The 72,089-nt window shown below is 41.9% G+C and overlaps 3 long non-coding RNA genes across 3 annotated transcripts; 2 read left to right on the forward strand and 1 right to left on the reverse strand.

Moving 5' to 3' along the window:
• The first annotated feature begins 10,004 nt into the window (after positions 1 to 10,004).
• Positions 10,005 to 12,739, forward strand: LOC139073921 (uncharacterized). The gene is made up of 2 exons (XR_011523103.1): positions 10,005 to 10,270; positions 11,468 to 12,739. It is a non-coding gene; the product is annotated as an uncharacterized lncRNA (long non-coding RNA).
• A 13,342-nt stretch (positions 12,740 to 26,081) lies between these two features.
• Positions 26,082 to 38,671, reverse strand: LOC139073920 (uncharacterized). The gene is made up of 3 exons (XR_011523102.1): positions 38,490 to 38,671; positions 36,079 to 36,238; positions 26,082 to 26,396 (listed from the first exon to the last, which is right to left on the reverse strand). It is a non-coding gene; the product is annotated as an uncharacterized lncRNA (long non-coding RNA).
• A 6,557-nt stretch (positions 38,672 to 45,228) lies between these two features.
• Positions 45,229 to 47,761, forward strand: LOC139074187 (uncharacterized). The gene is made up of 3 exons (XR_011523724.1): positions 45,229 to 45,360; positions 45,989 to 46,077; positions 46,372 to 47,761. It is a non-coding gene; the product is annotated as an uncharacterized lncRNA (long non-coding RNA).
• The last annotated feature ends 24,328 nt before the right edge of the window (positions 47,762 to 72,089 follow it).

Consider the following 72,089-nt stretch of genomic DNA (forward strand, 5'->3'; position numbering starts at 1 on the left):
AAATCCTGCTGAGGGAGTATAAGAAGACCATCTGACAGAGGTGTAGGAGCCACGCAGTAGAAGAGAGCTAAGGGGCTTATGATTCAGAATATAAACATTCATTTTAATAGCCCTGTTTTTGGTAGGACACTTCACTGCACTCCCGTTGATGCCTATTTATTCTTGTCTTCCTCTCTTGGCTAACTGGGTGTCCCCAGTTCAGAGCCTCTGTGGTTCGCTTCTCCAGAAAGCAAGCCTCCGATTTTCAGTCTGGGTCAGAGAAGAACTCCCCAGGTGGTTCGGGAGGAAGGAGGGGATGAGAGGAACCAACTGCTCCATATATAGACCATCCACCCGTCCTGTTGCCAGTCTTACCCTGCAACTCGCTCTCAGAGGTGTGTGGTATATCAAATTCCTGAGCCTTGTCAGACCCCAAATCAGTTTGCTTTGTTCTGATTTCCTTTCATAGTCTTTGGTTTCAGCATTTCCTCTCTAGGAAGTCTGTAACCGTGCAATTATACTCTTTCATCTTCAAAAGTATTATTTACGTTTTTTATCTTATTGTCTTTTTTTCTGTTCTTTCTGTCTTTGCAAGGTTCCACTTTTCCCCCCATACTATCATTTTATGGGAGTTTTGAGAAGGAGTGGGAATATGTGTCGAGTCTTAAGAGCAAGATGATACTTCTACTTTTCAGACGAAGTAGCTCATGGTCAGATTGGTTAAGATACTTGCCAAGGTCACATGGGGATGAAAGCGCAGAGCTGGGACTCAAACCCAGACGTTCTGACCCTTATCAAACCTAGGTCCCTCCTCAAGGGAAGATTTCGTTGTTTTCAGGAAAAATAATATCTACCATGGAAATTATTTTATCACACTATTTGGTAGGTATTGAGCCTTAGAAAGGCCTAAGAGAGAACATTAATCTGTTCAGGATTCTATTAAATATCTGCATTAGCTATAGATCTTGGGCAAATGACTTCACCTCAGATTTTTTACTTGTTAGAAGGAGGTCATAACATCTTCAACATATTGATAACAAATAGAAAATTTGTTATCATGTGGACATGGTCTCCTTCGTGATCCACCCAGCTCTGAGAAGACGCAGCCTCTCTCCCCTCCATTTCATCTCCCCGTAGGAAGGACACCACGCAGTGATTTCCAGTACCTAGTTAAGATCTAACTGCTGATGAGTCAGGAGAGAGGGACTACGTGGTCTGAGATATCCCTGGGTTCCTGGGGTGGAGTGAAGGAAGGGAGTTAAGAAGGCTCTTGGCCTGTGCCTGGTTAGAGGTGGAGGCCAGATGCCTCCTATGTGACGAAAAGCTCTGGCAGCTCAGATTCCGATCAGAGGGGAGCCGAGTGACTCAGAGCAGACTGAGACGTCGGTCTTTACTGTGTGCACGAACCTCCTGGGGATTGTATTAAAAGCCAATTCTGGTTCATATGTCTGTAGTGGGACCTAAGACTCAGCCTTTCTAATAAGCTTCCAGGGGCTGCATGCTGCTGGTCCTCGGACCACACTCTGAGTAGTGAGCGTTCAGGAAAAGTCAGGAAATGTGGGCCAACTTACTAACTGTGGCGTCTTGGGCAAGTCACTTACCCCTCTAATCCTTAGATTTCTTATCTTCAAAATGGGAAAACATGGCTCTGAAGCAGAAATATTTAAAGGTATATGTTGCTTTAAATGTTTGTAAAGGTGTTTGGGAAACTTACATGCACCTCTTAAATTTAAGGGACCATTCCGATTGTGCTCGTTTAATAAGCACTTTATTCTGAATCCGACAAACTCAATATACGGCTTATAACATAGAGGTCAGATTTCCAAGGGTTTAAAGGAATGTGTTAATATCTAATGGATTAATTTCATTTTATTTAAAGCAAAACCACTCCCTATCTCTTTCTATTTAAGAAATCTATGAAATTACGGTGTCTGTGAGGCACTGTTCCTTCTTGATTTAAAATTCTTCTGATTTTACGTAATGCAAGTTATTTGATCCACGGAATCCCTTGGCATTGGCTTTGGCAAAATCCATATCCACCTCTAATAGGACTCAAACGGCTTCAATTTATAGTCACTTCAAGGTAGAGATGAAGAAAAGGACCGTGAGAAGGATTTAAGGGAACCCTACAATTATGAAATGTTACGAGGCAGCAAATGAACAAATAAAACGAAAACAAGTTATTCCCTTCACGAAAAATAATAATTTTTAAGAAGAGCTTTGTAAATTCTGAAGCACTATAAAATGTCTTATACGTGACTATCAAGATAATTAATAAAATTCAGAAAAATGTCTGGCGTCAGAACTTAATATATAATTTATACTGGTCAGATTCATTGAACATAATTCTTTCCACTCTGAGCTTTCAGTTAATTTAATGGAGTAGTGATAGTAACAATAGCAATGATTATCAAGCAACCGACAGCTAATTCAATTTATAGAATCCACTTCTGATTAAAAGCAGCTGTGGGGCTTCTGGCCAAAATAGCCCTCCCCTGACTTCATGGGAGGGCTTCTGAAAGTGGGGAGCCCTTCCGCTGCAGGCCTTCCTACCCCACTGGAAGGAGGGTACTTGGGTTGTCTTCTACCCCAGGCTTTGAGTAGAAGGCTCCGGATTGCTTTGGCCATCTAATTACTCTTGTACCTGTAAACACAGCATTTTTCCAGTTTCTCCAGCTTCCCAGCTTCTCAGAGCAATGAAGTCAAAGGTGGAGGTGACTTTGTATCTGGGGAAGAACTTATGGCAATCTAGCAATGTTCCTTCTTACTGTCCCGGAGAGAGGTCAAGAATCCTTGTGCTTGTGCTGAAACTAAATCAACGCAGACTGTGTGTTACATTGAGGTCTGAGGGCTGTGAAGGGCCACATAGCTGGGACTAGTTGAGAAGCCCCAGGCCAGTGGTTCTCAAAGTGTGGTCCTTGCATGAACATCAGCATCACCTGGGATGTTGTCAGAAATGCAAAATTTGAGGCCCTAACCTGGGTCTACTGAATCAGGAACTCGTGGGGGGCACCCAGTCCTCTATGGTTTAACTTGCCCCCCAGATGATTCTGATGCAGAATAAAACTGGAGAGCCACTGCTTCAGGCCAAAGTCCTCCACTGGAACAAGAGCCGTCTTGGCAACTTCTTTCCTCGGTACAGCCCCAAGTCAAGGGAAGCAGAAGTAGATAGAGGTAAAGGAAAAGGGAGCTGGAGGGCAGCCTGATTTGCAGCCTCTGCCCAGACAGATAAGGAAACTACAATAGCCTGGGCACTGAAGCGCCACATTTTATACTTTGATAAACTCTCCTCTAGTAGTGTCCTGGGGCAGGGGAGGGAGACAATTTTTGCAGCATTTGCTGATTTTCATGGTGTAAATGCTCCCGCCACATCTGATTTTGAGATAACTATGTAATGGGCTTGTTGCTAAATTCGAGGTTGGGAAGAGATGCTACCAGTTGGCTCTCATAAGCTGGTTTGAGCTGCTGTGTCACTCCTCCCCACCAAAGGAAAAAGGAACCCTCTTCTCTCCAGCTCTCTCATCCACTGTCCAACAGTCTCATCTTTCTTTAGCCAGATACACTCACAGGAGAAAGGAAGAAATTACTTTTAGTTGCATGTGGAAAGACTATTTTTACTAGTTATATGCTACTAGTATACTCTTTGATTGACTCTTTCTTTATGGACCTTCTCTTCCCCAGAGAATGAAGTGTGAGATAGCGGGGTGAGGAAGGGACAAACTTGGAGATAATTCACTAGGGCCTAGTTTAGATTCTACTATTAATTAGCTGTGTGATCTTGGCCAAATTACTGCTGCTTTCTGGCCTCAGTTTTGTTATCAGAAAAACAAAGGGCTGGCTGAATTATGATTACAGGAAGTTGTCACCATGATCTCAGCAGCCTCTTTCTCACTGATGACCCGCGGGATTTGGTTATGCCCCTTGAAAGACAGGTCTAATCTATTGGTGATGGAATTCCTTTGCAGAATCTGAACAGCTGCCTTGTAAGCTAAAACTCTCAAAAGCCAATCTCTTGGGAAAAAGGGACTCAAGTCTTTGCCATAATCTTCAAATTGAGAAAGTAGACTAACGGAAAGTATGTTGGCTTTGGAACATGGCAGATCTGGTTTTGAATTTGGTCTCAGCCCTTACTACTGCGTGACTAAGGAAAACCACTTAACTTCTGGGAACCTTAGTTTTCTTACATGTAAGATGGGGTAATAACGCCTGCTTTAGGCCTGTGTGACTATTAGATAATGGTATGCTGGGGCCAGCCCAGTGGTGTAGTGGTTAAGTTCATGCACTCTGCTTCGGTGGTCCAGGGTTTGTGGGTTCGGATCCTGGGCCTACCCACTGCTCATCAAGCCATGCTGTGGCAGCATTCTACATGCAAAATAGAGGAAGACTGGCACAGAAGTTAGCTCAGGGCCAATCTTCCTCACCAAAAAAAAAAAAAAAAAAAGGTATGCAAAGATAGAGGAAGCTCTTGGTAAATGATAAAAATTTCTGTATTGTTAAAGGATGATGACTATCAACTAAAGCAAATTAGAAAAGAGATATCAAAAATAATGAGACTTTAAGCCTTTTTATTTATTTATTTATTTATTGTATTGAGGTCATAATAGTTTATAACATTGTGAAATTTCAGTTGTACATTATTATTTGTCAGTCAACATACAAATGTGCCCCTTTACCTCTTATGCCTAGCCCCCAACCCCCTTCCCCTCTGGGATGATTTTATCTTTTTTATGGCTGAGTATTATTCCATTGTATACATATCACAACTTCTTTATCCAATCAAGAATCAATGGGCACTTGGTTTCCTTCCACTTCTTGGCTGTTGTGAATAATACTGCAATGAACGTAGGGGTGAATAAGTCTCTTTGAATTGTTGATTTCAAGTTCTTTGGATAAATACCCAGTAGTGGGATAGCCGGGTCAAATGGTATTTCCATTTTTAATTTTTTGAGAAATCTCCATACTGTTTTCCATAATGGTTGTACCAGTTTGCATTCCCACCAGCAGTGTATGAGGGTTCCCTTTTCTCCACAGCCTCTCCAATATTTGTTATTTTTTGTCTTGGTGGTTATAGCCACTCTAATGGGTATAAGACGATATCTTAGCATAGTTTTGATTTGCATTTACCTGATGATTAGTGATATTGAACATCTTTTCATGTGCCTATTGGCCATCTGTATATCTTCTTTGGAAAAATGTCTATTCATATCCTTTGCCCATTTTTTTGATCAGGTTTGTTTTTTGATGTTAATTTGTGTGAGTTCTTTATATATTTTGGAGATTAACCCCTTGTTGGATATATGATTTGCAAATATTTTCTCCCAGTTGGAGACTTGTCTTTTCGTTTTGCTCCTGGTTTCCTTTGCCTTGCAGAAGCTCTGTAGTCTGAGGAAGTCCCACTTGTTTGTTTTTTCTTTTGTTTCCCTTGCCTGTGTAGACATGGTATTCGAAAAGATCCTTCTAAGACTGATGTCAAAGAGTGTACTGCCTATACTTTCTTCTAGGAATTATATGGTCTCAGGTCTTACCTTCAAGTCTCTGATCCATTTTGAGTTAATTTTTGTCCTTGGCAAATAATAATGGTCTACTTTCATTCTTTTGCATGTGGCCGTCCAGTTTTCCCAACATCAGTTATTCATTTATTTTCCATATATATTTCACTTTATTTTCTTCATATACATCATAATGTATTTTGAATTCTGTAGAGATTATATCATGTTCACCACCCAAAGACTAGTTATAATCCATCACCATTGTGACTAAAGGCACAAAGTGATTGTGCCTAATCTCCCCCTCTCAACCTCCCCCTCCTCCCTTCCCCTCTAGTAACCACCAATCCAATCTCTGTCTCTATGTGTTTGTTTGTCGTTGTTTTTATCTTCTACTTATGAGTGAGATCACATGGTGTTTGACTGTCTCCCTCTGACTTATTTCACTTAGCATAATACCCTCAAGGTCCATCCATGTTGTCTCAAATGGCCGGACTTCATCATTTCTTATGGCTGACTAGTATTCCATTGTGTATATATACCACATCTCCTTTATCCATGCGTCCCTTGATGAGTACCTAGGTTGCTTCCAAGTCTTGGCTATTGTGAATAATGCTGTGATGGACACAGGGCTGCATGTATCTTTATGCATTTGTGTTTTCAAGTTCTTTGGATAAATACCCAGCAGTGGAATAGCTGGATCATATGGTAGTTCTATTAAGTTTTTGAGGAATCTGCATACTGCTTTCCATAATGGCTGTACCAGTTTGCACTCCAACCAGCAGTGAACGAGGGTTCCCTTTTCTCCACATCCTCTCCAGCACTTTTCTCCAGTCTTGTTAATTATAGCCATCCTGACTGGAGAGAGTTGATATCTCATTGTAGTTATGATTTGCATTTCCCTGATAGCTAATGATGTTGAACATCTTTTCATGTACCTATTGGCCATCCATATATCTTCTTTGGAGAAATCTCTGTTCAGATCTTTTGCCCATTTTTTAAACGGGTTGTTGGTTTTGTTGTTGTTAAGACATATGAGTTCTTTGTATATTTTAGATATTAACCCCTTATCTGATATATGGTTTGCAAATATCTTCTCCCAATTGTTAGGTTGTCTTTTCATTTTGTTGATGGTTTCCTTTGCTGTGCTGAAGCTTTTTAGTTTGATGTAGTCCCATTTGTTTATTTTTTCTTTCGTTTCCCTTGCTGGTCAGACATGGTACTTGAAAATATGCTGCTAAGACTGACGTCAAAGAGTGTCCTGCCTATGTTTTCTTCTAGAAGTTTTGTGGTTTTAGGTCTTACATTCAAGTCTTTAATCCATTTTGAGCTGGTTTTTGTGCATGGCATAAGACAATGGTCTACTTTCATTCTTTTGCATGTGGCTGTCCAGTTTTCCCAACATCATTCATTGAAGAGACTCTCCTTTCTCCATTGTATGCTCTTGACTCCCATGTTGAAAATTAGCTGTCTATAGATGTGTGGGTGAGATTCTAAGTCTTTTAGTTTAGAGAAGACTCAAGATGGGCATGTTATGATTTTTCAAGTGTTTCTTTGAAGGAATTAATCTTTTGCTTGGCCACCAGGGGTAAAATTAGGAGCAGTAGGTAGACTTCCATGAAGACCAATTTGGGCTCAACATCTCTCCATCATGGCCATTCAGAGGTTATGAGTTCCTGGTTACTGTGTATGTTCCTTCTTAGGTCAGCGCTTCCCCAACTGTAATGTTCCTGTGAATCTCCTGGGGATCTTGTTATAATATAGAGTATAATTCAGCTGGGGCTGGGGAAGGGCTTGAGATTCTGCATTTCTGATAGGCACCCAGGTGATGTTGATGCTGCCGATGGACCCATCAGTGGAGATGAATGGTTGAAGGCTAATAATAAAAAAGAAGATTGAGAATCACTGCGTGTACAGATGAGTTAGCAGAGCCAGCCTGTCCCCATCTGTGGTGAGGGCAGGATGCTCTGTCTCCATTAAACCATACTCTTCCTGCCCCAGACAATAGCAAAGAACCTAGATTAGGGGATCGTAGGGGTTCTAGGATTAAAAATTTAATGGGAAGACAATGGTTTTTGGCACTTTCCTACACATATCCCTTCTCTGTCTTATGAAGAACTCCACCCAAGAATCAATGGAGATGTCAACAATACCACAAGACCTGTGGGTGGTGTAATTTATCTTGAGTCTTGGGGTCCCACATGTCCTATGTGTTTTTCAGACTCAAAAGAAGCACAAATGCATAAACAAGGACAGAAACCCTGAGAGTGACTAGCTCAGCAAACAATGAAGCATTGGAAGATTTTTACCCTGGACCTGCTGGTGAGTCAGCAAGCCCATGTTCTGCTGCAGATGAGGCTCTTAGGGACTCATGTGCTCTCCTCCAGGCTCCTGGCCCTGCTAGGATATGTGACACCTCTGATTTACAACTAGCCCCCATTCTGAGCAGAAGAGAGCTGGCATCATTAAATTCCAATCGGTCCTGACACTGACCTCCTGGGTAAGCTTCTGAGCCTCAGTCTCCTCATCTATGAACAATAGTTCCTAATTGTAGGATTGTTGTAAGGGTTAAATGGGATAAGAACCAGGCACACAGTTAGCCCTATGTGAGTTGCTGCTATTATTGCTGTCTCTGCTGTTACTGCCAAAATTATGCCTAAGTACACTCCGTAAATATTTGTTGAATTACTGATGACTGGGTGCAGCCTGTTTACTCCCGTCTCTCTGTTCTATTTACATTGTCCCTCTCTGAATTTGCATGGGGTTCCTTAGGAAGGGGCCACAGACCACACAGTCATGAAGGGGTATGAGAACCCCCCCTGAGCATTGCCTGACATTCCAGTTTCTTCCCAGCACTTCTGGAGCTGCACATACATATCTTAGTAGTCTGTCTGGTCATCACTTGCTTGTCTGGATCTTACAAAGCTGGTCATGGCTGATTTGAGCAAAAGTCTTTTCTTGATCACAGTATGATCTATTTCCTCGCTTTCTGCCTTTGGCACATTCATGATCTCCTATAAAAGTTGAGGAGTCATTTGCCTTCTCTCTTCTGTGGTACTTGCCTGATGCTCTATGTGCCCTATTATTCTAACCAGAGGTGTCAGCAGGATACCTGTAAACTGCGTCTAATGAGTGGATCCAGGAGTCGGCAAACCTTTCTTAAAGAGTCAGATAGTAAATATTAGACTTGCAGGTCATGTGGTCTCTGTTGTAACTACTAAACTCTGCTGTAATCATGTGACAGCAGCTATAGGCAATGGGCATAGTTGTGTTCCAATAAAATTTTGTTTTCAAAAATCATATGATGGGCCATATTTGGTTTGTGGGTCATAGCTTACCAACCCTTGTTATATATTATTATATGATTTTCAATTTCTAAAATATTTTTCCTTTTCTTCTTAAAGTTCATTCCTAATCTTCCCTGTTTTGTCATGTTGGTCACGTCTTCATTTTTTCCGTGTCACTAAAAATCTGATAATTTGCTTGGGCGTCTCATGCTGCTTACAATAAGGTCATAAAACCATGAGAACGACACTGCTTACTCTCTTCTCCTGGCAAATAAGTTGATTGTATCGAACAGTATTGGAGATGAATAATCACGCCAACCTATGACGGATCCATCCTTGCCCTAGTGATGGGGATTTTGTTTGAGCATAAATTGGTTCCTTCATTGGCATTCAGAATAGTGTAGAAATGATTGTACATGAATCTTTAGTCAGGCTTCTGGGGTTCAAGACCAGTTCTGCCAATTGCTAGCCACATGACCTTGGCAAATTATTTAATATCTGAGCCTCAGTTTCCTCCCATGAAATAAGACTAATAATAACTAGGGTTGTTGTGGAAAAAAATTAGGTAATATATGTAAAGTATCTGGGAGGTAGTAAGCACTAAATTTGTTAACTATTTCTGCTTACAAATGTTTAGACATATAGATGACTTGGTCTGGCAGGTTTTCTCAAGAAGTCTATTCTGTGAATTAATTCAGTGGGGAAGGATTTGTGTGGGATCCTGGGGGCAGAGAATGGTGGTGTCAAGGGTGGCATGAATAGTATAGAGCCTTGCCATTCAAACTGTGGTTCCATGGACCAGCTGCTCCAGTTTATTCACTTTAAAAACATTTAGTTTTCATTATTTTCTATAGGTGAGACAATGAAATACAAGTCTAGGACGGAGAGAGTTTCTTTTAAGAAATGCAAACAACACAGTTGTATCTTTTTTACTGTAGACCCTTGAACAAGGAGCTCTATGTTCCCTCAGTGGTGCTGCTGTTGATCAGAATAGGTTGGGAGGTAATTTTGGCAAATGCCTTCAGAGAAAGTTTATGAGTCAGTCAAGAAAATCAGTCTCACTGGGCCTTATTTTGATAATTCTTGATGTCTTTGAACACTGTAGTGGTCTTATTATATACGTCTGCAAATTTGACATTTCTCTCTTTTAAAGGTGAACTCCAAAACCCCTCCTCTTGTATGTGGGCTAGACTTAGTGGCTTGCATCAAAGGAATAGTATTTGGCAGAAACAATGCTCTGTATCTTTTGAAGACAGGTCCTAAAGAGGATAGCTTCTGTCTGGTTTCTATCTCTTGGATCCCTTACTCGAGGCATAGCCAGCTGCTTTGTCATGAGGATGTTCAAGCAGTCCCTGGGAGAGGCCCATGTGGGGAGGAACTGAGGTCTCTCACCAACAGCCATTACCGATGTCACTTTGGAAACGGATTCTCCAGCCCAGTCAAGCCTTCAGATGACTGCAGCCCCTGCTGACATCTTGACTGCAACCTCATAAGAGATCCTGAGCCAGAACCACCCAGGTAAGCTTCTCATAAAGTCCTTGATGACAAAATTGGTGACAGAATGCTTTTTTATTGTTTTAATCTACAAAGTTTTGGATAAATTTGTTATACAGCTATAGATGACTAATATTGATTTTGAGACTTGGAACTGGGTGTCACCAAAACAAAAATCTACGCTGTGAGAGTGGCTATGTAACCAGGCAGTAAATGGAGGTAGGGAGGACCTTACAGAAAGTGTTAGGGAAAGCCAAAAGTGCGTTGACAAGACTGTTACTAGAAGACTGATGGCCTTCAAGGAGGCTGGTAGAGAGGAATGAGAGGAAAGTGAAGAAATGTTATTGGAAACTGAAGGAGAGGGATGCTTGCTCTCTAGTGGCAGAAAGTTTAGCAACACTGTCACCTGTATTAATGTGAAAAGCGAAAAGCATACTTAATGAACTAGGTGATCCAGCTAAGGAGAGTTCCAGGCAGAGCACTGAAGGTGCTGTCTGGTTTCTGTTTGCTGTTTTTAGTAAAATGTTATAAAGATCTATTATAACTATTTATAAAGTGTAAAACTAAGGCAGGAATGGTAAACAAAAAAGGGGGAGTTTGCTGGCTTTGAAAGTTCCCAGCCCTTCAGATGGTAATTAATGCTAAAATCAAGATTGGGTTCCCACAAAGATCAAATCTAGGGCACTGTCAGGAAAACATTGTCTAAATAGGAAGCTGAAGATAGGACTGTAAAATTCTTCAAGGTCTCATAGATTAGAAAACACTTTAGTCAAACAATACAGTTTCTAAGTTTGTTGGCCTCAGCACCTCCATTAGAAGCCACATGCACTGCTATAGTCTGAATGTTTGTGTCCTCTCCAAATTCAGATGTTAAAATCCTAACCCCCAAAGGTGACAGTGCTAGGAGGTGGGGCCTTTGGAGGTGATGAGGTCATGTGAGCAGAGACCTCATGAATGGGATTAGTGCCTTATAGAGAGACCCCATAGAGCTCTTGATCCTGTTCTCCCATGTGAGGACAGAGTGAGAAGTTGGTAGTCTACGACCCAGAGTGGGGCTTTTCTCCAGAACCCGACCATGCTGGTACCCCGATCTTGGACTTTCAGCCTCCAGAACTGTCAGAAATAAGTCACCAGTCAGAGATATTTTGTTAAAGCAGCCCAAAGAGACTAAGATGGGCACTTATTTTGAAAAGATTCATGTGTATTGCTTTTGTCTGACAGAGTAAACTCCAATACGGTTCATAGAAAGCACACAACATTCTTAAGAGAGTTTTGTTGTCGGAAACACTGCCAGCTTGGACTGAAAGGGATTCCTTTGGACTCCAAAACTTCTACCAGCAGGAAACAGACTGAGAAAACTCGTCGACGGCAAACTTGAGCTGTTTTGCAAGTGAAAATAAGAATAACTCAGAAGCCAGAATCAAGAGTCCAAAGGGCAGAGGGAAGAGCCATGGAGTAGTATCGCCAGGCCTAGAGTCTAATCAACTGCCCTGGTCAGTTTCAGAATTGCTGTGGATCGGATACTTCTGTGAATTTCTTTTTCTCTCTTTTTGAATGGGAAAGTCTATGGTTCTATTACAATTATCCTATATTGTACCACTGTTGTATGTTGGCTATGAGACAATGACAATGGCAGAGGAGGGGGGGGACTTGACTTTAGAGGTCACAGGTTTACAGATCAAGGGGAACCATATTTGAGGAGCTAACTTGAGGAACCACACCCAAGAAGCCTCATCTGCAGTGGGATATGATTTATATGACAAGATCCTGGACCTCAGTGATGTAAGGGATGAAAATTTTAGAGGCCTTGAGAGGGGATGAGTGTATTCTGCATGTGAGGTGAATATAAATAATTTGTGGTCTGAGGGGAGACCTGGGAGGGGGTTTAAAATGTGTCACAAATTCTCTGACCGCTTCTCTTCAAAAGTGGATGGTAATTTTCCTCCTGAATTTACGCTAAACTTGGTGGTTTACTTCTAATGCATAGAATGTGGCAGGTGGGCTGCTCCGACTTCCAAGGAAAGATCATAGAAACGATAGATGATATCTGATTCTCTCTCTTTTGGATCACTTGCTCTGGGAGAAGACAACTGCCATATTGTGAGGACACTCAAGCAGCATTTTGTGTGGAGAAATGGAGGCCTCTTGCCAACATCTAGCCCCAATTTGCCTGTCACTTAAGTAAGCCACCTTGAAAGTGAATCCTCCAGACTCTGAGCATTCTCATGACTGAAATCCTGCCCAGTTATAACATCACTGGAGTATGTTTTTGTATATCACAAAATTGAACCATTTCAGGTGTACAGTTCAATGATTTTTGGTAAATTTACTAGCTGATGCAACCATCAACATTAATCAATTTAGGAACATTTTTATCACCCCCCCCCCAAAATACCCTTCATGCTCATTTACAATTAATCCCCTTTCCCACTGCCAGCTCTGGGCAACTGCTAATCTACTTTCTGCCTCTATAAATTTGCATTTTCATACAAATGGAATCATCATACGTGGTCCTGTGTCTGGTTTCTTTCACTCAGCATAATGGTTTTGAGGTTCATCTATGTTGTAGCATGTGTCAGTAGTTTGTTCCTTTTTTCCTTTGCTGAATTTCCTTTCCTTTCATTATATGGGTACACCACCCTTTGTTTCATAGTTGATGCATATTTGGGTTGTTTCCAGTATTTGGCTGTTGTGAGCAAAGCTGCTATGAATACTCATGTGCAAATCTTTGTGTGTACATATGTTTCAGTTCTCTTGGGTATACACTTAGGAGTGAAATTAAATGAGGTAAAACTCTGTGTTCACCTTTTTGAAAAACTGCTAAACTGTTTTCCACAGTGGCTGCACCATTTTATGTCCCTGCCAGTAATGTATGAGTATTCCTGTTTTTCCACATTCTTGTCAACATTTGTTATCGTCTGTCTGTCTTGTTATCAATATTTTGGTGAGTGTGAAATAGGTATCTCATTGTGGTTTTAATTTGCAGTTCTCTGACTAATAATGTTGAGTATCTTTTCTTGTGCTTAACAGCCATTTGTATATCTTCTTTGGTGAAATGTCTGTTCATATCTTTTGACCCATTCTGTGATTGGATTGTTTGTCTTATTGAGTTCTGAGTGTTCTTTCTAAATTCTTGATGCAAGTCCTTTATCAGATAAGTGTTTTGCAAATGCTTTCTCTCAGTCTGTTGCTTCTTTCACTGTCTTCTGAAGTGCCAAAGTTTTGAATTTTGGCGAGGTCCAATTTATCCTTTTTTTCCTTTAAGGAGTATACTTTTAGTGTCACATCTATAAAATCTTTAACTCACAATTTTGAAGATTTTCTGCTATATTTTCTTCGCAATGTTTCTTCTCATGTTCAAGTCTATGATCAATTTTGAGTGAACTTTTATTATGTAAGGTGCAGGTCTAAGTTCAATTTTCGCAACACTATTTCTGGAACAAATTGCCCTTTCCCCAATGAATTGTGTTGTACCTTTGTCAAAGATCAGTTGGCTATAAATCTAAGGACTTATTCTGGTACAGTACCACATTGATCTTGATGACTATAGCTTTATAGTGTGTTTTGAAATTGGGACGTGAAATTCCTAAACTTTGTTCTTTTTCAAATTTTGTCCATTCCAGTTGTTTTGCATTTCCATATAAATTTTGCTTGTCAACCTGCTCAATATTTTGACAGCAATCTCCTGGGAGACTCTGAGCCAGAACTCCCAACTAAGTCATTTCTGAATTCCTGACCCATCGAAACTGTCGGGAGGATGATGATAAGTGTTTGTTCTTGTTTTAGACACGAACTTGTGGATAGTTTCCTCCACAGCAACAGATAACTAATATGACCACCTGACTTTACTTAGTATGTCCCTGCATGATGCATGACATTTGGTGTCTCTAAAATTCATGGTGCTCTCGGATTTGAAGATTTGCTGCTATTGAGGAAAAGAAAAACGTGGCATGTGGTGGAAGCCAGAGAACTGGGGAGAGGAAGGAGCAGTGAGGAGTAGGGTAGAGGAGTCTAGAGTGGCAGTCAGCAAACTGTGGCGTGAGGGCCAAATCTGGCCCAGAGATGGTTTTAAGAATAATTTTTTTATTTTTAAAGTGTTGTTAAAAAAAAAAAGAATATGCAATAGAGAACTTATGTGACCCTTTACAGAAAAAATTTGTTGACCCCTGGTCTAGAGCACTGGAGAAGAGTCTGGACTGAAGGTAAAGATTTTAGAGTCCTGAGCATCTAGGTTGTGTTTGAAGTTACGAGAAGAGATGGTTTGATATTTGGATCTAGGGCCTGGTTCCCAGACCTGTCACCACTGGGGAGGAGATAAGTCCTAGGCTCCCTCAGGCAAAACATCAGAGATACAAGTGGTCATTTGGATCTGACCCTACCCTGCCCAGGGACAAGGGGGACTCATGACTGCTTATACTCCTTTGCAGCAGACTGAGAGTCCTGCCACCACCTGGTCCCCTCCAGGCCTTGGTTTTCAGGGGCAGGAATGAGACCTGGACTCTCACGGGAAAGCTTCTGTAGCTCAAGGTGTGGAGGCCTGCACCTAACAAACCTGTGAGTGAAGACTTCCAAGTGATGCCCCCTCCCAGCTGATGGTCAGCTTTGCCTCCCTGTCCCCCCTTCCCTTCCAAGCCCGGGTACTGGACATGCATCCTCTGAGGACACTGGGAATGACGGCCTGTGGTTCTTAAAGGTATTTGGACTTATCCCTCCAGAGCCCAAGAACAAGAGAGGATGCACAATTCATCCTCGACCCACCCAAGTTGGCTCCCTGTCCCGCACCAGAATTACTAGAATTATTGAAAGACCTAAATTGCCCCTGCCAGTGCCTGTGGGGTTACTGCATAAGTCCTCTAGACCTGAAGAGCAAATATGTTCCATTTTGAGAGTTGTCCCATTCTGTGGATTCAACCACCACCCATCCTTCAAAGCTCCATGCTCTCAGCCCTCTGTCTGTGCTCAGACTTCTCTGTTTGGGGTTTGAAATCTCTGCAGCTGTAAGTCAAATCAATGTTTTCTTTTTCTGCTCTCAGTTAAATGGAGATCAGCCCTTCAATCTATGTTTAATTTTCAACAGAAGGCGGGGCCGGCCCAGTGGCACAGCGGTTAAGTTCATACATTCTGTTTTGGCGACACAGGGTTCGCCGGTTCGGATCCCAGGTGTGGACTTACACACCACTTGTCAAGCCATGCTGTGGCAGGCATCCCACATATAAATTAGAGGAAGATAGGCATGGATGTTAGCTCAGGGTCAGTCTTCCTTAGCAAAAAGAGGAGGATTAGCAGCAGATGTTAGCTCAGGGCTAATCTTCCTAAAAAAAAAGAAAAAAACACCCCAGAAGAGACGGTGTTACACTTTGTTCGGTATACATAATAAATAGCAATGATACCAACTTCAGTCATTGTTTGTGTTCCTGGGGCAGCGGGGGCGGGGGGTGGTAGATTATATACATTTCTGCAGATTTCTCTGTTGTGGTGGAAAAAGCTCCAGATTTGGGGTCCAAAAAAACTAGATGAAAGTCCTAGCTTTGAGTGACCTCCAGTAGTCATTTAGCTTGACTGAGCCCCAGGTTACTTAATTTGTGTTGTGGGGATCATGCTGAGGATGGCATATGATGGAATTTATAAAGGCATTTGTACCCTGCAAATTTCTATGCCTAAGGAAGGTGATGTTTTTATTTTATTTTCAAAAGTAGGGAAATAGTTCAAATGTTTGTTCATTGACAATGTAGAGTTAGTTTCTGTTTATCGTAATTCATATCACAGATTACATGCATGGACAGTGAGTTCCTAAATTGAGGTTACTGTGTTTCTCAAGAGAGTCCAATTACGTATAGCTAATAAACAGTCTTCATAAACGGATGTCTCTCTGGAACTGACGGTAGATGGGGGTGAACTTGCTATGCTATTCCTACTTAAAATGAAAGGCCAATTTTCTGAGTCTTGGCCAAAGCAGAGGAGAATCAACCCCAAAGAAATATAGCTCTCAGGGTCTTCTTCCCACACACCCCTTTTCCTCTAAAATTGGTTTGCCTTTTTTTGGTTATTGTTTTTATTTTTGAAGAGTTAGCTCCTTGGTAAGAAAATTCAAATTCAGTCTCTACCAATGTTTTCAATAGAATAAATTTCAACCACCCCAGGTCAAATGCGACAGGAAAGTGAGTTTGACCCTGCTCACGAAACAGCATATTTATTCATTCATTTCATGATTCCCCTTGAGAAAGTTACAGCCTCAATGAAAAGCTTTTAAATTGGCAGGACCCAATATCTATCGAATTTCTCTCATGGACACACAAAGATGAGTAGGCCACCTCTGGTCTTGGCTGGAATTCTAGGAGTCCAGTCTGCAGTGATGAAAACTAGAAAAATCTAGCATGGGCTCTCGCGGGTTCCTACCATTTTATTTACAAACCTGAACTTCTCCTTTTTCACTTCCCCCTATTTGGATTGGTGTCTAGATTTCAGGTGCTCTAATGTTTCTGACCTGTGTCTCTCTTTGCATGGTGCATCTGAGAACTGCCTTTTAGGGTTCTTGCCATAATCATGGGCAAGAGGTGCTGTTCTCCTTTCCTGCCCCATGGTTGTGAGCACCTTCAAAATCACTTATCTATATTTAGAAGTCACTTCCTTTACCTTTAGAATAAGATCTAAGGCACCTGGTACAGACTATGTGCTAAGTAAGGGGCAGTTTTCTTCCACTTCCTCTCCTTCAATTACAGTGTAAGACCTCAATTCTGTCCACCATCGTGTCCAACCCTTCCTTTCATTCCTTCCCAGGCTGTGGGTCCAGCCTTTAGTCTGTTGCAACATGGGACTTTAGAGTCTACCCTTGTAAATTAAAGATCTTGGGTTGCAACCCAGATCCACGGACAACCAGCTCAGTAGGGTGCAGCTTAGACAATAAATCGGACATAAAGGAGTTCCCTTGGAATCACTTCACCAGCTACCTTTCCTTTGCAGTCCTGCTATTGTTTGCGGACAGAATGGCTAAAGGTTATTTCTGATCCCTCGAGGACTCTATCAGGATTTATATCAGCAATTAAAAGCGCGCTGCGTAAGGCGGCTGAATGTATCCAACAGTACAATTTTAGGCAGGAAATAGCGAGTTACTCCCATTCACTCCCAAGCCACTATGGCACTTATTTGAACACTTTATCTTGGTCCAGCTGCCAGAAAACTTTTCATTCTCTTCCCTTACACACAGGGAACCGCCTTTCCTTGGATATCTGAACTCGGAAACATTTAACATTCTCCCAGGAAATAACTCCATTCAAAGCTATTGTTTTTAAGTGCTGGAGTGATTGACTTGAAAGTGACTTGCGTAAATCAGTGCTGTTGATTATTAAACACAATGGTAATTACTGGGCAGGATAATGAAAACACAATATAGTTGTATGAATAACATGTCACAATTGAAAGTAGAACCTATAATGGACTTTTGGTATCATATCCTGCAGTCAAAGGAACCGGGTTGGCAAGGATGTGGTTTGCATCTTTGTGCTACTTTCTCTGTTTCCCCATGTGGCAAATATTCTTAAGTGATCTCATTTCTCCCTTCTGCACCTGAAGGCCTCAGTTCTTCTCAACTAGCACTTCAGGTGGCCGTTACCAACGAAATGGATTTGTACAAAAGATGAAAATGATCTTCTATCCTCATGATGGAATATTTTCATACACTAGACGGTGAGTTATTTGAGGATGGCAGTCTTTTATTCACCCCTGTATTCCTAGCACCTCTTATGAGTGCTTAGTGCTTAACATATAACAATCGCTCAGTAAGTAGTTACTAAACTGACCACGTGACAATACTCAATTACTGATTAAGCACTCTCTATTGAGTCAAGAAGAGCTCTCCAAATAGTGTGTCTGGGTGGCAAATGGGCTATAGGTATGTGGACATCTTGTCTCCCTCAGTTCTTAGGGCCTGATATGGTCCAAGAGTAGTCAGAGCCCAAGGCAGTGTCTTCCTACCGTAAGCAGCCTCATCTAATTACCCCAGTGCGCCCTACACATTTTATCGTTTTCCGTGCTTGCCAGTATGGGAAAAGGATAGGAGAAAGATTGGGAAGCACGAGGTTAGAGGACCCTCTCTAGATACCATTGTGATGAAATAACTCACACTGATATTAGGTCATCTAGCTGATAGCTCTGTATTTCTTTATGAAATATTTCAATTCCTTAAGATCTCAGATAATCACAAGCAGAAAAATGTCAATAAAGTGAGGGAGGAATTATCACCATCAAATGCTAGCACGCGTGTGCTTGTGTGTGTGAACCCAGCAGCACCGTAGGGAGTTCCCGCTGCTTGTGAAAGAGTCTCCTCTCTCAGAAAGGGTAGCCAAGGAATTCTAGATACAAATACTTTTCCTGGAAGATAAACACTATAAATCTCCAAAGAGAAATGACACTTTTTTCCTAATTTCTAGTTATGCTCTCTGAATTCTAAATGCGGTAAGGAAATCTTCAGAACCAACATCAAAGACATTGGGACCATCTATTTGAAATTGGGACTATCTCTGAAAATCCAGGACACATAGCTCACGTTCTTCTAATAGAAACATATACACCCTGGCAGTGTTCTTAACGACGTATTTTCAGAATGTGCGTAGCATCATGGGAAGAAGGCATGGGCAGTCTGGGCGGATAATTGAGTGGGGAGGCAGGTGTCACAGGATGCCCAAGTGTTTTAGCCATGGCAAGTTTCCAGCATTGTGCAGTGGGGAGGGAAAGGACGTGAAGACAGACAGAGCTGGGTTTAAATCCTGGCCCCAAGTCTCCCTAACTGTGTGGTTTTGAGGACCAAGCCTCAGTTTCTTGTAACAAAATTTGTGATTTGTACAATTTGTACTATACAGGTTCCTGTGAGGACGAAGACAGTGTGTAGCAAGCACCAGCATACCTGGTACAATTAGACCCTCAGTATATTCCCTGAGTCACCCCCATGACCCAGCAAGAACCAGACCATCAGACAGGACAGACCGAGTCTTGGCTGGGTGGCAGAGTTAAGACCCTTAAAGCCTGCCAGATACATGCTACTGCAGGGTCAATGACAGAAAGGGTGTTGCTCCTAAGGTTTCGGGAGAGTTTGATGAGTATCTAGTGGTATGTGGTAGGCAGAATTCTAAGACAGTCCCCAAGATTCCTCCCCATGGTATACACATCCTGTATAATCCCCTCCCCTGGAGGGTGAGTGGGACTTGTGAGTATGATGGGTTCGTCACTCCTGTGATTAGATTATGTTCTACAGCACAACTAACTTTAAGAAAGGGAGATTACCTTCAGTGGAACTGACCTAGTCAGGTAAGCCCTAAAAAAAGACTGGGCTCTTTCTGAAGAAGGAAATCCACCATGGGGGAGGCTTTTGCTGCTGTTGCTAGCTTTGAAGATGGAGAGGGCCAAAGGATGAGTGACTTCTAGGACCTAAGAGCAGCCTTTAAATGTTGAGAGAAACCTGCATCACAATGAGCAAGGAGCTGAATTCTGCCAACAACCACTCAAGCTAGAGGACCGTGAGCTCCAGAGAACACAGCTCAGCTGATGCTTTCATTTCAGCCTGCGAGACCCTGAGTAGAGAACCCAACTATACCTTGCCTGGACTTCTGACCTACAGAAATTGTGAAACAGTAATGGCTGTTGCTTTAAGTCACTAAATTGGTGATAATTTGTTGTGCAGCAATAGGAGCCTAATAGAAAGTATTTTTAATCTAATCCATTTGGGTCTTTTATCATTAGTCTCATCCAAGGTTTTAAAGGGTCTTTTGGAATTATGGTATTTATCCCACTCTGCTGCTTAGTGTAGGTATTTGTTTTCATGCACGTCTTTCCAAATAGCTAGTAAGCTCACTGACAGTGGGGTCTAGTTCTTGTCATTGTTCTTCCTCAATTAGTCCAGTGTAGTGTTCAATAAATATTTGTTGGGTGAGCATTTATACAGCATTTGGCCTCCTACAAAGCATTCACAGCCTTGATCTCATTTGATCCTCGTTGCAACTATAATATCGAGGCGGGGTAGAGAAGGGAGCTGAATCTCAGAGGAAGAGAGATTTGCCTGGGGTTAAAAGCACAAAATCTCTGTAACTTCAGAACTCCCCGTCCCATGTGGTTTCACTGCATTAGAGCTCTCTCCATGACATGGATGAGGATGTGAACTGTCTTATACTTTGAGCAGATTTTTGCAACTAAGGACCTTGAGGGTTCCCATGGAGCCAAGCCAAAGGAAATAATACGCAGAGCTTTGAGTCCCACCTCCTATTTTCCAGAGCTTTGAGGAGTTGCATGCTTGTTTTCCATGCTCTATTTCTGAAGGACGAGCTAATCAAGGAAAATGTTCTTTTGTTTTATAAAAACATTGAAATGAGAAGCACATTGCCTTGAGGAATGATTTCAAAGAGAACAACTCACATGAAGATCTTGGCAGCTCACTGTATTCTGAGCTTATGAGAAACGTTAGGGGTCTTGGCAGTTTTGAAGTTACCCCTGCTGGTACTCACAGCCACTAGAAGATTCAGAAGGACTCTAGGTTGGGTATCTTGTGTTTCTTGCTTCCAAGACCATGTGGAGGCTCCAAATGTCAGCATAATCACCGCCTCATTAATTAACTCATTCATTTAACAAGTATTTGAGCACCTACTATGTGAGAGGCGCTATAATAAGCATCTGGAATATAGTGGTGTGTAAAAACCGACCTGGTCTCAGTTCTCAGTGAGCAAAGCGTGTTCTGGAAAGATGTCCTTGCCTGGGGAAAGTTTAGGGACTTCTACTCTATACTCTTAATTGCTGTACATATGAGACAGATCTGTTACAATCACTATCTCAACGTACAAAAGTTCTTTTGTGCCCCTAGTTTATCAATTCCCCACATAAGCTTCTCTAGGTCGGGGAATGTAGACTTCCTTCTTTGTACACCTACACTATTGTGCCTGCACAGAGAATGTGCCCCACATATAGCTGATTAAATAACTGAATGAGTAAATAAAGGAATGGATTCCTTTGGGTACCATATTTGGAGGTGATTATCTTTGTAAACTCTACCAGAATGAGAGCCGTAGTAGGCTCTCTCTATTGCTTGGACCACAGTAGACATTCAATGCATATTTGTTGAATACATGTATTTTTCACAATCAAGGACATTTCATTTGTCCCAAACGTGCTAGAAATCCTTAACCTACTTTCTTTGGGGTCTCATTCCCAAAGGAGAAAATTCAACTACAAAATCCTGAATAGGCCAAAAGCAGATTCCCTAAGTCATCCCCATTTTTGCCTAGGAATCTGGAGATGTTGCAACAGCTGTTTATAATTGCAGCTCAAATCCCAAATTAGTAAGGCTAAGTGGAAGAAACCGGCAGCCATTACTGCTGGCCCCTTAAAGCATCTTTAAAAAAAACATGCCAAAGCGACATTGACACTACTGCCGGAGGCTTTAAATAACCACCAGTTCTGACCGCAGCTCTTAAGCCGAGCAGCCCCTACGCACGCCATGTCCCTGGCTCCCTGGGGAGCAGATAACTAGTCAACACACCCTGGGAACCCCTTTTAGACCTCAGGCTCCGTTAGCAACAACACAACAAACAGTTGAAAGGGCTTCTGGTGTAAGCTTCTGGCTGCTTCAAGAATTATTGCTAAAATAAGTGGGGCAAAGCTGCAGGTGTCCTCAGCCTTCAGAAGAACAAGCTACTAGTGCCGAGTCAAGGCCAGGCATGTTTGGCCGAGCCTAAGTGTAAGTCCTTAGGATAAGAGTCATGGGCTAGTCTGCAGACAGAGCCACAAGGAAGCAGGATAGATGTGTTTGCTTTCTTACCGGATGTGTCAACCATCTAATTGAATTCTCCCACCCCGCCGCTCTGCCTCTCCCAGTCATCATCAATATCGCTTATGCTTATCTTTTTGAAAATTAGATTGGACTTTGCCATTTATGCTTAAAATTCCCATCTGAATTGTCAGAGTATGGACAACAATGTCAAATACATGGCAAGGATTAAGCCCCCTTTCTCCACCCGGCCACAAATTATTGGCCAGCCTTATCTTCATCTTACCTTATCCACTGATGCCTATGAACACTGGGCTTCAGCCTCTGGGAACTTCATCCACCAAACATGCCATGTGCCTTGTCCCTCAGGGCACACAATATCTGGAGACATTTGTGTGTGTGTGTGTGTATGTTACTGGTATTTGGTGAGTAGAGGCCAGGAATGCAGCTAAACATCCTACAATGCATAGGACCACTCCCTAGGATCATGAATTATCCAACCCAAAACGTCAATAGTACTGAAGGGGAGAGACCTTGGCATAAGCTATTAACTTTACCTAGAATCCCCCTTCTTTCTCCCTGCCTCCCCAATCTGGTGAAATGCTGTTCTTCTTTCAAACTCTGCTTAAATTTTCCTTCTCTGTGAAGCCCTCTCAACCCTGCTCCCCCCGTCTCTTGTTCCTTTGGTTTCTTTGTCCAATCCTGTAATATTGTTTCCTAACCTCTACCAAAATACTTTCAACATTCCACTTAATTTTTTTTCAAAGCAGCACAGATGACAAAGGTCACTTTGCCCTTAAGAACTCGAACAATCTTCTTGAACTTCCAATTCTGTGCTTGGTAGGAGTCCAGACCACATACCCCTGCCCCCAGGGTTTCTACAAATGGCAGTCACACTGGGCTCAGATGACTGCATCCCTGGCTTGTGGGTTGTCACCATCCTGTGTGTGCCATCCAGTATGTGTGGGTTCTGCACCACCTCAGCCCAGACAGGAAATGTAGGCCTTTCCTCTATATTTACAAAACTCCCACTTACACTATGCAATTTTTGTGGAGTGAATTTTACTGGAAGGAGGTGTGGAGGGAGTGTACATGGCAGCAAGGCAAACAATTTCAAAGTGAACGTTAGACATCTCAGTTCCAAAAGCCTTGATCACTTCCCTCTGGAGATGCTTCAAAAGCTGTTTCCCGTGTTGTGCTCCAGGCACAGCATCAGCTTTACCAGCTCCTTGCTCCGCCCCTGCCTCTCTCGTCTCCTCCTCACCCCTGCCCGCTGGGATTAGCTCCCAGAAATGTAGTTTATTTTTACCTATTTATGTTTGGTCCTGCCATTGCTTTTTCCCCAACTCAAATCCATGTCCACTTTTGTTCAAGCAACTCAATCAAAATGCTCAGAAGGGAAAAAATAGGGAGAAGTGGGTTTCCAGGTAACAAACTTGGAAGACATATTTAGTTAAAAAAACAGCAATTCTTTTATCTTTATTATATTTTGCTCTCTGATGCCCCATCTCAAAACACATTCTTCAAGGACAGAAACTGAACCTCATTTATCTATATTTCACAGCCTAAGACAGTGCTGGGTACATCATTCATGGTCAGAGAATATTGAAGAGCTGGTCTCCCATCTTGGTGCTGATGTGGAGAGAGTATTAGTTGGGACTCATCCCAACTTTTGGGATTCCAAGTGGGTTGTGGGGGTGGGGGCTGTGTAGAGCCTATCTTCGCATTTTACCTCTCTGCTGGTGAACGTTGTGAAATGAAAAAATAAAGGGTGCTAAATGGGAACAACTTGTTTTTTCCCCTCTCACAGCTCGTGTATATATCTTTTACACTCAATGAGCATCTCTGGAGGAGGTACTAGCTTCATCAACATTTAATCCCCTTTTGCTCCATCACAGAGGGGGATACAATCAATGGCAATGGGGCTTCTTTCTTCCTTGGTCATTTAGGATTAGGACGCAATACGCACAGCTTTGTGGGTGGGAGGGTTTCAAAGGAAGAAGTTTGGACCTGACTCCAGGAGGCTAGTTATCTACTTATGGTACTTGACTTAGCGGAAACCAGTCCTTGTGAAGGCTGCAGTTAGGCCTTTCTCCTGGATCGTGGAATGGAGATGCTTAATCCTTAGTGAACCTAGAGTTCCTCCTGGGAAGCTCCGTGCTCCATGGTGCTGTGGACTTGCAAAGGTTCATGCTCTTGGCTAGAGAGGTAGATTATAGTAGAGTTCAGGTTTCAATGCTACTGCTAATACTGCTTCCTCTACCATGTTAGAGTTTTCTGGGCCACTTGGAAACTCTAACCACGATATTTTTGCACTTCCCATGGTAAAATGCTTTATAAATACACTATTAACTTAAAGAATGCAATCTTTTTGAATACACAATCGATTTGGAATTTCCTGCAATAGTAGTAAGAATAAGAACACTGTTAAAATATTGTTAGGAGCACTTTCAATAAGAACATTGATAAGCTGTGCATACAAACATCATGAGATGAAAGTTAATGTAGTGGAAAGGATGGAATGGGGAGACTGGGAACATCAGAAGGCCTAATTTCTGATCCCAGTGCTGCCAACAGCTAGTTCTGAGAACTTAAATCATGATCTCAGTTTCCGCATCTCTCTGTGAAAACAGGATAACAACAGTCGTCCTGCCAACAGTATAGATTTGCAAGGTGGATCTAAGGAAATAGAGGACTTGGAAAAGCTTTGGGAAGTTAGTTTTGCAGAGAATAACAATAACATTAAAGTTATCTGGGCCAGAATGGCTAAACCAGGTAATTGTCCTGTGGCAGAGCGTTTTCAAAGAGTGCGTCATGATCATTACCAACTGACATAGTCCAGGCCTGGTGCTTTGATGGGCCCTATGTTGCTTGGAGACGCATTCACTGACAGAGTCTCTAAGTGCATTAGGCAGTATGGGGAGGAGAAAGATGTGGCACTGGATGATGATGGTGAAGATGCTGAAACTACTATGCCTAGGAAGCTCCCATAGATTTCCTGAGAATGCTTGCTGGTCATTGGAGACATTCCTTTAGGGCCTCTCAAGGGCATTTACCGTGGGAGTGGGATGGGCCCTTGGAATTACATACCATAGGGATCACTCTGAAAGGGACCCCACAGCTCAGTGCACTCATGTTGGCCACAGAAAACAAGCATTTCTAGTCCAGTGCTAAGTATCATTTCCCATAAAGGGACTTTAAGGGGCTTGTGTAGGTACAGGACCAACATTAGCTTTCCCAAAGACAGGTCCAGGAGGGTCTTCCTTTACTAATCCACCAATTTCCGTACTTTGAAGTGAGGATCCTGTCTATAAATGTCCCTCCTGTGCCTTATGTGTGGGATGCTATTTCCTACTTGAAGTTGGTGGAAATCCCCTCGGGAAGTTCAATGGGACAACTTGAAGTGAGGGAGAGCCTGGGTACCGATCATCTCTCAGGAGCTCCACCACAGCAACCATATTTCACAAGATCCAAAATATGCCCATTAGCAAATTTGAGAACAGCAGAAGAGTTCAGAGGAAAGATGCCTTGTGGCTAAAGGGAAGAAACAGAGACACTCCTTCACAAGCCTTCTGTATCAATGCTGCTTCTGATAGGAAACACAGCACTCAAATGGGGCAACTAAGGAAAATTTAATGAAATAACTCCTCCCACCCTTTTGTAAATAATTAAGGGAAATCAACAGGGATGAAGAAATGTGCAAGAGCTGGCAACAGCTGGGAACCATTACCATCCCTAGATCTAATGGGGATAAGGGGAGAGAGTGGATATCTGAGCTCACAGAGAGCTGTAGGAGAGAGACACTGAACAGGAACCCAGACCTCGGGTGGAGACACACGACTAAACCCCTGGGCCCAGCGATGAGAGGGTGTGGTGGGGATGCAGCTAGTCTGATGTCATTATTTTTTCACCCTTAGCCTCCAGCCATGGCTCCCTATTGGCTGAACCCAACAGGAAGCCAAAGGACAAGGGCAACTGTAGAGGCTGCCTGCAGCCTCTGAAAGGGTGGAGAATCTTCTGAGACAGGAAAATGGAAGATATCCAGCACACTTTTCTTGGCTAAAATACCCTATTTTAAAACAAAACGACTCAAACAAAAACAAACATAATTTAATGGAAAGAGCGTAGAGTCACTGGTGAGGAGACCAGAGTTCTAATCCCAGCTCTAATCCTCACTTGCTGAAAAGTCTTGGGTAGGTCACGTTGCCTCTCTCTGTGTTAGTATCTTCCCTTCTTCCTTCTCCAGGGTCACGTGTGGATGAAGGGAGTTTCTCAGTACAGGTATGTGGTGAATGTGAGAAGACAACTTGAGCCCTGGTAATCAGAGGAGAAGGGTGAGCAGCCATAGATGATGTAACTTAGAAGGAGAGAGGCCAGTGATGGAGTCACTCAATCCCTTGGAACCTGGTGGAGAAAGAACAAGAGCAGGAGGAACAGAATCCTGAGAATAAGCAAAGCCCTCAGACTCTCCCCTCCTCCCACGTTTAGCAAGGCACCGGGGATGTTCGCTGACAGCTGCAGATGTGAGCATTGACACAAGAAGACAGGGAGGCTCTGTTTATTCCTGGGCACAAGGAACACTAACTATTTTCATTTAGTGGTTTCTTGCTCTTCTTGCCTAGTTACCAGAAAGCACGTCAGTGATTATGCATCTCAATGACTGTGTGTCTCAAGTTGGCTCTGTGTTTGCTGCCCACTCTTTAGAATGTATGGTCCAGAGAGTCTGGGGTCTGTTCACAGTAAAGGAACTGTTAGAAGAGATAATATCTAAGAGATATTAGTGAAGGCCAGACCTAAGCCAAGTCTCAAAGTAGAAATATAGGAGAGGAGCGAGAGAGAAGTGGAATAGATACAAGAGAGAAGTCAAAGGTAAAATGGGTACAGTCCCTCCTAGGCAACAGTTAAGCTAGATACAGAGAATCTAGACAGATGGGTTGTGGCTGGTGTGGGATCTAGATGCAAGGAGCTGAGTTTCTCGTCCTGGTACTCAAAGCCACCAAAATTTGGAAGGGACAGGGCAAATTCTGACACGCTATACTGAGAAAATAGAAGCCCAAGGGAAGAATAGTAGACAAAGCCAAAACGATTAAAATTTAAGGGTGTTGAGCATCTTAGGGCCCTAGACAACTTCAATCACATCTTCAATCAGCTCTTCAGCCAGGCCCTATAATGAGCACCTGAGACGTAGGAAACTGCTCCTGGAACTGCTTAGCGTGCCCTTTATTTCAACCCAAGTCAGTGATCATCCTTAAGATCTCAGTTCAGTTGTCACTTCCTCAGGGAAATCCTTCATGACTTCCCTGACCAGGTCAAGTCCTCCTATAGCTCTGGGGACATCGCCTCTGTAGCGCTTACTCTAGATGGAATCTCACACTTCTTTGCTTGGTGCCCATCTTCTGCATGAAGTGTAAGCTCCACAAGCCATGCCTATTTGCAAATCATCGTACTCCCAGATCCTAGTTCAGTCTATGGAACTGTGTGGGTTCTTAGTCATAGCACTTCAACGGACAATGCAGCAATAAAGAAGTATTCTGGTTTCTCAGATTCTTATCCTCTTTCTTGGTACCAGGAATTTCTTCTTGGCTAGGCCTCTTCACATTGATGATTTGCTTGCATATTTTGCTTGACTTTTATTTCTCTTTCTACCCTGGAGACTGTCTTGGCTCGAAGGTCTGTATCTAATGGATTAGATAATAGTAGACGCAGGAACCACACATGTAATAGGAGAATAAAGTACTTGAAGGAATAAGTGAAAATGGCCAGGACAATTGATAAAAAGAAAGTGATCTTGAATGTCCCCTCCCCAAATTCATATGTTGAACTCCTAACCTCCAATATGCAGGTGTTAGGGGGTGGGGCCTTTGGGAGGTGATTAGGTCATGAGAGTGGAGCCCTCATGAAAGGAATTATGCCCTTGTAAAAGAAACCCCAGAGAGCTTTCTCTCCCCTCTGCCACGCGAGGACATATGGAGAAGACAGCCTTCTATGAACCAGGAAGCAGGTTCTCACCAGACGCTGAATCTGCCACCACTTTATCTTTGACTTTCTAGTCTTTAGAACTTGAGGAATAAACGTTTGTTGCTTTAAGCCACTAAGTCTATGGTAATTTGTTAAAGCACCTGATAGAACTTGAAATCAAAATCCATTTTTATTGACTTACCTGGCTGTATGAGTAAGGTATGAAATCAAAGAAACCGTGAGAGAAGAAGATGCTCAAAGAATGCCCTGAAATACTAAATACAATCAAATAAATTTGAGTGAAGGGATATTGAGCTCATCGATACAGACTCATAACTTTAGATCTCCACGATGCCAATTGTTTTCTTACTGTCCTCTTGTCTCTCACACTCCTTCTAGTTTTTTCTGAACAACGCCTCCAAATTAATCTTCCAAAATATTTGTTGGCCACGAAATTCCTTTCAACTCACAACTCCGCAGAACAAATACAAATAAAAGAATTTATCTCTTTAATGACTCTTTGTACTATGTTTCCCATCCTGGAAGTCCCAGACATTAGAATTTAACCCAGAATTAAATGATCAAAGTATTATTTATGGCTAATATTTATTAAGCACTTATTAGATCCCAAGGATTGTGCTGAATGCATTGTAGTTATTTTAATACTTAATCTTCATGAAAATCATTTGGGATGGAAACTCTTATACACATTTTGTAGATGAGGAAAATAAGGTTTGAAAATGAGTAACTTGCCTAAAGTCACACTGCTAATCAGGGGTGCAGCTAGGATCTGAATCCATGTCCATCTGATGCTGGGACTTAAGCTCTCATAGTGATAGTAGCAGATGTGTGCAAACCCTTTTCATACTCCGAAAACCATCATGGAGATGACAGTCTAAAAACTCTGGGGCTATAGCCATAGCCCCTAAACCAAGAGACCAACCATTTTCTTCATTGTAATTTTCACAATGCTCATTCTCTTAGATATTAGTTGAACATCTAATATGTGCCGTGCGTATGTGCTAAGCATTTTATTTTCATTTTCTTCAATCCTGTTTTACAGATGAGAAAACAGATCAAAAGAAGGGGATTTGGGCTTTGTATCATCAGATTGGAAACTCTATGAGGACAGGAACTTTGTTGACTATTTTATCCTCTGCACTTTGCCTGGCCCAGAGAAGTTGACCGGTAAGTCAATATTTAAATGTAGTCTATTTGATTATAAAGTATCTGTAGGCTTTCTATTCCTTCAAAACCTGCAAATAATTGTAATAAAAGACACAAGAATTATTGTGAAAGGGAGATATTTTTGTTTATGAAATAATTGGGACTGAGAGTGATACTAGTCAAAAGGAGAAGAGAAGCTTGTAGCTCACAGTGGGGAATTGTTTGAGCATGGACAACACTCGGGTTAGAATATAAGCTATATAGAAGTTTTGTTAAAGGGTCATATGTGGAAAAGAAAAAAGTTAAGGTTAAATATATATGAAATTAAAATGTATTAAACATGTTTAAATATAAAAAATTGATTTAATGGTACAGAAAACTTCAATGCCAGCAAACAGAAGATTGGTGCTTGGAGTAAATTTCAGGTGCATGTCAAAATAGGGAAGTAAAGTAGGATATAAAATACTTCCTAAGACTTATACACTGAAATCTTTTAAAAGTTTGCTCATAATAATGAAGGATTAAGTAATACTATTTTGTATATGCTTGCTGACAAGGCAGCCAGTTGAAATTTTATGGTTTATGGCCAATTGAAGTTGCGATATGTAAAGTGAAAGCCATTATACTCTCTGATCACACAATGGTTCATTTTAATTTCTCAAGGGCCAAGAAATTTTGCAGAGGTCTATTGAATCTTGAAAAATTCTTTTGGGAATAGGAAGAAAAAGGTATAAATCAATAAGAGAGGAGCTCAAAAGCACGGGATCTGTAGTCTCTTTTCTTGATATCATAGTGAGTTATTTTCTGGTGGTATAAAGAAAGCTCTCAAGTGAGTTAAAAAGTGCTGAAGTCTTTGAAGAACAAAGACAGATATGCACGATAATAAACAGAGGGGGAAAAAGGGGAGGGCAATGAATGTGAGGCTAAATATTGAAAATCAGAAATACAATGGAGCAACTCTGTTGACGAGTTCAAGATGATGAAGGAAGAAAGAGATCAAGCAAGACAAAAGACACATTCCAGTGTCCAGGAGGTGACAAGGAGAGAGGATGATGATCCTCTTAAAAAGAAGGGATAAAAATTGCGCCAAGAAATAATCTGCCAATAACTAAGACTCTTTCTTCTTTCCAGAACTTGTCTGAGGCAACAAAGTGGGTAAAGAGAAGGACAAGGATGGAGTCATCAAAGGATAAACTTGATAAGGGCAGAGCCCACAGTTCCACATGTGAAATCCATGACCTGATTGTCAATGGGGAGAGTCTCCCCTGTGTCTGCTGGACTCCCTGGGCATGGCGTGCTTCAGAGGACTGTCAGCAGATTGTTGACTGCAGAATTCAACGACCTAAAGGAGAAGAGCTTGACAAGCTTGATGTAGCAGGGGAAGTTAAGGGTGAAATTTAAATGGAAAGGGAAATATATATGGTATCAGTTTCCTATTGCTGCTGTAACAAGTGATCATAAACTTAGTGGCTTAAAACAACACAAACTTATTATCTTACAGTTCTGGAGGTCAGAAGTCCAAAATAGGTCTCACTGGGATAATTCAAGGTGTTGGCAGGAATGAGTTCCTTTCTGGGGCTCTAAGGAGAATCTGTTTTCTTGCCTTTTCCAGCTTCTGGAGGCTTCCCGTGTTCTTTGGCTTGTGACCCTTCACCACCCTGACCTCTACTTCCATTGCCATATCTCTTTCTCTGACTCTCACCCTCCTGCCTTCCTTTTGTAAGAATTCTTGTCATTACAGTGGACCCAATGGATAATCCACGGTAATCTCCCCCTCTCCAGAGCCTTCATTTAATCACATCTGCAAAGTCCTTTTTGCCATCTAAGGTAACATATTCACAGGTTCCAGGGAGTAGGATGTAGACATCTTTGGGGGCCATTATTTTGTCTACCCCAGTTTCCTATTCCTGCTATAGCAAATTACCAAGCATGTAGTGGTTCAAAACAATACAAATTTATTTTCTGATAGTTCTAGGGGTCAGAAACACAAAATGGGCTTCAATGGGCTGAAATAGGGTGTTGGCAGGGATGCATTCCTTCCTGGAGGCTCGAGGGAGAATCTGTTTCTTTGCCCTTTCCATCTTTTAGAGGCTGCCCGCATTCCTTGGCTTGTGGCCCCCTTCCATCTTCAAAGCCAGCAATGTTTGTCCAGTCTTCTCACATCACATGGGTCTGACGCTGACTCTTCTGTATCCATCTTCCATTTATAAGGACCCTTGTGATTACTTGGGTCTATGCAGATAATCCAGGATAATCTCCCATCTCAAGGTCAACTGATTAGCAGCGTTAACTCCATCTGCAATCTTAATTTTCCCTTGCAGTATAACTTACCATATTCAGGTTCTGGGGATTAGGACATGGACATATTTGGAAGGGGAGAGCATTAGTCTGTCTATCGCACATACTCTCCTGTTTGAATGTCAAACCAAATTTGAGGGATGCCATCAGCTCCATTTTATAGGTAAGGAAGCAGACAGAGAGCACAAGCACCTTACCCAAGGACAGCTATGCTCATAAACAGACCTAGCATTAAACTCAGTTCTGTATGACTTCAAAGCATGGCCCTTTCCACGACACTGAGAATAGTAAAGATGTAAACAGAACCTCCCTCGTAAGCTAGAGTGCTTTAGCAAGTGCCTGGCACATTTTGTATGCTCAACAAACAAATGCTGGCATTATTATTCACCCAAGCCTTACCCAAGCACTCTGAGGCTTGCTTGCCAACCAGGGCAGAGTCTTGGGGATAGTTCTTACAGCCATATTTTATAGGAACTCTCAGAAACAATTTGTTCAAGTTGTTCCCTTGGAAACTTTATATATTTTCAGAGTCTCCAAAATGAAAGGTCATGTTGGATAGTAGCAGCTGGTGGGAGCCTGAAGCTGAAACTGGGCGGGTTTTCACGAATTCACATGGGCAACTTCCTCTCTTTCCTGTCAGTTTTGTTATTGCTGTTGTACCGAGAGAAAGGCTTGGACCTGGACACCTGGGATTCACGTGAGATTTAACTTGTGAGAGAAGATGCAAGTTTCTATCCCATGTGCGTTCTTCCGAGGAGAGGGTTTCTAACTCTGAGAGGAGTTTCTGATTTCCTGAAATGTTAAGAAACACTCATTCAGAGAATGAGTCCAGACAGAAGGATCCCGGAATTCAATGATCTTTTAAAAAGTTTCCTTCTTGTAGATCATTCTTACAAACCTAATTAAGAAACAGAATGAATTATAACCTATAAATCTTTTGGTGTTGGTTTGCCATTATGTCTTTTATTTATTAAAATTACCAAAGGATGTGATCACGCAATTTACATTAATAAGAGTAACTAGTTTTCGGTATTGACAAGTATAACTTGTTTTCTGAGAGGATGTAGTAGAAAATAGAAATACCCAACTTCTAAAAAATATTTCTAGAAATAGACGTTGCAAAGGACTGCAAGACTGGCCTGGCAATTTTTCATGCCTATGGTCACTGCTGTAGGTTTAAACATCATCAGTAGAAAGTATTGCAGCATGAGTTATTATCTATAACACGGGTTAATAAGTCATTCATTCTACTCAAGCACTAAATTCTTAGAAGATATATACTTTGCTATTTTTCTATCTACTGATTATGTACATTATGTTTACAAGTACGCCATGGTGAATGTGCCAGGAAGAAATGAATTCTTGTCAATGCCTATTATCTGAAAAGCAGAAAATTTTTGTAAAAAGATTAGAATTCAGCAATTTTTAAAATGGCTTCTGCATAAAGGAGAACTCACATCACAATTTTATTCATTTGTAAATACTTTCACGAAAAGTAGGAAATCAATTTCCTAATTGATATTCTGGATAATTTAAGGAAATTAAGTATTGCTCTACCATCCTTTGTTTACTGAGGGCTGCTGTGTCTTGTACGAAGGATGAAACAGTGACAAAATAGAGCTGTACAGGAGCTGGCTGTGAGGTAGGTGCTGAATGTTATTTCCCTTCCCTTGGATGGGAATCACTGTGCCCCGCCCCTAAAATCATTATTCAGAGTTGTTAAACTTCATGTAACTGGAATGTAATTGGAAACATTGATGCATAACTCAGGGCTGATTTTCAGAGCAAGTGTCTATGAGTTTATACCAAAGAGAAAAAGCACACAAAAAAATGGTCTTCTTTGAGATTAGTAAAATTTATAGCTTGTTTCTAAGCCAAGGGCAGGGAGAACACTCCTAAATAAACACTTCTCTCATCTAGATGAGGAGAAGTATCAGAAAATGAAGCTAGCAAGCTTCCCCTGACTTCGATGCACTCCGTTATGTGTACCTTCTGCAACCGGGTCGGACACACCTTCCCATTTCCTCCCCAGCAATCCAGAAAGCCTGCGACAAACCACCTTGAAGAAATCTTTACAGTATTGCTAAAAATATTACTCTGGGGCTGGGGCCAAGAACTTTCTGAGCACCACTATGGAGACTGACCTGGGCTGGACCTAACTTTTGTATTTTATCCAGATTAAAAAATTAAGAATATCTGCCCAGTTTGCTTCCCCTCCCTCCTCCCTCTCTCCATCCTTCTTTCTTTCCTCCCTTCTTTCCTTCCTTCCTTCCTTCCGTTTATTATAAGTCTTTGTAGGCACAGTCAAGTCTGTATTTCTCATCGTAGTATCTTAGCACTTAGCAGAGTGCCTAGCATATAGACATTCAATAAATATTGAATGATTGAGTGAATGAATGAGTTCCGCAAATACGTGTGGAGAGCCCACTATGAATAAAAGATGGCGCTAGGCCCTGGGAGTTGGGATGGGAAGGGAAGTGGATTCAAGGGTGAAGTCCCAGTCCTGTCTTAGTGAAAGTCTACACCCTTCTCTTTAGTGAGCATTTGACCTGGGAACATGGCTCTATTAATGAGAGTAGAATCAGAATGCCGGGTTTGCATTGCCTTCTACTACATTCTAGCTGTGTGAGTTTAGGGAAATTATTGAATTCTTTGCTTCTCACTTCCTTGCTTCTAAAATGGAATAATATCTACCTGTCTTATTTACCAGGGTTGCTGTGAAGATCAATTGATCTAATGTGTGTGAATCCCTCTGTAAACTATTAAGCAATTAAATTATTTTCACCTAAATAAGAGATGATACATATAGAAACACTAGTAATTATAAAAGTAATATGACTAAAGCATGACAGAAGTTCAGACAAGATGATGTGTGTATGGTTCACACTGTAAAAGTAGTAATTCAAATAATACTGTAAGCTCAGTATTAGTGTCTTCAATTTTATAGATGAGGAAACTGATTCAGAGAAGTTAAGTGACTTAGCCAAGGTCACAGAGCTAATAAGTAGTTCAGATGGGATGGCCAGATGTCCTCTTTCACTGAACTCTGTATGTTTTCCACATTCAGTCCAGTTAATTAGCATAGGAACATATTAGCCAAAATATGGTGGCATTATTGCCATTTTTCTACCATTTCATTTATATTTTGCTAACTTTCTGAGTTCAAACTAGATCCTACATAAAAGTATATCTTTTGTACATATCCTTAAATGATTTCAAGAGGGTTATCAAGCATAAATCAGGAGAAAAATAAGATTTTTGGCTATTAAATAACACAATGATGTTCAAATTTTGGAAGACTTCTGCATCATTGGTTCTGGAGGAAAAAGGCTGGCAGTTTCAAATAAATGGTGGCTCGAGGGCTGTAGTCTGTCTTCACCTCCCACTCAGGACATTTTGTCAAAATAAAGATGTCATGTTCCCCCAGGAGAAATATAGCCTTGGAGGAGGAGAGTGAAGATTAAGCATGTCCATCAGTGTGAGCTCAGTGTATTGTCAACAAGTAACATATTTCCCTTCTCTGTGATGGTCACCTTGTGACCTGGACTGGGGTCGTCTGCATAGGGTTCCGGATCTCTGCTGGTGTGGATGATGTAGCTGGAAGGGATAGGACACGTCCCCAGAAAGACTGGTGGCTGCTTTCTTGTGCCACTCAAGTTTAAAAGAGAGGGGCCGGCCCGGTGGCGCAGTGGTTAAGTTCGCACGTTCCGCTTCTCGGTGGCCCGGGGTTCGCTGGTTCGGATCCCGGGTGCGGACATGGCACTGCTTGGCAGCCATGCTGTGGTAGGCGTCCCACGTATAAACTAGAGGAAGATGGGCACGGATGTTAGCTCAGAGCCAGGCTTCCTCAGCAAAAAGAGGAGGACTGGCAGTAGTTAGCTGAGGGCTAATCTTCCTCCAAAAAAAAAAAATAAATAAAATAAAAAAACCACACAAAAAAAATAAAAAAATAAAAGAGAACGTTACATGCGTACCTTTGGGGGATGGGGGCTGGATTCCTGGAAGTGATAGCGTAACCAAGTCAGCACTTGCTCCCTGTGGCTCTAGCACAGTGCCTTTGAATGCAGGTTTCAGACATCCTGCAGCTGCAGTCTCTCCTCCTCTCCCTTCAAATTCTCTCCAGTCATGACACGCCTCTGACAATTGTTTCTTTCAGCTACAGTACATTGGTTTGTCCTCCTTGTCCTCAGGTCATAGAAAGGTTTATGATGGTCTTTATAAATGGACTCACTCGTCCCCATTTCCCTCCCTCTTGTTATCCTGGCTTTCCTCAGCCATTTCCTAGGAGGCGCCTGCAGCCTGGGTGTGCATTTTATTGCCCTGCTTAATACTCCTTCTTGGTGTCTTAGCTGTACCTCCAGAACATTCCTCCAGAACAGAGACTGCCTGTCTCTGGGCTCCACTATTTACTCACTGTGTAACCTTGGGCAAATCATTCATCTTTCTATGCTTCAGTTTTCTCATGAGTGAAATAGGGAGGGTCATAGCACCAACCTCATGAGGCGAGGGGATAGGGGGAAAGTAGAGCACAGATCTGACACAAGGCTGTGGGGTTGCAAACCCGAGCTCTGTCATTTCTTGCTTAGGGGTCCTTGAGAGATACTTCACCTCTGTAAGACTCAGTTTTTTCTCTTATTCAAAGGGAGATCATAATTGTACCTACCTCACAGAACGGGGATGACAATTAAGTGAGATAATATTGATCCAGCGCTTGACACAATGCTTGGCACTGACAGTAAAGTGGTCAGTTAGAGATGACCAGCAGCAGCAGCAGCCACATGTTGGTTCTGTTGTAAGTCATTCCCTCCTCTCTGTTCTTTCACCTAAAAAAAGAGCCACTGTTGTTTTATCTAAAAAGGAGGGGTAAGGAGAATAACAATACTTTGCCTTTTTCAAGTAACAAGAATGATCAAGAACAGTGATGAGTATGAATGTATCAAAGACATATAAAGAACCACAGAAATCCAAAGAATGATTATTCTCGATAGATGCTGATCGGAGTGGAATCGGAACTGCTCTAGGTCCGTGTGATTCAGAGGAGAAGCATGCCTTCGATTCCTCAACCAATTTTTCAAGTAACACAATTCCAGCACAACACATCTCTCCCCAGAGACCCATCAGTAACTGTCATTTGACACCTTTACAGCACACTTCCTTCAAAGAAAATGCTTATTGAATGTTGTACAATAAACCATTTCCTCGTCCCGGGGCTGAACAACAGTGGCCCATGGGCCCCTTCTCCATTTCAATGAGCTAAATGCTGTTTTTTTTCACAGCCTCACCAACTCAGCTTCCCATCTCATTCCCAAAGGATTAACTCTTTCTGCTCAAAAAGGCACAAACTTCTTTTCAGTTAGCGCAAGTGTACTCATTCCACCTCTGCAAACACAGCGGGAGAGCCACAGACCATTTGAGGTCTCCTTGGAACCTGGCTCTTCTTCACCTTCAGATCAAATCCTCTATGTCTGGACTCACCATTTCTACTGAACTAAAATGACCAGGACTCCAGAGGGTAAACCCATGTCAACACTTTACCAGGACTGTGGCATCTCTGCCCTGGTAGGATTCAGGGTTTGGGGTTTATCTAAAAGCCTCAAGGACTCAAAATCTGTGGGTTCTGGACTGCTCTATTCAGCAGGCTCTTTAACAAGCTCCACTTGGTGCTTCTTGCCCATTAGCTTGGTCTTGCTTACTCTCTGGCTCTGAAGTCTCACTATTGACACCAGGGAACCTACCTGCTCCTCTCTGCCTTGTCTGCTTTAGAGCCTCATCAGGGAGCCACAAGACTGTGGCTTGAATCCTGATCCAGAGATTTGCTGGCTGTGGGTGCACAGCAAGCCAGTTCAGCCACTTGAAGCTTCCATTTCCTTATCTGCGGAACAGGGTTGCATTAGTTCCCCCTATGACTGTTCTGAAGATCAAATGAGGTAATGAGTGCAGAAGTTGCTTTTTCAACACCTGGGACATGAGATGGTCTCAAGCAATATTAATTGAAATTGGGTGCTTATCTGTTCCTCCAATATCTGACCCCTTATAGCTTTTATATCCTCCAGATCCTTCTAGTCCTGGTCTTAGCTGCCTAACTCTTCTTAGTTGTTATTTATATCCCTTCAAATGAATACACTAACCTTTGCATTTGATGCCTGGAAAATAATTTGTCTCAACATTCTAATTCTATGTCAATTAAAATAAGTTTATTGCATTCCTCAAGCCTTCAAGGTTCATTTCTACTGGAAAAATCCAAATGCAAATGAGACATCTGGTTCTCACATACAGATGGTCCATGCAGTATTTACATCTTTGTCAAATAAAGAGAATGTGAAGCCTCGTGTAGACACAGTCCACATGTCCTCTATTTTCTTTGTTAGGGATTAGAAAATATGAAGAAAAAAATGACAAGAGTGTGATGAAAATCTTTTCTGAAGTCTTACTAAGGTGCATTTCACTGTAAGTCGAATCATTTGATTGTTTTGAGCAAATGCTTTTTTATTTTTCCCATGTGTGTCACTGTTTTCAATTCTATAGGAAGTTCAAGAAAACCATGGTATAAACTCTGCTCAGAAGGGTAACAGAAACCTTTCATAAGCCCTATCTTTTTGCATAGAGAGTCTTAAAGTGTGGATTGCAAATCCTAGAGCTGAGTTTTCTAATTACAATCATGATTCCCAAACTCTGTGTCTGATTGTTAATCTAAAACCAATTAAAATTCAATGCATATTCATTAAATGTGTCCTACTACTAGCCATGGATTATCAATGATAAAGTTCACTCCTTGCTCTTTACAAGCTTTCAGTTTAATTGGAGGAGGCAGGCGAGTAACTGGATAATTATAATACAGTGCAAATGTGGTCAGTGCAAATGTGATCAGTGCAAATGTCAGTCCTATAAGAAGGAATTGAAAACACGCACACACAGACTTGCACACACACGAGCTGGGGTGGGTTTTAGTCTCAACTCAAATGCCAGCTTCCTCCTCTGAACTCCCCCAGCATTTTATCTGAACTTCCACGATGGCCCTTTTCCATTTTTGCATCCTCCACAAATATTTGTAGAATGAATGAACAATTTCCTTACCTTTTCCAAACACAGGAAGCTGGTATCTATAGCTGAATAGTTGCTGCTCGATATCTGATCCTGCATTCTATTAGCCAAGCTGCTTGCTGAGTGATAAAGTCCCTGGGAGCCCCACCCCTGAGAACTTGCATCTTTGCACGATCCTGCAAAGCGCAGGAATTTAATGAAATGAGTAAATAATCAAAAAAAGAACCCACCTCTGGAACTTTAAGCGTAGCAGAGCTGGCCACACGTCATGCTGTGTGGGGGCGTGTTACATGAAAGCCAACTGTGGCTAGAGGATCTTCCCAAGCATTCGTCCAAGAACCCACAGCGCCTTCCCTTGGTCCATGTTGGCCTGTTCTTCACCCTTTGCTTTTCCAGTCCCTGTGTTTACTCTGGCTTCTATCTGCTTCTGGACCCTCTCAGGTTTAGCGACCTGCCCTATCACCCTTATCTGACCTTTGCTTCCACCTTTACTCTGCTCCTTGTGTCGCCTTGAAATCAGTGTCACCTCTAGCTTCAAGTAAAGGACCCCTCCAAGGTGGCTTCCTCTCTGAGACACAGTCACAGGCTGGGGGGGGGGGTCCCTGGTTCCCCCCTAGAGAGGAAATATTTGGACAAGTAAAGGAGGATGGAATTGATGTGTTTGAGTCCAGCTATGCCACTTACCAACTGTGTAATCTTAGATGAGGCTTCACCTTTCCGTGTCTGCCTCCCATCCGTAAAAACAGAGGTAACCCCTACCTCAGCTGGTTACGCAAATCAAAATTGAGTGTATGTGAAAGAGCCTGGGACAAAGATGACATTCGACAATTAGCAGTTCTTCCCCCTGTCACAACTCCCAGCTGTGGCCTCCATTTCCTCCCAGGCCCTGATGTTAATTTGACATTCCTCCTAAGGCAGAAGGATTAGGGTGACTCATTCCTAGGGAAATTCCAGATTCACCTACCTTTGGTGCTTCTTCTTGCTTTTCAAAGATGGTTTCCTGTTTGCTGTCTCGATTCATCTCAGGAACACTGGAGTATTCCTAAATCCAAGACATGAGAATTATTTTGCAGTTAACTCATTGATAGTTGAATATGACACAAATCCATGTATCAATAAAAGTACCAAAAGAATCAAGGTAGTCAGCAAAAAAGGACTTGTGATATGCTACATTATTTCCAGTGGTATAAAACAGAGATGTCCCAGCTATCTTGTTTTTAACTTGTATCTTAAGGATTTTCTATTGCCTTTGTGTATACATAAATTTATTTGCATGAACTAAGCTGTAAGAATATTTTTGCCTTAGTAACCTAGATCTAAGTGGCTCCTTATGCCCTGAGCCTCACTCTGTTGCCCTTGTGGACATGTTGGTAGCGTGGGTACACCAAGAAAGAGACACAATTTAAGAGATTCCTTAAAAAGACCAAGAAAGCATTCCAAGACATGGGTTTGAAAGAATATGCCATAGAAACCCAAGTTTTCAACACTTTGACTTTACCCTTTACCCTTTACCCTCTAGACTGGGCTAAATAAATATCCTTGTCCTTGATCCTTACCCATCCTTGGGGATTGAGAAGGCAAATGGGACACTTGTCACCCCATTTATTACTCAGAGTTCTCCAGAGAAACAGAACCCATGGGATGTGTGTGTACACATATCTTGTGTGTGTATATATATATGGATCGGAGTATTGGAAGATGAAATTCTTCCAATAGGGGAATGTTCAAATCTATTGTGGCATTGTAAATTGGAGCTTCCTCGAAAAAGGCAGTTAATGTAGCAGTTAAAAATACTAGAGAAGGATCCAGACAACTAGTTTGTCTTGGATGGTAGACCAGGAAGTTGCACATACACAGAGCTGCATGTTCTGCAGGGGCTCCTTTGGGGTGTTTTATGACCAAAGTTGGTATTTGGTTTCACCTGATTAAAAAATTTTCCAGCCTAAAACGATGGCAGTCTCACTGTCTGGTGTAGAGTTCGGGATTAGGATTTTCCATCTGCCACATGCTGGAGAAATTCCCAGATGACATTTTTTAATATTCTTGTGAGTATTCCTTCAACTCACTTCCTAAGTAGGGGAGGAAGGGGCTTCTCTTCAGACACTTGTCCTTTTCTGGATCCTCACCAAGCACAAAGACATGTCAGTCTTACTCTAAGATCAGCTGGTTATTAAGATAAATAGTTCTGTCCTTAATTGGTCTAATGAGATGTCATGAAGTATCATCTTAAACACAGGTGAGAAACACTGTATTTATTATTTACCATGAAGTGCTTGTTTCATAGTCCTTCATTCACTACCACACCTTTCCTGAATATTCTCTTAACCTCCAACTCAAGTGATTCCTGACTCCCTTTAAAGATATCACTTTCCCAAATGGAGGCTGCCTATTTTCCTTTGAAACTTCAGGTGAAGAAGCAGCATGGAGACAAAATCCTGCAGTTTTTAGCTAAAAATCCATGCTCCTCATAACATCCAGCTTCACCATTATTTGTCCTTCCTCTCGACCTCCAGATACCAACTTCCTGACCATCTCTTCTCCTTCATGGAGTCTGGGCATCTGGCTCACTCTTTCTTTCTACCATTCTGGATGACCCCAATATCCTAGCCTCCTTATTTGCATGCTTCCCTCAGGTGCTCAGTACCGTGTCCAGCGTTACATAAAGCTGCCAGGGGGAAAAAAAAAAAAGAAAGAAAACGGACAATATACCTGGGGTCAAAATATTATTTGATGATTTTGGATGCAGAATATGTATATTAAAATAAACACAGGTGGAGTATGGAGTAGAATGCAACTATATGGAGATTTTACAGATGGAATGGTAAAGATGGGCTGCTTAAAACTACGGCCCCAGACACCCAAGACTATTTATTATGCTCTTTTATGACTCTGGTGGAGAAGCGTGCGAAGCGCTGCCCTAGATTCTCTGTTCCCGGCACGCCTCAACTCAGCCACCAATTCCCATGGCCACGCCCTGTGAATTTTATTTATTGTCCAGAACTTGTTCATCTCTGGTTTTATTTCCAAATGCCATCATCTGTCACATAAACAGCAGCCTCTCACATAAACTTTGCTTGTAGGAAAATGATGTGTCTCATTGTTTAAATTCACATTTCTTTGGATTCCTAATGAGACTGATTTTTTTTCATGTTTGTTGGTCGTTTTTGTTTTTTCTTATAGTCTTCCTGAGGAGTCCACTTCTTATAGTTGATTAGTACTTTCACTAACAAAAATATTTTCTTTAAAAAATATTATTTTGTTTTTATGAATTTTATTTTAAAAATTGCCAGATTGTGTTTAATTCGGCTTACTACACTTTAAAAATTATTTTAAGAATAATCAAATTCAGACTCGTGCATTTTAAAAAACATTAACACCGAACTGTGTTTGATTTTGTAGGTGGGTAGGTCTCATTTGGCAATTTTCTTGTGGTTACTTCTGAAATAAACCTTTTTCCTGCCTCTGGTGGTTATAAATATACCTAGAGGCTCATTAAAAATATTTTTAGTCATTTTCATTAACTTTTGTCTTCAAATCTCATAACCCTGAGAGAAGTTTTCTTTCTTTTTTTCAATAACTAATCAAATGCAATATCTAGTTAATGATAGGTATAGCATTACTCTAGACCTTGTTGGAACCATCAAGAACTTTGAAAAGACCCAAGTGAGTAAATCCATAATAGACCCTTGGCCCCAAAGCACACAGGCAGCAACTCCTCCTGATTTCACCAGATGTCAAATTAGCACATAATCTTGGACCCTAATATCAGGACCTTGTGCCCCGCCTTCCCAAGCCCATCTGTGTTCTCGCTGAGGAGGGAACGCCCCCCTCCCCTGTGCCTCACAGTTTGTTAGAGGTTTACCAAAGCAGTTTTTAGTATAAACAGCTCTTTCAGTTTGGTTTTGGTTTACTAGTCATAGAATCCCTTTTCATGGGGAAAGCATCCAAATTACAGGCATGGAGCTGCACTCATAACCCCAGTTCCCCTTGGACACTGGGGCATTGTTTCTGGGAAAGCCCCCATCTGTCTGCCTCCCTCCGTTCTTTCCCAGGGATCCTCGCAGGCCCTCAAGCAAACAGATCCATGGTGGGCCCCACCCGGGAGTCTGTCCCACCTTCACAGACGTGTCAGAATCCAGAGTTGGTCAGGGTCTCAAGCTGGCATCCCTGCCCACTAGCACTGTGAATTCAAGAGCCAGAGGATGAACCGTGGTAAGAATTAGGGAGAGCAGCGGCTACTTAGCCTCTGGGCTATTTTGGTTCCTGCAGCCCCGGGCATTTCTGGTTGAATGCTGCCGCTCACAGCACTCACACAAGATCTGGAAGCCATCTGGAGTTCAAAGGCACCCACAGTCTTCAGCAAAGCAAAGCTGGGGGCAGCTCCTGGCTACACAAAGGACATTAACATACACATCTGTTTCAGAGGCCTGGAGATTTCTAGGTGGAGTTTCTGGCTGAAAAGTGGCTGAAGAAAATCCATGCCTACACTATTTTCTCGAAGCCCAAGCTCACTGGGTTTGGAACAGGACCAGGAAGCACTCTTAGTACAATTTACGGAGTGTTCAGAAAGGGGTGTGTCAAAGGTCAGGAAATGAGGGCACCCTCTCCACCCTCTTCTCAGCATTCGGACGGTAAGGACTCGGCCCTTCTGACTGCTCAGGAGATAAATGAGCCCCCAGGATGCAACGAACCCCAACTCTGTTTTTGCTCCTTGGAGCACACAGCAGACTTCATGTGATTCTCAGCTTTGGCATTTCTGAATCAATAACAAAAAAGACAGATTCTATCCTATTTCTTATTTAGTAACTCCCTTCCATTCCTTCTTTCTCTTTGTTTTTTCTCCTCTGTCCTCCATCTCTTAACCTCTTCAGACCCATTCTTCCTTCTCCTCTTCTTATCTTCAGCTCTCCATCCCCCATGCTCCACTCTCCCTCTCCTTCCTCTTCACCCTTGCTCTTGATCCTCTTAGAGCTGAACTTTAGCAGAGGTTGGCACAAGACAATTTAATCTAGACTCTTGCCTCCTTCTTGATGAATGTCCAGTGGCGCCTCATGACTGAGCGGGAAGGGTGCATTTCCTCTGGGGTTCATGAGTCTGAGCCCTGAGACATTTCCTCTAGCAACCCCGCTGCAACTCATCTCCCGACGGAGAAGATGGGCAAACTTCCAAAGGGAAACACTGTTACCGAACCAGGTTCGTTTTTGCCTGCTGCCCAGAAAGCCAAACACCCAGACAACGAGACTGCAGCAGAGAGAGAGTTTACTCACAAGGCAGCCGCATGAGGAAGAGAGAGCATAAGTCTCAAATCAGCTTCCCTGAAAATAGGGACTCGGGTATTTATGGGATAGGGGGCAAGGTGGTCTGAAAGATGGAGAGAGGTGAATGGAGGTGAGGAGAGGTGAGGTAATGGATGATGTGCGCAAGCGTGGTCAGACTTCACGCCTCTTCATAGGACCCATGTTCACAAAATGGCAGCATTAGCATGATCTGAGGGTGGAGTTCTTAGCCTCTTGACATCAAAAAGTCGCCTGTTGTGCGGGCCTAGTTGATGAGTTGGTCGTCTCAACTGGCCTGAAGTGGACAAGAAGTTCTAATTCCTGAAACACAGCTCACACACCCGTTACCATGGTGACCCAGGCTCCAGGAAGATGTTATCTACGGGAGTCTAGTGGGAGTCAGACAGCACATTGCCTAAGCTGCCCGGTTAACAGTGGGTGGGTTAAACAGCTAAAAGCTATAACCAGTAATTGCAAAAAGGAAAAAAAAACTTTGGTTCCTACCTACTTAATCATCAATAGCTAAGTCCCCACTGGTTTCAACATGGAGGCAGAAAGCACTGGGGGAGATGGCCTGGGGATCGCTGCAGTGGGCTTTAAGGAGAGGGAGAGCATGGAGCCTGGAGAGAATCAGTCAGCCTGGGATCTAATCCTTGCTTTCCACGGTGAGACCTTGGGCAGGCCACCTTCCCTCTTTGTGCCTCCAAGTTCTATCTGCAAAAATGAAGATGCTGGACTAAAAGGGTGTTTCCAGTTCCTTAATTTTTTGGTCCCCTTTGTTATGGCATTGCCGTAAAATCTATAGGCTTTATTCCCCTCGTATTAAAGGTTATATTCTTTGGTTAATGAACAGGTTTATAGTGCAAATGGCCCTTGCAAACATTTCCAAGCAGAGATGGGGGAGCAACTCCTGTTCAAATCTGATTCTGGGACTATGGATTGCTGGTTCCCCCCGTCTCCTTCCCGGCTACCCAGGGTCTCTGGCTCCTGCCTCAGTGGCCCATTTCTCACTGACACTGTCTACTGGCTTCAGGAACCTCTGAGCTCCTTCTCTCTCCAGCGTGTGTGTGTGTGTGTGTGGGAAAACATCTTCCGTTTAGAAACTCAGAAGAAGATTTGGAGGTTAAAAACTGAATGTTTAGTAAAAAACAAACAAAGAGCAAGTATTTCTAAATACAGCCTTCTGAATGTATTTGGGAACCAAGCTCAGATAAGTTAAATTCTCGACCTAGGTTGTTCTGAGGGCTCCTTTTCTAGATCTAGTGAGATCTTCAGAGCTTCTCAGAAGGTTCACTCGCTGCAATTTTTATAGGGATTAAATTTCAGCGTTACCGCAAGAGTTGTGACAGTCCCCAAAGTGGGCTCTGTGTTGGGAATATGACCAGTGTTTACTAAAAGTGGGTTCATCTCGGGGGAGGGGCATTGGGAGCAGATCAAAGAGAATTCTTTCTCTGCTGGCGTGCCCTTTTATCGCCTACTCTGTACCTCTAGACCACAGCTCTGGTCCTGATCGCTCAGTTCCCTAGTAGGAGATAAACGAAGAACGTCAGCCTCTCCATCCTACTGCCAGTGAAGCCTCTGGGAATGGAAAACCAAATTCAGGAATTCATTTGAGAAAAGAATCGCTGGTTGGTTGATCTGTTTCCTTGTCATCAGACTTGGTTTTTATCCCTGTTCATTACAGATTGTTCCCACCGCCCTGGCATGAGCCAGACCTCCAGGAGGGGGATCAGCTACAGCCCTGACCTTTGCTCCACTTCTATGGCCAGCCAAGAGCTGTGGGGAAGGGGGTGGGCCTCAGAGATGGTTCCCATTTGGGGAAAACAGAATAAAAATCCAGGCAAATGACTCGTACTAGAAAATGCATTGTTGTTTCTAGTGAGGAAAGTTCTCTTTGAAGAAGGGATTGCAGATAGAAAACAGATGCTGCTCCAGATACTCTCAATAGTAAACTGAGCCAGTCTAGTCTCTTCCTTCTAAAATATTGCAATTGCAAATTGTTTGGTTGATGATACGTAGAAAGCATTGGCAACAGACACTTCTGATATTCATACCCTTGTAGCCCTTTATAAATTATACTCTTCATAAATTATTGTACAAGGAGGTTCATGGAGATAGCCTTTATGCTTGTCATTATGCCTGGAAATCTTTCGGATGGGATGGGATTCCCATTTCTCTTCTGAATGCTTTGTGATAATCATGTCTGCTTCCCAAAGCTTTGGAGTTATGTCAATAAACCCTACTTTCCTTTCACAGGTGGAAAAACAAGGCCAGGTGACTTCTTATGACTAGATGTTCTGCAACAGTGTTAGAAATGAGACACCATCAAAAACTGCAACTTTCTGGTATTTGCCCTACTTTGAATCTCAGGAATGTGAAAGAATGTTAGACATAAAAGTTCTAATTTGGGTCTTTTCTTTGTAGTCTCCAGTGAACGATCCAAAGTGCATAATTTCTAGTATAAAATGGAAACTGAAGTGACTGTGGGTAATATACTTGGGCACTAATGTGTGCAAGAATTTCAAGCATTAGGAAAACCAGTGCTGGGAGCACTTGGGATGCAAGAGGTCCCTAAAGCCACAATTCTTTGCTTACTTTTGCTGCTGTTTGAGTAACTTCCTGCCGTTTCTGTTATCCAGTCCATTAAGGGTTTATTCTTCAAAGACGTTGCTTCTGGGAACATCACCCTGCCCCTGAGTGACTCCTTCCCGACATGTCCTGGACCAGATGATCAGAGTGCCACTTTCTTACAGTGCGTGGAGGTCTCAGGTTATAACTATCCTCATGAGTAATGTATGCCTGGACTTACGGCTCGCCGCAGCCCCAGGCTCACCATCATCTCCATTTCAACTTCCTATTTCATACTATCACCCCCTCCAGTAGCCTTCCTCTCCTCTCAAGCTAGAAATCCCTCTCATGCTCTCCCCCCACGCCCAGCTATCACAGACAAACAAGACTTTTTCTAGATATATCTCAACTTCATAACGTCGTGTCCATGCAAAACACTTCTTCCCCAAATGCAATCGTTCTTGACTTGGCAGTCTCTCTGGGTTATGCCCCTAAATTCCCAGACCTGGAGTTTCCCTTTGGAGCGTTAGACTCCCCGGGGAGAAAGTCTAAGAACTATATCTCCAAGCTGGTCTTTCAGCTATCGTACTTCTCTCATCAGAGAACTTTGAAAATTTTTGCCCACAATTTCTCCAAATCTTCATTTGTTTTTACCCACCACACAAGTCACCAGCCTATCTGAGTGGTATAGGGTAAATATTTCCATATGATATTTACATAAATATGCATATATATGCATAACCTAATTCTATTTAAGTTAAAATAGACGCAGCCTTATATATGTATATAGTTATATCTATAAATAAAACCGAGGGGCCGTTTACATTTTTTTTTTAAAGATTGGCACCTGAGCTAACAACTGTTGCCAATCTTCATTTTTTTTTTCCTTCTCCCCAAAGCCCCCCGGTACATAGTTGTATATTCAAGTTGTGAGTGCCTCTGGTTGTGCTATGCAAGATGCCGCCTCAGCATGGCCTGATGAGCAGTGCCATGTCTGTGCCCAGGATCTGAACCGACGAAAACCCTGGGCAGCTGAAGCGGAGCACGCGAACTTAACCACTTGGCCATGGGGCTGGCCCCTACTTTTTACATTTTAGTTATTTGAATTATAAAAGCAAGATGTACATGTTAAAACAAGCCAAAAAACATGAGCGGGTCTAAGGTCAAATTCATATTCTCACCTTCCTCTCCTCCAGTTTCACAGTAAGAAGTAGCCCATGGCATGGGGGACACAGATATCTGGACGTGTGTAATGTTCTTGTTCAAAATGTGATCATATTCCACATACTATGAGTCTTTAACTCTTTTTTACTTGGTATATCATGGTTATTCTTTATTAATATATAAATCATCCAGATTTTTCTGTTTTTAATTTACTAGTTTTTAAGAATAAATAAAATATGTAAAGAATGTCTAAAGAGTAAAATCAATAAATGTACACAGTAAAAAATGTCAACAATAAAATATGGGCATACCACTGAAAGTATCTTACCTTTCCTCAGACCTCTGGTTTCTTTCTCAGAAGCTGTAACTTTTGGGACTCTCTTGTGACTTGTTCCTGAAATTTGGAACAACGGATCTCTCTCAAATAAACGTCTACCTCACTTTCCCCCTTCCTTCCTAGTCACAGGTTAGAAGAACAAAGAAATCCCTTTCTTTTGTAAAGGCTCAGGGTCTCCATAATCTCACAAAGGAATGGGGAGAAACCAGACATTTCTCAGGGAAAGCCACAAACCACCTACGGTTGATAGGAGCGGATTGTGGTAGCTCAGAACTGGAAAGAGCCATGGCCATGCCCAGCCCAGAGGGCTGTAATGTTTTTATAGTTCACCCGGTTGAAACTGTTGAGAGCCACAAACCGTCTTGTCAAAAAATAGCCGTAATGTGTTTGCATATCATTGCAGGAGGCTCGTAGATGTCCTGAAGGCCAGCCACGGGCTCTAGCTTAAGAACCCCTGATCTGGCCCAGTCTCTTTCCTTCTCTCACCCTCATTGTACAGAGAGGAAACTGAGGCACAGGTGGGTAAATATCACAGACAGCATGAGGCAGAGCTGTACTTGGGACCAAGGTCTTCTGACACCCAGTCCACGGCTTGGTTTTGATGGCATGGCCATGAGGACACCCTTTGTTTAAGCTTCCTCTGCGCCCAATAAATAAGTGAGATCATCGTGCGAGACAACAGTCTGATGAATCTTCCTGCATAACATTCTAGGGGAAAATGGGCCACAGGGTTGTTGGGTGACAGATTTTATAACACACCTATGGGTCAATGTAGTAGTCAGGGATCTCCAGAGAACCAGAACCAATAGGATATGTGTATATAGAGAGATTTATTTTAGGAATTGGCTCATGGTGTTATAGAGTCCGGCAAGTTCAAAATCTGCAGAGTGGGCTGGCACCCTGGAGATCCAGGGAAGAGCTGATATTGTAGTTCAAGTCTGAAAGCTACCTGCTGCAGAATTCCTTCTCGCTTTGAGGTCAAAGCAAGGCCTTCAACTGATTGGATGAGGCCCACCCATATTATGGAGGAAGAGCAATCAGCTTTATTCAAAGTCCACCAAATGTTAATCTCATTGAAAAAACACCCTCCAAGTTGACACATGAAATTAACCATCACAGTCAGTCTTCTCTGGCTTTTTCTAGCAGCTTCATCAAAATTAGGTCACAACTCACTGGAATGTGTTTGACCCCAAAAGCATTTCCTGGAAGAAGAAGACGGATTTTTTATCATTCTTTGATTATAAAACCAGAAACGTGTAATTTCTGGTAGCAACAACTATCTCACTAATGAACTGTATGTACGTCGTAGCAAGTTTATACTGGAACCAGCAATCTTATGCACAAATGATATTAAATATGAAAACTTCCTTGGATTCTAGAAAGTGTTCAGAATTTCGGTGTCCTGAACTTCTGCTCCTTAAGTCATTAATCCTGCAGATAAACATATATTGGGCACCTGCTATTGGTCAGGAATTGTATCAGCCATTGAGAAAATGTAACAGTTCTTATGTCAAGAAATGTATGGCTTAATGAGAAGAGTAGACAATAAAAATTCCTTCCAGCTTTCCCTCCAGCTAATGCTCTGAAAAAGGTTTGCACGGTGTGCTAAGGAACACATTCTCAAGGATAACTCTTCTATCACAATTCACTCCATCTTCATGTTTACTGTAAACCCTTGAGTCCAAGATAGAGAGGCAGGGATCCCTCTGGCTGACTTGCTTAACACCTTCTTTAGCTCACTCCATCACAAGTTCTCTAACTCCAGAATCCATTTTCCTTATAGTGGTTTTATCAGAACAAAACAATTTCAATATTTTCCAGGTGCAATGTAGACTGGGGAATGAGGAGTTTGGGGCCAGAATATAATTTATCACTTCGTTTGGGGAGGGAAGACACATGGACTGATTTGGGTGCCAAGAAGCACAGCCTCTGGCATCTGCATAAATAGAGACCCCTCTAAGGGAGGCAGCTGGGTATACGATAGATTTCTGAAATAAGGGTTCCATTAATGAGGTCACTGTGTTGTACTGTTATGTTCACAATTATCATACAGGAAGTTAGTCTGGGATTAGGACCAGATTTTCCAAAGCTGGACTTGTAAACACCATGGAAGTAGACTTTCCTGTTGGTGATAGAAAGATTGACATTGAACAGCAGCCTTTTGTGCAGCAGTGACAGGTCTGATTATTCTGAAGCTTGACCAAGCGCATAGGTTGATTAGATTATGGTTTTGTGGGTGTTTTAATTTCTGGTTCACCAGGAGCCAGCTTTAAAGGGCAGGACCCAAAATTTCACCTCTGATATCTTTGTGCTGGGCTAGCCCAGGTGGTCTCTGTCGCTGATGGGAAGGTTCTAGATTGTGTTAACTATTCAGCATTAGAGACGGACAGGATAGCACAGGCTGGTTATGGAAAGCCCAGTTCTGTTATCCTAAATCAGCCAGAAGTTCTCCTGAAACCCAATGTACTTTTGTTCCAGAAGGATTTATGCTCCAGTTCAGAATTTAACAATTAAGTAATGAGGTGTATAATGCACTGAATATTGGGAATAAGAGAGTACACACTTACTATTTTTTTCCAAACTTGAAACAGAATGAACCAAACCTTATTTGTTGAAAAAAATAGTCTCTTCGTTTCAAATAGGACCTAATATCTGGAATAGATTAAAGTGGGAAGAAGCTTAATTTTGTTTACTTTTGAGCAAACAAAATAAAACATTGTTGGGAAACAACCCTATTACCCAGAAGAGAGAGAAATGGGAAAGATGTCCAATTAGGTCAAACCCAAAGAATAGTTTGACGTTACCTTACTGACTTGCCCTGGACCATAACAGGAGAGCTAAAAATAATTTATAAAAATATTTACCATGAGAGTATTAATTAGGTAAGCTTTTGATGTTACTCAGTGCATTATGAAAGAAACACCCAGATGTCATTCTGTTTTCAGCTGGCTACAAAGCCAGATTTAGGACACATTCTGGAAGAATTTAGCAACGTACAAAAATTGGTTACACTTAGTCAATTCTTTCAAAATATTGTGGAATAAACTTACAGACAGATGGTAAAACATAAGATTTAAGATGGATCGGGGACCGATTTGAAGTCAAGCATGAGCCTAGTGTAAAAAATATTATTTCTAATAGTATTAAAAAATCACTGAAATTAAGAATAATTTCAAAACCCAATGGACCTGCTCTTTTGCTGGGTGATGTAAGCAATAACATGGCCGCTGCTTGTGATGGTGTTGAAACAGAGCTCAATGATGATTATATTGGCAGCTTATCCCTGGGAGTCTCTTGTTGCTACATTAAACAAGAAAAGGGGTGATGCAAGAGTGAGAAATGTTTTCATTAGCAGTGAGTCTCGTTAAAGTCTAGGAAGTGATTGGCTTTCTCCGACAACATGACGCTAGAAGACATGTCGGTGACCCTGCCTATTGTGATTTGGCAGCTCAGATATTTTGATGGGTATGAGCCAACAAATGAGCAAAATACGGTTTCTAGAAAAATATTAAATGGCTAGTAGATATGAATAAGAATATGATATACTTTCTATAAATCCTAGTAGTACTGAGATTTAGAACTGTTTTATAGACTTCCCTGCTTGTATCTTCAATTTCTTTTAATTTCATTGGCTCCTTCCTTCAATTGATGAGTATGTTTAATCACGGTTTTTTTTAAAGCTTCCTTTAATATAGTTTATCTTTCTAGTTATTATTTTTTACATTTCTATTAAATGTCTGAAAGATCAGTATACTTTCATTATACACATTTTCCTATCTGTATCATTTTGAATTCAGTAAGATCATCTTCACATCTTCTTGCTCGAGTCATCAATGATTTCCTAATTTCCAAATGCCAGAATTAATGGGTTAGGTCCCCATCCTATTTGATCTCAAAGGCACTAACACTACCACAACCTCCTCTTTTAAAATCCTCCCCTCCTTTGAAAATCGGAAAACATTCCCTTTTGGCTCTCTTCCTATCCCTGATTCCCAATCTTCTTTATGTGAGCATCTCTTCCTCATTCCAACAGGTTTCTTCTTAGTCTTCTCCTCAGTCATTGTGAACAATCTGACTACTCCCATTACTTCAGCAAATACCTATTCCCTCCCCGTGATTCCCAAAGTTCAACAACCATTCTTTTGTTTGTTTGTTTGTTTGTTTTGTTTTGTTTTGAGGAAGATTAGCCCTCAGCTAACTACTGCCAGTCCTCCTCTTTCTGCTGAGGAAGCCTAGCTCTGAGCTAACATCCATGCCCATCTTCCTCTACTTTATATGTGGGACGCCTACCATAGCATGGCTGCCAAGCGGTGCCATGTCCACACCCAGGTAACCGAACCAGCGAACCCCCGGCCGCCGAGAAGCGGAACGTGTGAACTTAAGCGCTGCGCCACCGGGCCGGCCCCTCAACAACCATTCTTAAGTTCAACAATCACTCATTGAGCAACTTTTATGTGCTAGGCACTGGGGAGGTAACGAAGACAAAGTATCGGACTTCAAGGACTTTTAAGTTGGGGTGGAAACAGACATAGCTAATTTCTTGATAGAGAGATAAATGAAATTATTCTGAAAGGACTATTTGAACTCAGAGAATCACCTCCCTCTAGCTCCTATCTCCCTTTTAAACCCCACATGCATATTCCCAATATCTTTAACTGGATATTTCTCGTGTCCCTACAAACTTGACATGCTGAAGTGAGAACAAGCTATTCCTCTATCTCACACTTGCCCAACACCCTAAACCCTCACCTTGTGCTAATATTCCCTATCTTGCTCAATGATAAAAACAGGCATGCTGTTGTCTAAGCTTGAAGTCCCATGACCTTTTTCATCTTTTTCCTCTTTCTCATCCTTTACATTCAAATAGTCACCCCCTAAGCATCTCTCAAATGTTTTCTCCTTTCTCCTTTCCCTAACTTCTATTCTTTCCTTATTTTAATCTCTCTTCCGCTCTCTACTATTATTCAGTCTTCCGAATGGTTTCCTTGTCCCTCAAATCTTCTCTTCTAATCCAAATTATCATCAGAAATAGCATTTAAAATCTTAGGGTTGTTTTCCATTTCACCCATCCAGCCATGTATTCACCTCAAAAATTGTTTGTTGAGCTCCTGTTAGGTACCATCCATTGTACCAGGCACTGGGGACATAAATGTGTGTTGAACCAATTCCCAGCCTTAAGAAACTCATTAGAAGTTCACTTAAACAAATAATTTCAATATTCTGTAAAGAAGTGGTAAAACAAGAGAATGAAAAATGTACAAAATGTAGAGGGTTGCCATTCTGGATTTTTCGAATGCTTTACAATGACCCATTATTACTTTTATAATTAGAAAGTAATAAACTCACGCAATGGAAGCTCATGATGGGATGTGGAGTTCTTGCAAGATTCTCCATAAGAATCTTTGGAAATAGGAAATACATAATACCTGAACTTAACATAGCTACCTTTTAACCAAATAAAATAAAAATTTCCAAGTATAAATTTTTACTTAGCTCCTATATAATACTATACATCTTACATCAAATACATTTACTCTGTTGGTGGTATCCTGATATGTGAGAAAGAGCCCAGGAAGTGAGCTGGCCCCCATTCACTCTCAGCCTCATATGCTCCCCTTTGCTCCTGTTCTGTGCCCTCAGCCACCCAGATTCTTTCCATCTTTGGTACTTCCTGTGCTGCTCTTGGCCTCAAGGCCTTTGCTCATCCTGTTACCTCTGCCTGAAACACCCCTCCCACCCATCACTGTTAACTGACTCATGTAACTCATTCATACTCTAGGTCAGTGGTTCTCAAAAGTGCATGTGTATGTGAAAAGGACTGTGCTCCCAGGGGACACTTGGCAATGTCTGAAGACATTTCTGGTTTTCACACTGGAGGAGGGGATGCTACTGGCATCTAGTGGATAGAGGCCAGGGATGCTGCTAAGCATCCTACAGTGCACAGGACGGCTCTCACAACAAAGAATTTCTGGCCCCAAATATCAAGAGTGCTGAGATGGAGAAACTCTACTCTAGGTCTCAGCTCAGGGAAGATTTCTTTGACAAAATCATGGCTCTCTGTCATTCTCTCTCAAAGCACAGTTGTTTTCCTTCAAAGCACACCGCTTTTGTAATAATGTATCATTTGCTGGTGGGGACCATGTCTATTTTGCATGCCTTTTTATCCCCAGTGCCTGGCTCAGTGTTAAGTCCAATGGATATTTCTTTGAAGAAGGAAGAGGGGAAGGGAAGAAAGGGCAAAGAAAACAACACAGGTAGAGAGACCCGGGTTTTCTGAGCCCAAATCTGTTATTAATTTGCTGATATAATTAATTATACATTTTTTTCATCTATAAAACAAAAGTGATAATCCATCCTCCGCTTCCATGGCTTGAGTTGGGAGAGGAATAAACATGCTTTTCTCTGTGATCAGACAGAAATCATGGGGAATGATGGTGAAAAGGATCCCAGCATTAGATGCAGCAATTTGTGCAAAGGCATCTCAGGAGAGAAAGGGATAGAAGAGAGTGAAAGGATAGCATGGCTTTGGCCATAACAGAGAAGAGGCAGCTGTGCCGCAGGGTTAGATATTCATAGACCTGAACAACCTGTACCACCTGGCAGGGTTGGCCAAGGTCATAGTGAGTGCCATCTATGAAGAGGAGGTTGAGAGTAGAAAGGAGATACAGCTAACGAAGGAGGAAAGGAAGCACAAAGGGAAAATAAGGAAAACCCCCCTAGAAGCCTTCCTAGAAGCGTTTCAGCTTCAAGAGGATCATCTAGTAGAGAAGGAAAGAGAATGGGAGGCTTCTGTGTGGAGACAACTCTGAAGGAACTCAAAGGTGGTGAGCTTGTAACAAGTTGGAGAATACGTGGTTAGCTGGCACTCCTGGGGAAGGGGAGCTGCCCTGGTGAGAGGAGCAGTGGAGCGAGGTCAGGAGAGGGAATTTAGAACACACCTTCCAATGGGCAGCATGTTGGGGGGCAGTCATGTGTCCAGAGCACAGGAGATGGGAAGCTGCAGAGCAGCAAGGAGCTAGCCAAAGAGTTGGCAAAGAATGATGGGCATGGGATGTGATCACTCTTCTGTGATATTCCTGTATTTTGCATAAAGTTGTTAAATATCACAGCATTTTTATGACTGGATTTCCTGTGGAAAAGAGAGAAAGGACAGAATTTCAGGTCTGAGTACGGTGTGGTGCAGACCTCATGAAGCTGCAGAAACTCAGGAGAGGAGGCAGAGAGAAGCTGAGGAAATGACAAATGAAATTGTGGGGTGACCTTTGCGGGTCCCCAGGCCTTACTCTCAGTTCTTACTCCTCAGTCTCTGAGGACCTGGGCATGTAGGCTTACATTGGAATGAGGGCAGATATTGAGTGAAAAATTACATCAGGGCGCACCAATTTTCGATTACCTTGTAACACAACCCACAGATATAATATGGAACCTTCAATAAACTCCAGATTGAAAAGGGAGCTGGATTTGCTTTGGTGAAAAGGGCCTAGAAGTGCTGGAAGTAATTTATGGCGACCCCATTAACAAGCTAAGATGAAAGAATCTCTTCTTTCTCTCAAACAATAAAACATCACAAAAAGGGAGACATTTGGCTTAGTTGAAGAGATTGTCATAGATTTATAGACTAATTCAAAGCAGTTTAAGATACAGGACCAGGCAGAGTATCACAGTGGTCAAGATCTGTTTGTATAAAGTTGCATGAGCGTGTGTGTATGTGAGTGTGTGTGCACAGATGCATAGAGAGGCATAAAGGAGGCTATTCCCCAAAATGTTAACATTGGTCATCTTTGTGTAATGATATTTCTGTTTTGGTGATATTTATATTCCTTTCTGCTTTATATTGCTTTAAGTTTTTATGGTAACATGCTTTACTTTTACAATAAAAAGAAGTAAATTGACTATTTTCATTTTGGAAAGGAACGAGTCCTCTCTCTCTCTCTTTATGTATATGTACTAAACACATATTATCTATTTGCTTATATCTATACTATGTATCTATACTAAGCAATAAACAACATTGTAAAAAAAGAAAGTATTTAAAGAGAGAAGTCATGTTTTCCAGTTTTCAAGGAAAGTAAAGTTTACGACAGTCCTACTGTATCATATTGAATATTTTCAAATATAAGGCATTGAATATTATATTAAATATTTGAAATATAAGGCAAAATATGAACCATGCCACGAGAAGGATGCAAAGGGCCCAAGGACTTGAGAGAGAGGCGAGGTCAACGTCAGCTGGCCAGGCCCAGAAAGGTTCTCTGGAGGAGGCGTCTTGCAGCTACATCTTATCCTCTCTTAGTAATTCCACGTGGGGACACCAAAACCTCTCTCAAATTCCCAATGGGAAGGAGATTAATACACGTTCATAAACTACTATTCCAGGAAATGTAAGATGCTATACGTACATTATTCCTTTCATATTTACAAAAAATCAATGCAATAGATGGTTTTCATTTCCATTTCACAGATGAGGAAACTAAAGTTTAAAAAGCCAATTAATGAGGCCGATTTCGTGCCCCAATAGGTAGCAAAGTCAGGACCTCCTGACTTCATTGCTCTGGTTCTCTCACACACATCTCCAGAGGCTCCTCCTTAAAGGGCCTTAGCGTAGAATAAAGAGGAACTTGGTTTATGACAAACATAAATGATGCACGTGCCAATCAGTCACAGCCCTCGTGGGAAACAAAGGGCACATTGAGTTAAGCCATTGAGAGTTTAATAGAGGAACAATTTGCAAGGGTATAGGCAACAGCAGCAAGTCATTCGTAAGGAATGAATGGCAGAGTGCTCAGGGTTAGTAACAGAAGGGTGCCACTCACCCCTAGGCCCAAAGGGGCAGAGGAAGGGAGTGGTCACCAAGATCTAAGGGAGGCAGAGGGCTGTGTGGAGAGGACCACCTGACAGTTGAAGGAGACTGTCAACCAACAGTGACCCTACAGGTAGGGAGCCATTAGAATGAATATACTGACCCCCAACATTCCACCCAACCTCTGATCTCTGGCTGTGCTCTCCATTGGTCAAACTCAACTGGAAGTCACTGGGCAAGGTAGATCTTGGGGGAGGCTGGCAAATCAAAGAATGAAGAACATAGGACACAACTGAATGCTTCATCATGGTACGATGGCTGAGACTATGAGGCATGATATTGCTGCTGCTCCTCTGTAAAACAATGAATCTTCAAACTACCCTGATAATCTTTTGAGTTCCAAGACTTTGTCTCATACAACTTTCTATTCCTAATGTCTAGCATGAGGCTTAATGTGTTACCAGGCTCTCAATGCATGCTTACTGAACTGACTTGAATTAATAAAGGAATTTATGCTGCCTGATAGGTATGAACCTAAAATGTTTTAGAAATATAATTATCATCCGGGAGGGAGTGCTCCTGAATTTCTCAGATTTTCAGGCTCACAGTAGGACTAGAAACCAGAAAAGGGCTTGAGAAAATGTAATTGAATACCTAAGAGACCTTGTGAGTGGCTCTCAAGAATGATCTGTCCTTTGTAGACATGGAGTTTTGAATTAGTCCCCATGAGGTTCCCTGTGCAGAGGCAAAGGAGGCTGACTCAGCATTACTTGCATGTGTTTTCATAAGCACTGAACACATGCAGAAAAGCAAAGATGATGCCGTCAGCACCTCTTCATAGAGCAACGTGGAATACTCCAACACACTGCATTTTGCTGTAAACAGATGTGCAGGGGACAGCGTGAGATGGAGATCTCAGATCCCTTTCTCTGCTACCCGCAAGTTTATTCATGGCAGACTCTCCCAACCTTTCTCACTCCTAATCACAAGAATCTATTCAACAAAATTAAAAATCAGAGAATTCTAGATCCAAGGGACCACTAAATGTACTTTGTCGTGTCCTTCCATTCTGCAGCAGAGGAAACCAAGGCCCAACATTAAACACTGGTGGGAGGCCTTAACTTGCATTAAAGCTGACGAAGCCAACATGTTCAAACCCACACGAAGAAATCAGGTGTTGTGGAAATCCTGGCCTTTGCCCTCCAAATTTCTCTGGCTGATGGGGAGTGTTGTCTCAACCAGGGCCTTACCTGTCTGAGCCTGAGTTTTCTCCTTTTATAAAAAGAGTATCACCATAATTTTCTTCCAAGGTTATAATGATAAAAGTGAGTGAATGCATATAAGTTTTGTAAACCCTAAAATATAACAAAATTCACTCAGTTCTTCACTAATAAATGAGCAATATTCACCGACAGCCTACTCTATCTCCCAGTTAGACTTTGGAGACCAGCGCCTCTTCAAGGATTGTGCTCTTGAAAATTCTCTTTCTTCTGCTTCATCCTTTCATCCACACACCCCCTCCCCAATAAACCTTTTATTTTAGAGTGGTTTTAGATCTAAGGAAAAATCGGGAAGCTAGTACAGAATTCCCACGTACCCTACACCTTGCCTTATCGATTTTTCTCTCTCTTGCGGACCCTTCCCATCAGTGTAGAGACACTTTGTAGAGCTTCCCATCTTAAAACAGAATGACAAGCTCTTCTCCCTTCACCTCCTTCAATTATTATTCCATTTCACTTTTCCACTTCACAGCAAATCTATTCAGTTATTATCTCTACCAATAGTCTTCTCTATTTCACCCCTATTATCTCTGTAACTCATTTTTGTCCACATGACTCCACTGACTTGAATTTGTCAAAGTCACAAAATCTTCTGTTGCCTAGTCCAGTGGTCACTTCTCTGTCTTCATCTTATTGCACCTGTCATCAGTGTTCAATTCGTTTCTCTCTCCCTCCTTCTGGGAAACCTCTCTTTCCTTGCCTCCTGTGATACACACCCTCTTACTCCACTGGTTGTCTCCCTTCAACCTCTTTTTCCAGCTACTCCTTCTCTAAATGTTGGCACACCTCTGGGCATGGTCAAAAGTCTTCTGTTTCCCCCTATCTATTTTCAGTGCCTAGGACATCTCATCTACGTTCAAGGCTTATCCACCTTATGTTCAATGATCACCACATTAATATTTCCAGTCCTTCTCGCTACTTTGAGGATTGAAATTTCACCTTCACCTGCTGAGCACACATCTTATCTTGGATGTCTAATAGTTATCTCAAATTTCATACTGTCAAAAGAGAACTCCTTGGCACTCTGTGCCTCAATATGTACCTTCCTCAGTCTCTCATCTCAGGAAATGGCACTATCCAGTTGTCCAAGCTAAAGAATCAGGCATTGTCCTTGATTTCTTGTTTCCTTCAAACCTTCACATCCAATCTACCAGCATGTCCCTTAAACTCTACTTCAAACATATATCTTCAATACATCCACTTTTTTCCGTCTCCAAACATACCACTCTAGTTTAAGTCACCATTTCAAACCTAGCCTACTGACATGGCTTCCAAAGTGGTCTCCTTGCTTCCACTTTTCTCCCTCCTCCCTCAATTATTCACTGTTTCATATCTTGGTTTTAATTTCTCCATTATACATATAACGATTTTAAATTTCCTTATTCATTTATTTGTCTGCTCTCCTCCCCCTAATGTAAGCCTGTTGAGAACAGGCACCCTGTGTTCACCACCAGTCCCAGGGCCTTGACACTGCTGGCACATAGTAAGTACATGTTCAATGAACAACTGAATGAATGTGTTCAGCAATAGGGATGTGGTGGCGAACAAATATAAAGGCTTGTGATTGTTTTTAATATTTTCACAAAAGGGTACTTTTGACACTGACCATAGTGTCAAAAATCCACCCATTCAGAGCCATGCATGTATTCCATCCTGCCTGACCACACAACCTGAGAAGAAGAATGAATTTACTGTTGAGAGCTTTGTGGTGGGTTAGTGGAGGGAAGCTGACTCCCAGACACTTGCAGGAGCCCTGGAGAAGACTGAAAGTTATGAGAGATCAGGACTATACATCTCCTGGGCAGTGCAGAGGTGTAATACTGCAAACTGGACGTCTGCCCTGTGCTGGGAACCTTGCTCAGTGCTTCTCTCATATTCTCTCATTGAATTATCCCAATCATCTGACAAGGATCTATTTATTACCTTCATTTTTTTCAGATGAAATAACTGAGGCACAGAGGGATCAAATAAGTTGAAAAAAGCCACAAAACCAGTAAATGACAAATCAGAGATTCCAAAGCCTGTTTTTTCTCTATTGCAGACTGGTAATTTTGAAACTAAGACATATTCCCAGTACATAATAGCAGGAAGGTGAACTAATAATTGGATCATGGGTCCCAGTAAGGCTAGAATTACCCAAGTAATTCCTATCTGGCATTGAATTCAAAGTGTCCCAGGTATTGGCAAGAGGAAGAATCTTTTTGTGAGCAACTGGAATGATCATTAAAAATGTTCCAAAAAATTAAGGATTAAAATGAGCCTTCTTCCCCCCTCTTATTCATTTCCCAACACCCAGGAAATATTTACTGCATGTCTGCTATGTGCTAGGCACCTGCCAAGTGCTAGCGATGTAATAGTGACAAGACTGATTGAACATCCACCGGAGGTTTCCTTTGGAAGAAATGAAGCTACATTTAACTCTTCACCACTTATGCCATCCACTTCCACTTCCTTAATAGCAATGGCGTCCTTCCACGGTCTGGAGTCAGCCAGGCATTTTGGACAAAATGGTCCTCCGAGGGTCTCCATGGCGATGGAGCATCACTAATAGAATTAGCACCATTCCCAGCCGGGCCATCTTCGGTTCAGCTTAGGAGTGGCTTCCTTTAGGTAGTTAAGCCTCACAATATTTGCTTAGAGTGGAGAAAATCTTCTTGGTATGTTGTAAATTTATTGCATAGGTCTGGGAAATGTCTACGAAGTAGAATGGATGCGCTTTGGGGATTGATTGGAGATGAAAGGGATGAAGAAATGGGAAGAGTCAAGGATGCCTTCTTGGCTTTGGGTCTGAGCCACTGGGTGATTGATGCTGTCATTTACTAAGAGGAAATGTACTAGAAGAGGAGCAGGATGTTCTGCTTTGTTTTGTTTAGGAAAAAGATCACGAAGTCAGTTTTGGATATGTCAACATAGAGGTGCCCTATGAGACATTCAAATAGGATGTCCAATAGGCAACTGAATACACAGGATGGGATTTTTTTTTTTAAAAAAAAAGCTAGAGAAGAAACTGGGAAATTGTCAACAATAATAATAAAACCATGAGAGACGAAAAATATGTCTTATAAGAAGTGAACCATGAAATTCAGTAGTCCAGAGAAAGGGAGTAGTTTTATGTTATTTAGACAAGGCATTTTTAATTCTATGGATTTGTTTTCTTTAACATCCAAATTTCTTCCTTTGGGGGGAAAAAAAGCCCAATCAAAAAAAAAATAAAATAAAAAGCAAAGCAAATAAAACAAAAAATCTGACAGCACCTTCTCTCCCAATATTGTCTTTAAACAACCTTATCTTGCCTAGTCCTTTCAGCATCAAGTCAAATAATCATTTCCCCCAAGGGAAGGAGGCAGGCACGGAAATTGAACTAAATTCTAACAAAGGGAGCCAGTATATTTCCCCCCCACTCATGTGCAGTCTTGTTTCATCCCAGTTGTGGTTGGTCTTTCTGATATAAGAATCCTGCATCTGTGGCTGATTTAAACTGTGTTGAGCAACACATACTCTTTCATGATCAAAACTTTTGTTTTCTTTTAACTTGGTGTTGTTTATAAAGAAGATTTTTCATTTTTGCTTTTTCCTTGAGAAAATGGTTGGGTGCACATGGACTTTGAGACAAAAGGTCTAACTTTCTATCCCAGCTTTTTGTCTTGCAGCTGAGTAACTTTTAGTCCCTTTTCTCAGACACGATGTAGCAATTGCCATCAGGGGCTGCAAGACTCAAACTTGCCTGGTGTGAGGTGCAAGCTAGCGGCAGACACTGTCAGTTGCCTGTCAAGTGTCTAAGCTCTCCTTTCTTTCCAACAGAACCCTGACTTTGTTCAGTGTGGCCATGTGCCCATCTCTTAGATTCAGCCATATGAAATATGAAAGCCTCTTTGTCAGTTAGAAATTCTGAAATATTGGCAAATTCACGTGGTTCATTCTAAAGCAAACAAACAAAATCTCTCTTCTTTGCTTTTCTTGCTGTTGTGGGTGGCACAGAGTTCTTCTGGTCAGTGAGTTGTTGGAGGAGGTGTGTGTGGAAGCACTCTTTCCTCAATAAGAAGGTGAAGCTCATCTTATCCTTCCTGGAATATAGTGCAGCTGTGAGGATGAACACCAACAACAGGGGTGCTGGAGCCGAAAGCTAGAAGGAGCCTTGGTCAGTGATTGTTTCCTTGACTAATAAGCCTCGTGCTGGTTTAAGTCACAGGTTAGTTGGGTTTTCTGTTGTCTGCAGCTGATTGAAATTCTTTCTGATACTGTGTTCACCAACTGTTAGTTTTTCTTCATCTCCCTCCCAATAATCATCCCATTTTTTAAAATTCCAAGATTCCCAGGGCCCTGAGAAAGGGCTTCTTCTCAGCTCAGAAGTGCGTCAGTCCCAAGCTACTAGTTGGAAAGATCTCAGCGTGCAGCAGTTATTCGACAGAATAACCTCATCCTCAGAACGATCAGTCTCATTTCTGGAGTGCACATGACGTGCCAGGCATCATGCTAAACCCTTGGCATATAAGGTCTCATTTAATTTGCAAAACAAGCCTATAGGAAAGTAATATCAATCAGGACCCACATTTGATAGAGAAGGAAAGCAAGGAAGAGAGGTTAATCAACATGTTCAAACTATACAGCTCTAATAGGCTGAAACGAGACTGGAATTCATGTCTCTTCCTAGCCACTGTGCCACGTTGCCTTGGTTCATTCCTTGTGCTGTGACGAAGCCTGCTAAATGCTTCCCTTCCTCCAGAGTCATTCATTTCATTTCTCGATCTTGCCTTTCTCTAACAACACTGTTCAATAGAACTTTCTGCAACGATAGAAACATTATCATCCCCCTTCAACGCAGTAGCTGTTAGCCGCTCGTGATCCTTGAAGACTTGAAATGTTGCTAATGCAACTAAGGAATGGAATTTTTTGACAAACATTATGAGATTATTTAGGAATAAATTTTATTTCATTCAATTTTTTTCCAGTTTTATTGAGATACAATTGACATGCAACATTGTATTCATTTAAGGTATACAACACAATGAAGATTTGATATATGTATATATTGCAAAACGATTACTGCAATAAATTTAGTTAACATCCATCCCCTCACAAAGTCAAAATTCTTTTTCGTATGATGAGAACTTTTAAGATTTACTCTCTCAGCAACTTTCAAGTATACAATACAGTATTGTTAACTACAGCCACTACGTTGTGCATTACATCCCCAGGACTGACTTATCTTACAACTGCAAGTTTGTACCATTTGACCCTCTTCACTCATTTCCCTGACCCCAACCCTCAGCCTCTGTAACCACCAATCTGTTCTGTTTCGATGAGTTTGTTTTTTTTTTTAATTCTACATATAAGGGAGATCCGACAGTATTTGTCTTTTCTCTGTCTGACCTATTTCACTTGACATAATGTCCTCAAGTTCCATCGATGTTGTCCCAAATGGCGGGATTTTCTTTTTCTTTTTTTTTTTCCTGAGGCGAATTAGTCCTGAGCTAACATCTGCTGCCAATGCTCTTCTTTTTTTGCTGAGGAAGACTGGCCCTGAGCTCACATCCGTGCCCTTCCTCCTCTACTTTATATGTGGGATGCCTACCATAGAATGGCTTGCCAAGCGGTGCCGTATCCGCACCCGGGATCCGAACTGGCAAACCACGGGCTGCCAAAGTGGAATGCGCACACTTAACCGCTGTGCCACTGGGCTGGCCCTGGGATTTTCTTCTTTTTTATGGCTGAATAATATTTCATTGTTTATATATACCACATTTTCTTTATCTATTCATCCAACGATGGGCTCTTGGGTTGTTTCTATGTCTTGGCTACTGCAAATAACCCTTCAGTGAATATGGGGGTGCAGATATCTTTTTGAAATAGTGATTTTATTTCCTTTGGATCCATACCCAGAACTGGGATTGCTGGATCATATGGTAGTTCTATTTTTAATTTTTTGAGGAACCTCCCTACTGTTTTCCAAGGTGGCTGCGTCAGTGTACATTCTCACTGACAGTGCACAAGGCTTCCCTTTTCTCCACATCTTCGACAACACTTACCACTTGTCTTTTTTAGTTTTTATTTTATTCTAAGTAATTTAAATTAAATAGCCACATGTGGCAAGTGGCTGCCATATTGGACAGTGCCACTTTAGAAGACCACAACCAGATCTAGTCCCTCAGGCGCCTGCTTTTGGTGACGATGCCCTTGATAGTCCTGATATTTTCCAGGATTGGTAAGTTATCCTCCACAGACCTTGCTTATGGAACTGACTAGAAGGGATCAAGCCTTTCAGTAACATCCACATCTTTCTTCAAACTCAGTGCTACAAAAATGACACCATCTGGCTCCAGCGTGACTCTTGCAGCAGAGGTAAAATATCAAAGTCACTGTGAAATGATGGTAATAAACGTGACACTTCTGTGGGTTACAAAAGGATTATGAGACCATCATTTCTTGAGGTGAGTGATTTATCTGGGAAGTTGGACATTAAAAGGCACAGGGATATGAAATGCAAACCAAATGAGAGTCATAAAATCCCATAACACTTTTATGTTTCAAAGCTAAAATATCAGCTATAATTTTCCTACTTCCAGCCTACATATTAACCTCTCCTTTATTTCCGAATTGGGTTCCAGATGGTTTCTGACACTCCTGGTTGGATCTCTGCATCCGGAAGCAATTCATCTAGTCAGTGGAATTTCTCAGGAAAATTATCTATTTACAGTCAAGTAGGTGGGGCAGCTACAGGACTGTTTACAAACTTCCTTCAAGTGATCAAATTGGATGGGATCACAGAACAGAAATGATTATTGCTATTTTATCTCCCTAATTTGGGACAGGAACTTACAGCTGTTCGATGTAGTGAGTTAGAAAGAGCACAAGGTAAAGAATTAGGAAACCTGGTTTTCCACTAATTTACTATGTCTTTGGGCAAGTAACTCTTCCTGTCTCAACTTCAGTCTCATCGTAAATAAAAGTTGGGATAATGAAGGCAGTCTTTCCAACTTCAAAAGTTTGAATTTTATGGTGAATGGTGGGTGGATGCTGGGACAAGAGTCACATGGTGTTTTGGGTGAGCTGTGAAATATTGAGAGATTCCAGAAACTGTTGTAATGGCCCAGGCAGACAGACTAAGATGAAAAGGAGGAGGATCCTGAGGGCTCATATGCTCATAAGTCAGTGGTTTAGATTTGGGAAGAGACAAACCACAGGTGCAACAGCACAACTGTAGAAGTTCAGACACACAGATTCCTGGTTTCTGCTTGCCTGACTTTGACAAGGGGTATAGTGTCAGATGTGAATAGGATGTTTGAAGAAAGGAAAAGAATAATTGTACAGGAAAAAATCATGGAGGAAGACAGGAGGAACAAAAGAAGAGGAGAGTTCACGGAAGCAAAATCTAAGAAGACAGAATGCTACTCACTATTACCTTCCATAAGTATTTTCTATCACAGTTCTGGACATGCACTGGTTCAGGCCACAGCCTTCAGCTGTCTGGATTATTGCAATACATTTCCAACTGGTGCCCCTCGCTTCAGTCTTGCCCCCTCCAATCTATTCTGCATATGCAGCCAAAGTGATTTTCCTAAAACACACGTATGATAAGCATGTCATTCCTTTGCTTAAAATCTTCCATCAGCCTTCCCATTGTTTCTCTCAATAAAGTCTAGATTCTTTAGTATGGCTTTCCAAGATCATCATTCTCTGACTGTTTCATACCCCTCTGGCAATGGTTGGCAAGCTTTTTCTGTAAAAGGTCAGATAGTAAATATTTTCTGCTCCGCAGGCCAAATGGTCTCTGTGGCAACTACTCAACTCTGCCATTATGGCAAGAAAACAGCCGCAGACAGCATGCAAATGAATGGGTATGGCTGTGTTCCAATTCAACTTTACTTATAAAAACAGTTAACCCTCCCACAGGCCTTAGTGTACTGACCCTATCCTCTCAAGATCACCTCCCTCACACAAACCCTTAACCCTCTGCACACAAGACCCACTGAATTAGTTGCAATTCCCTAATGGTACTCAGCTCTCTCTCAATACTGTGTTTTTGCACATACTCTTCCCTCAGTCTAGATCACTGTCCCCCATCTCTCTGTCCAGTTTACCGCCACTCATCATTGTGATTCAGTTTAAACTTTATTGACCAGCCTCATGCCAACGTTCTGTTCCCACTTATCACATTGTAGTGTAATTGACCTATTTACAGGTCTTTCACACCTCACTAGGGTATAGGCTATCAGAGGGCAGGAACTGTGCGTTTCTCATTTCTGTAACAACCAAAGTGCTCCAGGCAATTAATAGACACTAATATCCATTTATTATTGTAAGGATTTCATACCCAAGATATCCTTTGCTTTACTGCCGAGCTACAGAATGAATGCCTGGTATTGACTCTAATGATTAATTGAGTTTGGAAGAACATAGGCCATATTTTCAAACATTCCAGTTTCTAGAAGTAAGAGTTTTGATATAATGCCCTAGAAAGGAGAAACTGAACTTAAGTCTCTTCAACTTACTTTTGTGTATCATAGTTTATAAAATGAGAAAGAGAGAGAGAAAAAAACCCAACTCTATCTGTGTTATAGGGTTATTTGTAAGAATTACATGAAAAAATGAATGTAACACACTAGCACAGTTTTGAGCACATGAGTAAGAACTCAATAAATGGTAGCTAGTATTTCATAATCTTTGATAGTAATATTGGCAATGAACAAATTAATATTTGTTTATAGAACCTTCTTGACTTCTGGGTACAAAGAAGTTGTGAGCACTGGGAGCTGGCTCTCCTTCATATATTTTCATCAAAATAATCAATGAAATAATGAAAAGATGGGAAAAGCTTCGAGTGTTTGAAACTAGGAAAGTGTGCCATCCACAGGACAGAAACTTTGAGGAACCTCCAGGAGATATACTTCAGATGGGACCAAACGTTCATCACTCTAAGATTAACGCAGATACCTTTTCATGAAACAATGCAGAGACATGGGAAAGTGAGAGACCCGTGAAATGGATAATTAAGAGAGGCCAGAGAAGGTCAGGGGACAGAAGGGGAACACACCACTTGTCTGTATACCGTCTATAAATTCCTAGAATCTAAAGCAGCCTCCAGAGAAGCCCTGAGACCAAGGCCTTAGTTATATGAAGAAGAAAGCTAGCAAGTAGCCACTCAAAGGAGACTAGACGTCTCTGCAACTTATTCCTGAGGTAGAGACCAGACGAAACACAACACTGGAAAGCGAACTCTGACCCAATGCTTTCAATAAACAAAAAGAAGAAACCATGGAAATGGGAAGTTCACCCACTGGCACTCCCTCTCTTCTTAGGTAACCGAATTACTAAACTATGAATAGAAATTCATAGTTAACCAGTTTGCCAGCTTAAGATCTGAGAGAAGTCTCAGGTGGACAGTGAGAAAAACCAAATAAATAAATTTCCTCTTTCAGATTGAGAAAATAGGATAAAAGCAATAGGAGGCCTATAAAGACATTCTGTAACATAAATGCTAAAGCACATACCACTTAAAATGCATCTGTAGATCGCAGACACAGCTGGCGGTGTTTCCAAGTAAACGCACTCCATAAGGGGTCAAAGCAATATTCTCTTGTTTAGAACAAGGAGAATATGAAAGCAGAAAGGACTCACTGGCACAAACAACCATGTGTTATAAGCAAAATTTTTGATTGACTGAAATAATTCTCTGGGAACCATCAGCAAATAACACCAGATAGAACTCACATAATTTAAAGATGAATGAAAAACGAAAATGCAAAGTACTTATACAAATACTAAAAAAAAGATGTGGGAGTCAGGGCCTGCCTGGTGGCTAGTGGTTAATTTGGCATGCTCTGCTTCAGTGGCCCCAGGTTCGCAGGCCCAGATCAGGGGCGTTGACCTACACACCGCTCTTGTCAAGCCACGCTATGGCAGCGTCCCACATGCAAACTACAGGAAGATTGGCACAGATGTTAGCTCAGGGACAATCTTCCTCAAGCAAAAAAAGGAAGATTGGCAACAGTTTTTAGCTCAGGGCCAAGCTGCCTCACACACACACACACACACACACACACACAAACCAGATGTGGGAGAGAAACAAAATTCTTCTAGTGAATCAATAAAGAGGGAACACTTCCCCACTCATTTTATGAGGACAGTGTAACCCTGATACCAAAAAATCTGTAAAGGACTTTACAGAAAGGAATTAAAGACCTAAATAAATATGAGCACATATGATAATCATGAGTTGAGTGACTCAATATTGTGCCAATTTCTCTCCAAAGTAATCTACAGATCCATACACTTCTGATCAGAATACCAGCATGTATTTTTGCGGAATTGACAAGCTTATTAAAAAATATATTTGAAAACGCAAAGGGCTGAGAAGAACTGAGATAATCTTTAAGAAGAACAAAATTGGAGAACATATATGGAGACACATCATAAAGTTACAGGAATTAAAAGAGTGTGATATTAGGAGCCTGGCCTGGGGCATGGTAGTTAAGTTTGCACACTCTACTTCGGTGGCCTAGGGTTCACAGGTTCGGATCCTGGGTGCAGACCTACACATCGCTCATCCAGTCATCCAGTGGCAGCGTACCACATACAAAAGACAGAGGAATATTGGCACAGATGTTGGCTCAGGCCAATCTTCCTCAACCCCCCACCCGAAAAAAGTGGGATATGGAACAGGGATAGAAAATAGTGAGCAAAATGGAAAATCCAGTTGACCCACATATGACATGCACAGTCATCTAGTTCATGACAAAAGTACCCATGCAGTGCTGTAGTGCAAAGGATTGTTAATTGGGTAAGAGGAGCAGGAGCAACTGAATTTCCGTATTAAAAAAAGGAACTTTTCCTCTTATCATCCACAATATATAACAGGACTGCTAGATGGATCATGATCATAAGTGTGAAGGTAAACTATTATAGCTTCCAGGAGATAACAGAAAAATATCTCCATGATTTTAATGATGGTTTCTTCAACATGTCACAAAAAGTATTTATAGTAGTGGCAAATAGGACTTTATTAAAATTAAGAACTTGGGTTCATCAAGACACCATTAAGAGAATGAAAAGGAAGACAGAGTGGGAAAAGATATTTTCAATCCATCTATCTGACAAAGGACTTATATCAAGTATATCCAAGTATACCTAAATATTCCATAAGTATATCTAAGACAGCAGAAATACTGAAGCCTATCCACATGAAAAGGAAAGGAATGATTAATTAGGAAAGTAATAAGAAGAGAGAAAACACTGTATTGGGAGAGAAACGAAAACAAGGGTAAATTTTATGTGATGAGCTTACAAGACATTGGTGAGAAATGTTTGTGGAAATTTAGTTAGTTCGTCAATGAGAAGAGAATATAAACTAAGAAGATATGCTTAGCATGTAAATGTTATTAAAACAATGACAAGGATAAATAATAGAATAGATGGGAACATTGTTGGAAAATTATTAGGCATTATCTTTTTGGATTTCAACAATCAAGTTTTCTTTTGGAATTCCCCAAAATCAACTTGGAAGGGATACAAAGTGGAAGATATTTCTGGCCTCCGTAGCTCAACTCAAAGGCAACACTGAGCTGAAATAAACAGAATATCTGGTGCTATTAATCATTTGTACACCAGGAACTTTATGAGTTCTTGTCAGACACGTTCCAGTTGCTCCTTGAGACCCACTCTCCACTCCCACTCCCTGACTCACTCTTCTCTCTGTGATGGGAATTGACATGTAGGAACCCCTCTGGCTTCCAGTGGCTGTGGTCATTAGGACATGCTTTCAGGAGATTGGCAGGGAGGAAGAGAGTGAGGTCCAGGCATTTATTCTCCACTTCCATTCCTGCAAGTTGCTTCGGGCTGGCCACTGCTCCTCTCAAGCGGGCCTTCTCTCCATATTTATTTCCTTCTAGGATTCCGTAACTGCTTCTACCTTCACACCTTTGAGCCTAGGATGGTTACTATCCCCGAGGAAGCCCACACATACCTTTGAAAATAGCCTCTTCATGGATCTTCCTCAAATTATCCTGATTTGAGGGTGCCCCCTGTCTCTCACTGAGTCTCCAACTGAGAAACACGAGGCAGGTGTCACTCAGAACATTTATAATCACACAGTCATTTCTCCCAAATTTAGGAAGAAACATCCTTTCAACAGCCTAGCCTGATCTTCTAATGATTTTTAGGGAAAGAGAGTCAATGTTTTCCCTAAATAACATATCCAGCATTAAACCAACCTTTGCTGACAGAAATTTATACTTTTTACACAATGAAAATCCATACCTCTTTCCCTCTTTATGCTTGTCACTGAGATCACAGGATATCCGTGTTAAGAAGGGACCTTGGACATCATCAAATCCAGACATTTCCAAATGGGTGTTTCTGTTTGTGCTCTGGATACATGTTCTAAGTTTCAAAAGGATAGATGGAAATTATTCATCTGTCTAGGCTGGCACCACAGGGGTTCTTCTGTTGTTTGCAATGTATTTAGTGGACAAAATCTTTCCAAACACACATCCTCTATGAAGAGTTGGGAACTCACCAACACAGCTTAACCTCCTCCTTGTAGCTCAGAGAGGCTATAGCTTATCCAAATGCACTCAGTTAGCTTGTTGCATAACTTGGAATTCAGCCCTGGTTTTCCTGCTCCTCGTTAGTCCTCTTTCTATTGCACAATCCTCCTTCTTAGATGAAAACTTCTTGACCCAATACGGCTTTTATTATCCATGTTCCCTCGGGATAAATCTCCAAAAAGCAAACTGCCAGGTAAGCGTAGCCTCGCTTCTCAAAGCACGGTCTGAGAACCAGCTGCATCAAGATCTCAATATCACCTGGAAGCTTGTTAGAAAGGCACACTCTCTGCCCCTCCCTAAACCTGCAGCATCTTAACAAGATGCCCTGGTGATTCATATATACATGAGGATTTGAGACAACTCTGGCCTGTGGTCTTGCTAATTTCAGATCAATGAAAACACTTGTCAGTGGTCCATCCCCAGCATCCAGATGCACAAGTCAATGCCTATTTTCCCCTACCTTCACCACCTGCAGTGGATTTGGCTGTAAGAAGGCTCATAAAGAGGAAGAACTCTTTGAAACCTCTTTCTTCCCAGGTTTAACAGAACAGAAGGTTGATGCTGTGTTAATATGACCCCACCTGCCACCTAAGAGTTCTTTGCTTCTAGGGTAAAATATTTCTGACTTGCCAAGTGTGGGTTGTCTTCAAGAATTAGAGCTCCTTGAGACCCATATTTCTTCCACTTCATTGCCTGAAACCTGCTAATGGAAAATAGGAAATAAAAATTGACAGAGATAGGAGTGGGGAGGCGGGGGTGGGGGGGGGGACCCAGCTGGACAAAGGGAAATCATTTGGAAATTAAAAACAAAACAAAATATGAATCCAGGAGTCTGGGAGTTGAAAAGGGAAGTTTTATGTAATTCTAGCCAGTTGATGTCATTGTAGCCAGTTCTCTGACCGACTAGGGAGGCCAAGGGGAGGGGGGATGGGGAAGTGGGAAGGACCTAGACGTTCTCCTTTGGATGTGAGGCTGAGCCTTATGCATACAGGGTGAGGTCAGTGAGAACAAAGGGATGTGTCTGAGCAGGAGCCAAGGTCATTTCCCTGCAGAGATGATTCTGCAGTCCCAAAGAGGGGCCCACTGTGAGTTTAAAGCTTCGTCATCCCTTCTGGGCCTCCCCCTCCCTCAGCCAGTCTTTCTCTGGCCTCTAGAGTCCACCCCTGTGCAGTGACGCCTTGCAGGCTTCTAGCTCTACCTCATCTGTGTTCAGGAATGGGAGGGTCAGGGCCACTGACACACACCGGTATCCTGCAGCCTATTATTTCCTGCCTGTCCTGGCTCCCCTCCAAGGCCCAGCATGACAGGTGGATGAAGTTCACGAGAAAGCTCAGCAATGGGCCAGTTTTCCAGGAATGCTGCTGCTAGCTAGATTCACAAACTAAGCCACCCCCACCACCCCAGGCTGAATGGAGAGCCAGCTGAATGGGGCAGAATTTTTTTTACTCTGTCTCCAGTCTGGATCCTGTGATTGTTTCAGGTCATATAAGCAACTGCCTCCTCAGGCTCCAGGGTTCCAAGAGCTTCCAAAGCCCTGTAAGGAACAAAGGCTCTGAACTCATGCCTCCCTTCCCAAACCAATGGTCCGCAGTTGAGGACTGGAAGGAAGGACAAGTGCCATTGGGAAGCATGGGGGTGGGGGAGTGTGAGGACCTCAGACTGCCTG

Source organism: Equus przewalskii, chromosome 10 (genome assembly GCF_037783145.1).
Source record: "Equus przewalskii isolate Varuska chromosome 10, EquPr2, whole genome shotgun sequence".
Lineage (NCBI taxonomy): Eukaryota > Metazoa > Chordata > Mammalia > Perissodactyla > Equidae > Equus > Equus przewalskii.